Genomic DNA, 72,089 nt, shown 5'->3' on the forward strand with positions numbered 1-72,089 from the left:
TTATGGGCGACTTCGGACACAGATGTCGGACAAATGGTGATTCCTCCGGTCCACATTAGTGTCCAGGAGGGGGCGGTGCTACCACGCCTCCCACAGTATCGTATTTCCCAGGAGGGCGAGGAAGCTCTCATACAGATTGTGCAGGATTTGATCGCAGTAGGAGTAGTGGAAGAAGTTCCCTATAATATCTGTAACAGTCCGATTCTCCCTATTCTGAAAAAGGACACGGATGCAAAGGTCTATCGGTTCATAATTGATTTGAGGGAGGTAAACAAGATCGTGATACCTCAGTACCCGGTGGTTTCCGATATCACGACGTTGCTTACCTTGGTCCCGCCTACGGCGACCGTGTTCTCAGTGATTGATTTGAAAAATGCCTTCTTTTCTATTCCCATTCACCCTGATAGCCGATTCCTTTTTGGGTTCACACTCAACAATAGATCTTATCGTTTTTGTAGAATTCCCCAGGGCTACACAGAAAGCCCTAGTATCTATAGTCAGGCTTTGAAGCGACAGTTGGATTCCTTTGTTTTACTCGAGGGGGTCGCCCTCATTCAATATGTCGATGACATCTTGTTGGCGGCTGACACCCTGGAGTTGGGCGAGAAAAGCACGCTATCCCTACTTTCCTTTTTAGCCTCCCACAATCACAAGGTCTCTAGGAAGAAATTGCAATTCTGTAGACCAAAGGTGACTTATTTGGGTCACCTTTTGTCTAAGGAGGGGCGTGCACTCACACCAGATCGTATCCAAGTAATTTTGGACACACCGAGGCCATCCACGCAGAAGGATGTGCGTGCATTTTTGGGTCTTGTGTCTTTTTGTAGACAGTGGATATTGGGGTTTTCACACACGGCTAAGCCATTACTAGCCCTCTTGACAAAAGATACGCCCATCCCGATCCCCTGGTCAGATGAGTGTGACGCTGCTTTTCAGCAATTGAGACAGGCCCTTTGTTCAGCACCAGTGTTAGGGACCCCTGATTATGCAAAACCCTTTTCGTTGTATGTGCATGAGAAAGATGGATGTGCATTATCAGTTTTAGTACAGATGCATGGTGATAAGCAGCGCCCTTGTGCATACTTTTCGGCTGTACTTGATCCTGTCGCCCGAGCATTACCAGGGTGTTTTCGCTCGGTTGCGGCGACAGCTGTGTCAATACGGCAGAGTGAAGGAATTGTACTGTCCCATAAACTGTTGGTGTTAGTTCCCCATGCTGTTGATGCCCTGCTTAATCAAACAAAGACGCAGCATTTGACCAGTGCCCGTTTAACGGGATATGAGTTGACGCTTTTAGCTCCTCACATTACGTTAAAAAGGTGCGTGACATTAAATCCGGCCACATTGTTGCCATATCCCGAGACACAGCCGGAGGCACAGAAAGCGCATGATTGTATTCTTGTGACTGAGGAACAAACAAAGGGTCGTATTGATCTCCAGGATACGCCCTTTTCAGAGGTAGATGGAGAGTTGTGGGTAGATGGATCATGCCTGAAGCTACCAGATGGTACGACTTCAGCAGCATATGCAATTACCACGTTACAGACGATAGTGGAGACAGCACGCATACCACAGAAATCAGCCCAAGCAGCGGAACTGATAGCGTTAACACGAGCGTGTGAGCTTAGTACAGGATTGTGTGTGAATGTTTACACAGACAGCCGCTATGCCTTCGGAGTAGCGCATGATTTCGGCCTACTCTGGAAGGAGAGAGGGTTTCTAACGTCACATGGGGTGCAGATAATGCATGGGGAGTTAGTTCACAATCTTTTAACTGCATTGACATACCCAAAGAAAATTGCCATTGTTAAGTGTAGTGCCCATAGGAAAGTAGTTGATAAGGTTGGAGAAGGGAATGCGTTAGCGGATCGAGTAGCACGGGAGACTGCGATGCAGCCCGGTACTACTGCCATGTATGTAGTGAAGTCACAGGTGGAGAGATGGCATGATGCGAAGGAGGAAGTGCGAGAAATACAAAAGACCGCTTCTGACAAAGAGCGGGAACAATGGGCTAGCGAGGGAGAACTGGATGACGAGGGGTGCTGGAGAAATAAGCAGATGGATAGATGGAAATTACCCACGGCTTTTGTACAACCTATGGTCCAGATGGCACATGGGCTAGCACATGTTGGAGCTTCCGCAATTGTGAAATCGCTTACCCAAGTCTGGGAGCATCCAGAGATTGCTAGCACGGCAAAGAGGGTGGTGCAGACCTGTATGATCTGTCTGAAGTATAACCCAGGGAAAGGCACGCGAACTCCAGCAGGAGGATTTGCGACACCCACTGCACCCTTTGAGGTTCTGCAGATGGATTACATCCAGCTTGAGCGCTGTAACAATTTGAAGTATGTTCTAGTAGTGGTTTGCGCCTTTAGTAAATGGGTCGAGGCGTACCCTGCGAAAGACAATACTGCAATGACTACAGCGAAGCTATTGCTGAAAGAGTTTTTCCCCCGATACGGCGTCTGTAGACTTCTGTGGAGTGATAATGGCCCTCACTTTGTAGCAGATGTTATAAAGTATGTCTTGAAGGGCCTAGGCGTCACCCAGAAGTTCCACGCCGTGTTCCACCCTCAGTCTGCAGGACTAGTCGAGAAATATAATGGTACACAGAAGCTTAAGATCGCCAAAATTCAAGCTTCCACGTCTTTGACTTGGCCAGACGCTTTGCCACTGGCGTTATTGTCAATTAGGTCGGTGCCACACTCTCGAACCGGCCTTACACCCTATGAGATTGTATTTGGACGCCCAATGAATATTTGGGGTCCACCAAGACCTAAGGCTGTGTATGATGTACCTTGTGTGATGATGAGTGATTATCTGGCACAGTTAACGGATAACTTGGTTTCTATTCATCAACAGGTCCGAGAGGCGCTCCCTGATCGGTCTACCGGTGAAGGACATGGTCTCCGGCCTGGGGATCATGTCATGCTGAAGGTTTTCGACAGAACGAACAGTTTGGAGCCGAGATGGGTCGGACCTGAGCAAGTTCTTCTTGCAACGAGGACGGCTGTGCGAGTCTCGAACAGGAAGAATTGGATCCATTCCTTGCACTGTCGAAAGGTACCGCCCGGATTGGTGGAATCTGCCGTGCTGACCGATCAACGAGACATCCTAGCAGCAGAGACAGGCCGTGCTGCAGAGCCAAACGACACTGAGGAGCTCTTTTCGGACCACACGACTTCTGGAGGAAGGCGATATCATCTGCGACCAAGGAAGTGAGGTTTCCAGTACCGGGACATACTGTCAGAACGGCCCTTGGGTTAGTGAAACGGAGAGCCGATGAGGCAAGGGGGGGGGATCAGCCCTGCATTAGTGTAGTGACACCCGTCTTGGCCCGCTGGTGAAGAAATCAACCGCTGCCCAAGGGGAAGAGTTCTGACAGACCTTTTTAGTTTCAGGAAGATACCAGGGTATTGTTTCCTTTGACATGGAGAAGAAGAAAATTCTTTGTGCACTGGGGTTCATGCTAACAGTAGCTATCATTGGTATAACCACATGGTTTGTGGAGGAGGCAACTCCTGCCCGAGAGACACTTGTGTTGACGACTCCAGTGCCTGCGGAGCACTACTTTTACACATTGCCATACCAAGAGTTGAAGCATCGACAATCCTATTTGAATAACACTTTCATTCAGATGCTGCATCACACCCACGTTGCTACAAATGCTACGAACTGTTGGATATGTGGGATGATGCCAGCCCATCAGAAGAAAGGAGGTACGCCATTCATACCCCTTCCTTTCTCTCACAATGGCTCTTGTAGAGCATGGTACACTCTGTTGTTTGCCACTCGAAAACCGACAGTTGGACGATTGCTTTTCAGACTTAATAAAGAATGCCATCAGGACAAGAATGGGTATCCACAAGCGAATGGGACAATTTGGGAATGGGAAGAGTACCGACCGGACAATGAATCCATTCCCTATATCTTCACGAATACCAGAGACACTGTGGGGAAGGAAAAATTTGTAATCCAAGTGGCACAAGCCCAAGCGGACCTGTGCGTCCAGAGTGTGGGTTTTATCCCTGTTGGTGTCAGTGATTGTATAACCGTATTAAACATCGATGGGCTGAACAACAGCACCTTCCTAGCATCCCATAATACCTATTTTGTATGTGGAAATAAAGGTTATTACCGTTTGCCGGCTGGGTGGTCTGGGGTATGCTATGTATCATTCCTATTACCTCCTGTATTTCTAGCACCCGCGTTATATCATAAGGATTTGAAATTGCTGAATAATGTGACTGTAAATAGATATAAACGTACTCTATCTATTAATGAGGTGGATCAAGCTGATACCAGCTTGCAACAGTATATTGATTTCAATTTAGGACTGTTTTTCTTTGTTGGAGCCGCTCTGAATAGTAGGAAGATCCGAAGATTAACACGAGTGGTAGAAGCTGTGACTAATCAGACTGCTGCTGCTCTTGGGAACCTTACGGAAGAATTACAGATTACCAGAATTGTTGCATTGCAGAACCGTATGGTATTGGATGTAATGCTAGCAGATCGAGGAGGAGCCTGTAAAATTATTGGAAGTAGCTGCTGTGTGTTCATTCCTGATCATACGCCATCCGTTTATAACGCCATTAATAAGCTGCATAAAATAGCAGCTGAAATCCACACAGAAAACGGCACTTGGTCCTTTTCTGGATGGTTTTGGGCGTTGGTTACTGCCTGGGGATGGAAGGTCTTAACTGGTCTCTGCATTATTGTAGCAATTCTGTTCCTTCTCTGTATGTGTATTCAATGTGGACCATTGTGCTGTTCCGTATGCATTTCATTTTGCATTCCAGATAAGAAAGCTATTGCCGATGTTGCACGCCAGAAGGGTCTAGCTAAAGAGGTTAAAGGAATGATGATAATTGACATATACGATGATTATTCTTGGAAACCGGATGTCTTCAGTAAATGCTGAAAGGGTCGTCTGTTGTAAATTAAGGCAGAATGTGATTAAGCATTCACTGAAAACATTAGTGTTTCCCTTTTTTATCGTGTTTTCCTCCTTATGTTGGCCGAAGTCCGGACTCCATTTTGTATTGACATGCTGCCATGTGCTCACCACGAGGAGAGTCCGACCTCTGTGTTAGTTGCTCTTGTAATCTGCCTAGCAACAGTTATAAATAGCTCTCTTGTCCATCTGGCGCATGCCCAGACTTGACCACATCTGTTATAATTAGCTTTGCTTGACCATGTGTTTTCGCGGGCTCAAGGAGTGTGTTAGCTCCGCCCATGTATTGATTTGGTATCGAGAATGACCCTAAATGGTAATGTTCTTCGACTTCATGTGGTATCCACCCACTCATGAGCCCCTCTGTTGTGTATAAAAGGGGACAATGTACGCAAGTTCTGTGTGCTACTCCTTGCAATACTGAAGAGTGTTGTGTGGATTGTAGGACCACCCTTAAGGGTTAATAAACATTGTTTTTGTACTTTGCAGTTTCCGTGCCAACTTCCTTATAGATCTCGTTACAGAAGAGCGAACCCTTGTCTCTTGCAGGCCTAGCTGGGGCTTGTATTCATCAAGGGACTTGAGCTTTTTACTTTTGAATTCAAGTTCTTCTTTAGACTAATCAAACTACGAACTCACACTTTACTTTCAAAGCAGAACCATATGGCTAGCTAATTTTTCTAGTTGTCAGAAGATGGTGAGTATGATATGGTACATTTATGCAGAGTAAACATAACACTATCTGTCCCACATATATCTGCTTCACTTCATTCTTAAATAAAGTCATAAATTCCCCTCATTTATTTATATAAGTTTATGAAGGGGCTATGCAAATAACAATACAGGAAAAGAGAAAGCAGTGAAAATTATTTCTGTAACTGAACTGATACCTAGGCAGCTTAATCAGCCTACCGTTACAAGATTTTTATTAGCAACAAGTAAAATTCAAGTCAATAATCCATAAACATAATCCTTGGTTGCTTGAGCATGCGCAGTCACACTTGTGTAAATATCCCATTTCACATCATTTTAACTTTGGGCTTGGTTAATTTTATTTCCCCCTACCTTTGTGAATTTCTGAATTTCATCCATCGCATTCTGTATGCTAGTCCCTTCAGCTTTAAGATATAAGATTAAATAATCTGCATACAACTTGATAGTGGGCATACTTTCAATGGGGGGCATGATCAATAAATTATTATGAATTTTGACAGTGAGGGTTTCTATAAACAGAGAAAACAAAAGAGGGGACAAAGGACAGCCCTGATGCATGCCCTATTTAATAATCACCTTCCCAGCTTCTGCACCACTGATAACAATTTTAGCTTCAGCCTGACTAAATAATTATTTTAACATATGTACCAGCTGGATGGGAAAACCAAACGTATCCAAAATAGCAAATAAGGTGCACCAATCTACCAAATCAAAAGCCTTTTCAGCGTCCATCATCAAAATGGCAGCTTTAATTTTATTAGCCGAAAACTAATCGACTGCTTGCGTGAGAAAGTATGTATTGGTGGCCATTAGCCATCGTGGAAGGAAACCATTTTGATCAGTATGAACTACTTGTTGGGCACACGGAGCAATCCCTCCAGCCCAGATCTTCATAAACAGTTTGTAGTCTGCATTTAACAAACTAATCGGGTGGTAGGAATTTGCATCCTAAGGTTCTTTATTCTTTTTAAGGAAGACTACGAGTACTGACTCCTTGAAGCTATTAAGAATACCTGCCCCTCCTTTATTTGATTAAACAGTTTAGTTAAAAAAAGGAAGTAGTTCATCTTGAAATGTCTTATATACTTTGACCGGCATCCCATCCGACCCACGAGCCTTAGAGTAGGACATTCTTTTTAGTACTGCACAGACTTCTGACATTACTATTTTACTATTGAGTGTCTTGCTATGCTGCTGAGATATCTGCAGTAACTCCTGTAATTCCAGATAGGATCGCAGTTCTCAATCCTCTACTCCCAATGTATCTGCATAAATTTGTTTAAAATGAGAAAGGAACACCGCTGATATTGCCTGTTTATCTTCTTCTAACAACCCAGTAGAAGGATTTCTAACATGACTGATTGTTTGTGCTGCTTTCTTACTTTTCGTAGTCCAGGCCAGGAATCTGCAAATATGCTGGCTTTCCTCATAAATCCTTTGCTGATACGCCTTGCTTCCCATAATTTCCTCTAGGAGAAAGTAATCCTTCCACTGATCTTTAGCTTTTGAAGTCTCTTGCTGTAGTGCTTTAAGGGTATGTTTTGCTAGTGCTGTGGAATCTAAGTTTAGTCTAGCTTCCTCTACTGCAGACTGTAACTCTGAGATCTTTTTCTTACATTGCTTGTTTAACCTAAACTTATAGACTATCATCTGTCCTCTAAAGGTGGCCTTAAATGCCTCCCAAACCACAAAAATTGGGGCTGTATTTGCATTAAACTGGAAAAATCTCCTGATAAAAAATTTAGTTTCGATCACCCAAGTATTGTCTTCCAGTAGGGATTTATCAAACTGCAATCTTGCTCTCTCTTTCGGCTTGATCATCAACCTAAACATTAAAGAAACTATAGAGTGATCAGAAAAAAAATTGGCCAATATCTCTGATTTACCATTGGCTACCAGCTTATCCACAAGAAAAAAGTCCAAACGAGATTCTGTTATGTATCTTGAGGAGTAGCATGTAAATTGAGAGAAACCAGGGTATCCCTGGCTCCAGGGGTCCGTTAAGGCGAAGTCTGTTAACAAACTTTGTATTAGCTTTGCAGTTTTCAGTTTTAGGCTTTAGCTGATGTTTTGTTTTATTTGAGGTGTCTAATGTCAACTTCCGTATTTAATTAAAATTGCCCCCTAAAATCAATATACCTTCCGTATTTGCTACTAGTTGATACATTTCTCAAGTCCCACAGTATCATCGTCTATGGGACCATAGTAATTGACCAAATTTACCACTATCGCATCCAGTTTTACCTTCATCCATAGCCATCTACCTTTTCCGTCTTGCAGGACCTCCCCGACCTGTCAATCTAATATATTTGATAAGAGGATCCCCACCCCTCGCACCGCTAAGCTAGCAGATGAAAAATACACCAATGAATATTTTTTAGGTAGCACTATCTTTGGAGTTTCCGTCCTAAAATGGGTTTCTGGTAGAAATATGATTTCAGGAGAAAGGGATGCTAACCAGTTTAAGCAGAACTTTTACGCGGGTTCAGTAATCCATTAGCATTGCATGTAATCACTTTTATGTCTTGCAACCTTTAATCTATCCTAAATAGCCTATTGCAGCTTTGCCAAATCTAAAATTTCTCTCAGCAAACTTATCTTTCTTTAACCAACACCTCGCACCCCAACCACTCACTGCAAAATCTTACAAACTTGTACGTGTGACCAATATAACTCGGTTTTCCCCAGCTAATTGTTTTCATTACCTACCCTTTCCCAAACCCATACCCCCACCCCTCGCTTCCTACCCCTGGCAGATGGGGAAAAACCCACCATAACCCCTGCCTTCCCGCCCTGAAATTCCCTTAACCCAGGTGCCATGTTAGTGCACCCTAGTGTGACCTACTGCCCCTCCCAAACCTGTGAAAAAAAAAGAGAGAGAAAAGAGGAAAAGACAAAAAAAAATTCCAAGCAGTCATTTCCAGATAGTTCAAACATTTTGCTTTTCTGTAGTGATTTTCTGCAAAGGTTCCTGGGCTTCATCTAGATTTGCAAACATATGGAACGTCCCTTGAACCAGGACCCGCAGCTTTGATTGTTCAGCAATGGCCTCCTGTTCCCCCTGTGCCTTGAACAGATAGAGAAGCTTAATAAATTCTTTCCATCGCCGAGCCTCTGTTGCACTCATATCGGAGAAGATGTGGCAACTAGGTACTTCCCAGGTGGAGAATTCCTTCTTTTGAATTGCCCTGGTCAATATCTATTCCTTCACTTGGTAGTCCGCAAACTTGACTAAGATAGTTCTAGGCAGCTTAGAGTTCGGGAATGGCTGTGCTGCAACTCTATGTGCTCGTGTTATCGCAAGATCACCGGAAAATTCGGGCATCACATTTTCCTTGATAAAAGACTCAACCCACTGGAGCATTTTTGATCCCACACAGCCCTCTGGTACCCCAACTAGCTGCAAGTTTGATCATCGAGAATGGTTTTCCAGCTCTTCTAACTTTGTTTCCAGCAGATTTTTCTGTTTTGTCTCTAAAGAGGTCTGATGCTGCATTGAATTCATTTGATCTTCCAGGAGAGAAATCCTTGATTCGGCCTCTTGGAGTCTTGCTGAATAAGACCCGACTGCTTCTTCGATTTTTGATAAACGTGAATGTAGAGCTGCTATCTCATTTGCTTGCATTACTTTCATCTCCCTTATCTCTTCAAGAATCAAATTTAACATGGCTTTGGTATCCAATTGGAAGCTCGTCCCAGCCTCTGATAGCTGATATCCAAGCGTATCCTACAGCCCTACCCATGGTTGTTGTCCTGTTGTCACATTTCTTTCCACCACAGATGATAACTGTGGACTCCCCAGTGGACTATGGAGTGGAGGAGGATCTTAGATGGCTAAGGGAGGGCTTTGTTGGATGTGCTCACAGTGATCTTGTTCTGAGGTTAAGTTTGAAGAGAATGGTGGAGGCAGTTTGGATTTTTTTTAAATGGTTATTTCTTGACCTTACTTTGAGACATACAGGCGAGATTTTCCGGAGTGATCTCGTGGTTCACCATTACATCTTAACTCACCGCTAATGGGCTGACCACCGGGATCGCCACTACCAATACTGAGCCGGATGGTACACTGCCTCGTTCTTCAGACAATCGATTGGTAGTTGTTTCTCTCTGGCTGAGACGTACATCCCTCTCCTGATTGGGATCCGCCTGACTCCCTGCTCAATGTTCCAGGGCCTCATATTCAGAACTCGTAGGACTGGCAATTGGAACTGACCCACGACGAGGCTTCAGAAAACATTCAGCCCTAACATTTGTGGAAACGGTCTTCAGCTGAGCCATACGGGTTTTGGATTTAAGAGCCGCATTTGAGTGAACATGAGCCATTACATTGGCAATTTTTAAGTGCTTCCCCATCCTAGCAGTAGAGCCTTCAAACAGCTGCTTAAAAAACACACTTATGTAATGAAGGGAATGGGGGTGTGTGCTCCTCTGAGCCGTAACACTTCCGCACTTCTGCAGAGCAGAGCCCACTGCAATCTAGCACCTGGTCAAGTACCTGGTGCATAGCTTTTCAGCTTACTCTAAAGGGAGCTCCCTGGGGACCTTTTACCCAGCCAGCCCCAGGACAAATTCGACTAATACAGCAATAAGAGCAAGTTTTCTCTATTTAAAAAGAAAAATAAATGCTCTGTTCAGCTTACTTTTTGCTGAAGCTGCAGCTTACTTTTCCTCCTTTAGTCCTTCACTGTTTCTGTCCTCCTAATCCTCAGTTGCCACCTATCCTCTCAAACAGCCTTTCTTTACTACAAGGAAACAGCGTTTTCCACCGCCGATAAAATCAACTTCAGCTGTGGCACCCAGCAGCTACTCCGCTCCAGTCAACAGGGAGCTCAACAAACGCTGAACAAACACCGAAGGGGGAAGGAAATACCGAGCCTCCGCCACTGCGATCATCAACGTCCAGGCAGAGCCTCCCTCCAGAAGCGGTAACAGACAGGCATACACCGGAGCGCAGCATGTCCAGCAACAAGCAGAGAACCTCGCACAGTGCAGGTCAGCGATCAGCCATTACCGAGGGCGGGGCAGTGGTCACCTGGGACTACGTGTGGGTGGGATTCGCTATAGCCTCCATCCAAAACAGAAATCTTTTTATTTAATTTGGTTCTTTCTGATCTCCCAGCATCCTTACATCCTCGACTGCCACATCCAATCAGATACCTAGGCATTTATGTTACAAACAATTACGACCAATTTTTTTCTCTGAATTGCACTACTATGCTAGCGAAAGTGAACAAATTATTAGAAAAGTGGACTTTGCTTATTTTATCATTGATAGGTTTGGTGTTTATGATCAAAATGTCGGTGCTGCCATTGTTTCAGTTTCTTTTTAGTAATCTTCCTTTGAAAATCCCAAATGCCTATTTTAAGGAATTGGTTGAAATATTTTGGAAGTTTTGTGGAATAAAAAACACCCCAGGGTTTAGCTAGCCACACTTCAGTTGGATGTAGCATTGGGGTGGTTAGCGCTCCCACATTTTCCGACTTATTATCAGGCCTCTCTGTTCAATTTGCTATCGCAACTGGGAGAGGAAAATTCAGTTTTTTATATTTTTTTTTACACAAATGCTGAAGGAAAGCACCATAAGACTTCCCATCTTTTTGCGATCATCAAAACTCCCCCCAAAAAACAGATATAAGGTTATTTTGGCATTGGCAGCTAGGATTATGCTTTTTTGTAAATCACAAAATATTCCAGCATATCATGCTTATACCCCTATCCAAGATTGTGTAGTTGGAGGCTTAATGCTGCCTAGAGGGCTTTCCCGTGCATGGCAAGAATTAGGTTTTGGTCAGCTTGTGGATTTTTATAATCATCAAACGTTAATTACTTGGGAACTGATAAGGCTGCAATTCATCAATTTAAATACTGCTTTTTTTAGCTACCTTCAGCTCGTGAATTTTCTTAAGACTAACTAAACCATGCCGAGTGAGGCCACACATCAAATTACTAAGCAAATGTTGCATAAAATAGTGGGAGCGGGATTTTGGTATTGGCTGTTACTTCAGCAGGCGCATAGTGGAGAGATTATTGCGAAAGAGCTTCAGAAAATGGTTGTATGACATAATTTCGACAGACAGAAAATCGACCTACAAATATATCGCAACAAAAATATCGATGTCAAGAATATCGACATCCTATCTACAACATGGTAAGTACAAAAATATCGAAAATTAAATATCGATGTCAAAAATATCGTTATTAAAAATATCGTTTTTTTTTTACTTTAAAAATATATGTAAAATAAACCAAATTATACTTAGAAATTAAATAAACATAATTAAATATATTGTATAATATTTAAAATGTATAATTAATATATATAATTTAATAAAACTTTAATTAAACATATACATATAATATATATTATATATACTTACTTAATAATTAATTTTACTAATAATTTCTGTAACGTATAAATTATTAAATGTTTTTAAAAATTACCAATACATCTATACACATAAAAGAATAACATTAATAAATATTTAATATTTACATATAGCAAATAATAATCAATATTTTTAATGAGAATAATTTTTATTATTAATGATATATTACAATAGCAAAAATAATACAAAACATATGAAATATCAGACACAATAAAACTACTAGTCCAACTCCAACAAAAACAACATAAAGTAAAATGTTGGATACCGTAGGGGTAAAAATTACTATTCCAACTCCAAAGAGTGCAACAGTAGGGAAAGCGTTGGATAGCGTAGGGTTAAAATTACTATTCCAACTCCAGAGAGTGCAATAGTAGGAAAAGCGTTGGATAGCGTAAAGGTAAAAATTACTATTCCAACTCCAGAGAGTGCAACAGTAGGAAAAGCGCTGGATAGCGTAGGGGTAAAAATTACTATTCCAACTCCAAAGAGTGCAACAGTAGGAAAAGCGTTGGATAGCGTAGGGTTAAAATTACTATTCCACCTCCAGAGAGTGCAATAGTAGGGAAAGCGTTGGATAGCGTAAAGGTAAAAATTTCTATTCCAACTCCAGAGAGTGCAACAGTAGGAAAAGCGCTGGATAGCGTAGGGGTAAAAATTACTATTCCAACTCCAGAGAGTGCAACAGTAGGGAAAGCGTTGGATAGCGTAGGGGTACAAATTACTATTCCCACTCCAGTAAGTGAAACAGTAGGTAAAGCGCTGGATAGGGTAGGGGTAAAAATTACTATTCCCACTCCAGTAAGTGAAACAGTAGGGAAAGCGCTGGATAGCGTAGGGGTAAAAATTACTATTCCAACTCCAAAGAGTGCAACAGTAGGGAAAGCGTTGGATAGCGTAGGGGTAAAAATTACTATTCCAACTCCAGAGAGTGCAATAGTAGGGAAAGCGTTGGATAGCGTAGGGGTACAAATTACTATTCCCACTCCAGAGAGTGCAACAGTAGGGAAAGTGTTGGATAGCGTAGGGAAAATAATCACTATTCCAACTCCAGAGAGTGCAACAGTAGGAAAAGCGCTGGCTAGCGTAGGGGTAAAAATTACTATTCCAACTCCAGAGAGTGCAACAGTAGGGAAAGCGTTGGATAGCGTAGGGGTACAAATTACTATTCCCACTCCAGTAAGTGAAACAGTAGGTAAAGCGCTGGATAGCGTAGGGGTAAAAATTACTAGTCCAACTCCAAAGAGTGCAACAGTAGGGAAAGCGTTGGATAGCGTAGGGGTAAAAATTACTATTCCAACTCCAAAGAGTGCAACAGTAGGGAAAGCGTTGGATAGCGTAGGGGTAAAAATTACTATTCCAACTCCAGAGAGTGCAACAGTAGGGAAAGCGTTGGATAGCGTAGGGGTACAAATTACTATTCCCACTCCAGTAAGTGAAACAGTAGGGAAAGCGCTGGATAGCGTAGGGGTAAAAATTACTATTCCAACTCCAGAGAGTGCAATAGTAGGGAAAGCGTTGGATAGCATAAGGGTAAAAATTACTATTCCCACTCCAGAGAGTGCAACAGTAGGGAAAGTGTTGGATAGCGTAGGGAAAAGAATTACTATTCCAACTCCAGAGAGTGCAATAGTAGGGAAAACGTTGGATAGCGTAGGAGTAAAAATTACTATTCCCACTCCAGTGAGTCCAACAGTAGGGAAAGCGTTGGATAGCGTAGGGGTAAAAATTACTATTCCCACTCCAGAGAGTGCAACAGTAGTGAAAACGCTGGGTAGCGTAGGGGTACAAATTACTATATCCACTCCAGTAAGTGAAACAGTAGGAAAAGAGCTGGATAGCGTAGGGGTAAAAATTACTATTCCCACTCCAGTAAGTGAAACAGTAGGGAAAGCGCTGGATAGCGTAGGGGTAAAAATTACTATTCCAACTCCAGAGAGTGCAACAGTAGGAAAAGCGCTGGATAGCGTAGGGGTAAAAATTACTATTCCAACTCCAGAGAGTGCAACAGTAGGGAAAGCGTTGGATAGCGTAGGGGTACAAATTACTATTCCCACTCCAGTAAGTGAAACAGTAGGGAAAGCGCTGGATAGCGTAGGGGTAAAAATTACTATTCCAAATCCAAAGAGTGCAACAGTAGGGAAAGCGTTGGATAGCGTAGGGGTAAAAATTACTATTCCAACTCCAGAGAGTGCAATAGTAGGGAAAGCGTTGGATAGCGTAAGGGTAAAAATTACTATTCCCACTCCAGTGAGTCCAACAGAAGGGAAAGCGTTGGATAGCGTAGGAGTAAAAATTGCTATTCCCACTCCAGAGAGTGCAACAGTAGTGAAAACGCTGGATAGCGTAGGGGTACAAATTACTATTCCCATTCCAGTAAGTGAAACAGTAGGGAAAGCGCTGGATAGCGTAGGGTTAAAAATTACTATTCCAACTCCAGATAGTAAAACAGTTGGGAAAGCACTGGATAGCATAGGGATTCTATAAACATAATAACCAATTAAATAATTTGTTATAAAAAAATAGCATATTAATAATTAATTTACAAAATATGTATTATTAAATACCAATTATTTAAAATAAATATTTATATAAATAACTTTAAATTACATCCCACACTATTCCCCCTTTAACACACAACACACTACACATACAAAATACACAATACATTTAAATATCAGTTTATCTATTATTTACAAATCATAATACATTCTTCATAATTAATATACATATTATTTACAAATGTATTCATATTAACTACCAATTTACAATTATTCACAAATTAATTATTAATTACCAATACATTAATTAGCAATAACAACAAATAACATGGAATAATACATTATTTATATTTACTATATTTAACTTACTAATAACAATTAAATACCAATTAATAATTAATTAACAATTAATTATTATTAATTACAAATAAATAAAAATTATCAGTAATTATTTGAATGTAATTACATCCCACCCTATTCCCCTATAAACCCACAACCCACTACACATAAAAATTCACATAATTAATTTAATCATCAATTAATCACTTAATAAAATTAAATCACCAATTAATTAGTAATTAACAATTAATTAATTAACAATACCAATAAAAAAATATTAATATTAAACTAATTATAACTTATATAATTAACCAATTAATAAAATTAATTTACAATTAATAATTAATTAACAATTAATTAATCAATTAATATATTTAATTAACAATTAGTAATTAATTAACAATTAATTAATCATCAATACCAATTAAACAATACATATTAATTAATTAATTATATTTAAATTACTTCCCACCCTATTCCCCTATAAACCCACAACCCGCTCTGATACTAAAACGCTAAATTATATTTTACATAATTATTAATCTCTAAACATTTATTTTTAAAAGTATTAAAATACATTACAATAGTCTTTAACATACAAATAAAATACATATTAAAATACATTACACTAATAAAATATCGATATTCTTGATATCGAAATTTTTGATTACGATATTACTTACATCTATATTAATGACTTCGATATTATTAACTTCGATAATACTTACCTTGGGGTCGATATTCTGTCCATCGATATTCTTGACTTCGATATTCTTTACCTACGATATTTACAACTCGATATACTTGTAGTTCGATATTTAAAACTCGATATTTAGACTGCTCACCTCAGAAAATATACTCAGAGACAGGCTTCAAGTTCAATACCAAAGAATGGCAACAGTTCAGTGAATTTCCGAATAAAGCAATCTGAGGTGCTAATTTTAAAAGAATGAATTTTCTATCCAGATGGCTAGCATATTACACTCCTCTGAGATTGCACAAGATGTTTCCTAATAGTCTGAACCAATGTTTTAGAAGTAATAAACAGGATGAAGGAGGATGGGTACACACATTTTATGAATGTAGTTAATTGCAGAAATTTTGGAAGTGTTTTTTTATCATGATTTCTCAATTTCTGTCGTTAACTATTGACCCATCATCCAGGCTGGTATTATTTGATGCATCACCGGAGGTTCAATGTTTTACGAAATATCAACAGTATTTTGTAATAATTTCTATAGCGGTAGCTAGGTCCCTGTAAAACTGAAAAACTATTAAACAACCTAGGTTTAACCAATGGGTCAGTAAAATGCGCAGGACTTACAGATTCGAGGAGGCCTATGTAAAACATTTAGGTGCCACGTTATGATTTAGAGCTGTCTGGCAAAAAATCAGTATAGCTGAGTAAGAGTAGGTTTTAAGACTCTTCTGTAGTAGGGAATACATTTTTGCACTTTCTTTATTAAAATCAGACGCTGATAGCCGCACTTGCACTTTAAAGAGTTCTTTGATATTTGTATTGATGTTGCTACTGGTATGGTTTTAAGTGACTTTCTCCATTTTTGTTTTTTAAATATTCACTCCTAGTTGCACATGCGCTTTAAATTGTTGCTGATAGTGTTGTTCTAATTGTTAGATTGGAGTGGGCCAACTATGCAGTAACAGTTTATAAGCTACTGTATAATATATTTTTTATCCACCTTCCTATATTTCTTAAATACTCGATGCTAATTCAGAGTGCTTCTGTTTTCTATGCACTATTATGTAATGTATATTGTGTTTTTTCTGCTTCTATTCTTGCTCTAATAAAAAATATTTAAAATAAAAAAACTTAATAACTTTGGGCTAGATGTGCGAAAATAGGAATAGCTATTACCTAACTACCAGTTTTTATGAATCAGAATTAGGAAATCACTGTTCCTAATTTAGGAAACTGTTTGTGTTTCATTAGCAACTCTACTGGGTCGGAAATAGACCTACCACATGAATATTAATGAGGTAGGTCACAATTTGCGACCCACTACATTTCGCTGTCATCACAGGGATGGTGGCTTGCTATGGTCGGCAAACCACCAAGTCTGTGATTGCTTTCAAAGAAAAGAATGAAAACTGGCCACTACCTGCTCTTAAAAACTATTTTGACAACCATTCCCAAACGGCCAAGAGTCCCTTAGGTACTCCTTCACATTTGCGAATGTGTTACCACCAGTTTTCTAATGGCAGTAAATTGTGAAATGTTTGTGACCACAGAATGGTCGTAGAGCATACATGCATACCATTTCAATTCGGTAATAGGGAGGGATGCCCTCAACACGCCCCCTCCAAATACCGAATCGCAAAACCCAAATTGCAATTTGGTAACAAGGTACCAAACAGTACTTTGGGCTTTGTACATCTCAAAACTAATTTTAGCGGTCGCAATTGGCCCGATTCGTAGATCTAGCCCTTTGTTCCCCCCACATTTTAGTGGGAGGGAGGCGTATGGAATTTGTACCATACATGTGCCAAATTTTGTGTAGATTGTTCAGATGGTCCACAAGTTATAATATGGCGTTTTCCAGCTAACATTTGTAGTAATGTAAGCAAAATTCTTTAGGAATAAATACAAAACCGCAAATTAAAAGTACATCAAACTTCAGAGCATGCATGTTTCAAGAAATATAGGCCCTGATTACGAGCTGGGTAGTTAATTCCGACCCGTAAACCACTGTTTAACCAGTTAACAAGAACAAAATACTTCGTGATTAGAGCCTTTGGGTCGAAGCTTTCAAGCTAGCAGCTTGACCACAAGAGCATATAATTTTCTTGAGCACTGAGCCAGCACTAAATTGCAAATAATATTCAATTGAATGGTTTATAGAATGCCGCCTATTCTCCTTACATTAGGAATATGGGGGCATATTATCAAGAAACTGCGTTAAAATTATCGCCGCTTTAGCGGCAAAAGCGGCGATAATGGGCTTGATAATATGCCCTTGAGAATTCCCATAGAAGCCCATGTTCAGGTGTCAACATGGGCATCTATTGGAATTCTCTGCGGCATATTATTAAGCCCATGATCGCCGCTTTAGCGGCGGTTTTCTGCCGCTAAAGCAGCGATAATGTTAACGCCGTGCTTGATAATATGCCCCATAGGGACATATTATCAAGACAGGCGATACAATTAATGGGCTTGATAATATGCTCTATGGAATTACAATTGAAGTCCATGTTAGATGTGAATGACGTCTAACCTGAGCTTCAATTGGAATTCCATAGAGCATATTATCAAGCCCATTATCGCCGTTTTAGAGGCAGTTTTCTGCCGCTAAAGCGGCGATAATTTTTTCGCCTGTCTTGATAATATGCCCCATAGTTGCTTTCTAATATGGTGCGTTTTCAAGACTGCAGACAGCACTTACTCTCGTTCCAAGCTGCTTTCAAATTATTTTACTAAGCCTGAGAACTTCAGTGCAAATGCAGCATGTTTGGGTGCAACACCGTGTTAGTGGCCTAGTAAGGCTCACAGCTTCAGAATTATGGCCCGTCATTTAGATACACTAAGCTTATTCACTTCCCTCTTCACATTATGTTTTCATTCATTTCTTGGCTCTAAGGTTGTTAAATTCGCCGGCTTTACATAGAGGAGGATTTGTTTTACATTATGTACATTGAAACATTCCACTCTATGGTTCATAACATAACTTCTTACAAAGCAGTAGATGTATGCAGTTTAGATGGTGTGCCCGTTCACAACTTACGCTTTTATTTAGCAGGTGCATTTATAAAATGTTTTGGATAAATAGTTAACTGATGCAAGGAGAGGTGACAATTATCAAGGCACTCTATTCTTGTAATGATCGCACCTTTACTCTTTGTAATGGAGCTCTTCTGCATTATGTCACAGAGCAATAAATCAATTTTACTCCTACTTTGATTTATAAAATCGCCCTCCATTGAGAATATAAAATGAGGCTGTATCTTGTATCACAGTGGATTCAAAGGTCAAGCCCAATGACAAAGCTTGTCAAAATAAGCAATGTCCCAATTTCTTAAGCCTCAAGTACTTTCATATTTTCTGAGATGTGAGATGAAATATAAAATGATGCATGACATCTGTATTATTCCTAAATGATATGGTGTGTCTCTACTAGCTGCCAGGTTCGAATGTTTGTAGCAGGGTCTAAAATATCCTATATACTGCAACGTGTACAATCACTTGTGCGTCTGAGGTAGGGGCTGGAATTTACAACTAACAACATTTTGCTATTGCCTTTTGCTCTATTCCTCCAATCATTTTGGAATGAAATGAGCAGCAATCGGCGCCCAATCCCGTAATTAGAACCTCTCAATTGGAAGTTCCAGATTTATTTAATAATAAGAGGTCAACGATCCGATTATACTTTTTTCAGAGTATAGCAACACATTTTCACATTGTTTTCCCCAATTAAAATAACAAATAAAAGTAAATTAATAAAAACATGTTAAGATAACTTCAGTAAAGATATTAAGACAGACATTCACGTGGAGGAGATAGTATAAAGTGCAACATTCATTAGCATAACCACCTTCTAGGTTGGACAGATAAAAACCAAATGACACAAATCTTGTTTGCCTCCGTTATAAAGCTGGCACATATGTCATTTCCCTGATCAACCCCGTTTCCCTTATATGATTTAAGAGGAAGGATACCAAGTATTAACCTTCTTTCACGTGGGCCTAGAGACACCAACAAATAATCTTGGACCTCTCCACAAGATACACATTGGTACTGGCAGACCCCTGGAAGTCCCTAGTATATATTAAGGCAAAGGGGTTTAAAACCACGTATAAGGTAATATTATATATTAGGACAGGGAGGTTTAGAGGGCCAGTAGAGTAGGTAGGTACTGCTGAGTTGCCTGCTGTCATTTTAAAAGGAAGCCCTGCCTTGCAGGATGCTCTTAAATTGTAATTATGTGCAAATACGAATTTGGAATTATAGGTACTTCTAAAGGAGTAGTTTACCTTATTTTTAAATGAAAGTCACCACTAAGGTCTCCCTTATGTGCCTGAGGAGTACGGTGCCATGCGACTGTAAGCAGAGATATTATAAAAGGTGTTTTATAAACCCTGGTGACAGTAAAACGGGCAATTTCATTTTTCCCCAATATAAATAATGGGGTCCATATGCTAACATTTTAATATTTTATTTAAGTATAAATATTGACAGAAGTGAGATAAAATATAATTCATGGTATCACGATTTTAGTTACGATAAATCCACCAGCTTGTCACTGTTGGATTTATAATAACTATCACAGAAAATAAGTTATTAAACTTTTTATTTGTAAGGCAAAATCCAGCCTTCCAGGTGATTGGCTTGCCTGTGCCACCCTGAGCCAAGCTGTCTTAATGAGGTGTGAGTTGGTCTGCTCTGAGACAATGGGTTTCCTGTAGGTGGAGAACTGTAGTTGGAGAACCAGATGGCAGAATGAGGGGGGAGGTAGACAAACTGGACTTCAAAGGGAGACTGACACTTTAGGACGTATGTACGATGGAATCCTGCATGCGTTTAGCACACATGCCTTCCTCACACCGTCATTAGAACAAACATGTTGTTAGTACGCATTCGTTCAGCTTGCAATTCATAATAACTACATGCATTAGAGGAATGTTGGACTTTGGAATAGGATCATTTACTATTCCAACTCCAGTCTGCGCAATAGTAGGGAAGGTGTTGGACTTTAAATCCAACACCGTTTCACCAATGTGCCCCCTCTAAAGCAAGTCATTGTACCGACTTGCATGCTGAACGAATGTGTGCTAACAACACGTTTGTTCTATTGCTGGTGTTGTAAAAGCACAGCATGATCGCAGCTTCTTCCTAAAGGATGTTTCCCCTCTAGGGCAGCCCTGGCTCACCCCCACATCCTGCAACCCCAGACACACAGGAGCCTTTGTAATTAGATTAGTGAAGGGAGTGGAAGGGGAATGTTGGTGAATCTTAGCCACACCAGTGGGTTGGCTTAGCCTGATCTAACCTTCAAAGAGAAAACATTCTCCATTTTGGATTTTGGAAGAATGGTGCTTTCTGGGAAAAGAATATGCCACACTTTGGAGGAAGTGGTCATACACCAGGGTGGCACTCTGCATCCCACTGGTCAGGTTTTCCCCCTGCTCGACGCCCAGAACCTGTGAAAACATATGGAAGAGCTGCATTGCAACTCAGATGTGTTGCCTGAAACTACAAGGAGAAGATGGACTGCCCTGCTGGAATCTGGATCTGCACCCAAACGACTACACTCTGAAAGACTGCACCTGCTGCATAATCTGGTATTACAGCCCTAACGAATGCCTTGCTTCAAGAACAATTAAAGAGTGGACTCCCTGCAAGCTGCAGGTTAACGGAGACCACCAGCATCATATCCACCAAGTGTCCCTATCCCGGAATGTGCGTACAGTGGACCTTTAAGGATTTGGCCAGGTGCATTGTGGGAATTGTAGTCCATATGTCCCAGGGACCATCTAAGAGATTCCAGACCCTGGGATGTGTGTTTTTGGCACTTTGTACCCTCAAGAGGAACTTCAGGAAGAAGTTCAAGAAGTTTAGTGAAGCTTGGGAACATTTTCTCAAAAAGCTCCATAACCTACTCCATGCATCGGGCGGCCCCCGGACATCTGACGTCAAGGTGGGCTTGTGCGTCAGACGGCCGGGGGCTGTCCAATTTGTGCACACATTAATAAATGGCTCACACAGCAGGGATATGTGCACCGCATGGAAGCAGTTAAGGAGACCGACTTGATGTCAAGAGTTAAGCCCGCTACCTTCAACAGTGACCCAGCAAGACCTGTCTGGACCCAAAGGTTGGAGACCTTGTCAGAGAAAGGATAGTGGATAAGAAGGAGTTTGGACCATCCTGCAGAACACCTGTACCTGTCCTGGCGGTTCAAGGAACAAGAACAGTACTTTTTCCGCCTCTTGCCGGGTGAAAGAAAAAAGATTTGTCTCCAATAATCTGATCACACCACACTATGTGGCCAATTCTCAAAAGCAGGATGCGTGGAGTTCTGAATAGCTGCAGATCTCCTCTCGCTACTATATAGGAAGTTTAGATGGAAAGACTAATAACATTTCAAGACTCCTCTGTGCAAGATATCGGAGTAGACAATATCGAGTATGAATCACACCTGTTGAAACAGAACAACATCTAAATAAAACTGAAAAGCAAATTGCAACTCAGCCCAATAATGAACTTTACATCAATGAGCCTTCACAAGAAGCAACTGCTGAGCTCCCAAAGATATATCAAACTGCGTCTGGCTGTATCCAGGTGAACCTTATCAAACTCTACCCATTTCCAAGAAAGAAAGATTTCAACAATTCTATCTCTGGCTGAAAAAAACGTACTTGGTGTCCCCTTGGTTGCAACTTTGGCTTGCCTTAGGGATCCTGTTCCTATTAATTTGGATTGGTATAGTAACTGTCTTTTTCCTACCACTGAATGGACATTACCTCCTGCAATGCTCTGCAGTCCAACCTGAGAACTTCGTCCTGAAACCACATACGTCATCACACCATGAACAGAGAGACCTGTCCCTAGTGAACATTTTATCAGTTCCACCACTGGATGGTATAGTTTGGCATAGGGTTTCATGTAATGTATTTGGTCCTGTTGAACATTTCAATAAATTCCACACATGTTTAAAATTGTAACAAATGATTTCATTCCCCTGAGTGAACTCTCTGATGATTGGGCCATTGAGACTGTAAATACTATGCTCTCAGATTTAGAACAATCGGCTGCATTTTCTTACAGGGAATTGCACGAAGATACACCTGACTTCAACAGAGTGTATTGTTTTTAAAAAAAACTTTATTTACCATTTTAGTACGTTGTATCAGTACAAACATAAGTGCTCACTGTCATTGACATAATCATTGAACAATGAACAAGTGTTGACCATACAGAAGTCAATATATCAAGAAACAGGAGAGAAAGAAGGAACCAATTGAATTTTGAGAATACAGTCTCGGAGGCCCGCCCAACTCCCCAAAATGAAAACGTCAGCCTCCATCAGCCCAACATCTGGCCCTCCCACAAGAAAAAAAAAGCAGCTTCAAGCACAGACATGGAATCAAAAAACAACCTCTGCAACGTAGAGAGGAACATTAGTAAACGTGCAATTGTGATCAACAAACTGGTTACCCCACCCTAACCGCGACTATGCCTTGTTCTTGCTGAGAGCCAGTAACTCGGTGTTCAGACTCCACATAAGTCCTGAATGGCCCCCAAATATCTTTGGTATGGGAGGAGCGAGGCAGAGTACTGGAATAGACTTCACTGTTAGTGTTACAGAATGCTAGAATATTCAGCCAACTTTGTAATGTGGGAAATGTCTTGCGGCCCCAATGAATAGCGATTTCCCGCTTGGCCAGCAGCAAAGTAAGGGAAACAAATTTCCGAACTCCTTTGGGGAAGTTTACCACATAACCTAATAATGCCACTTCGGGTGTGGGGATGAGGGTCAGTTCAGTTATGTCTCCTAGTGTTTTGTGCACCGCCTCCCAATAAAACTGCAGTTTTGTATAAGTCCATGTGATATGGGCAAAATCATTGTGTGGAGCATCACACTTACGACAGTTATGAGGTCTGGACGGTTCAAACCTGTTAGATCTGGCGGGGGTGATGTACATTCTATGCAGGAATTTAAAATGGAGTAGCTTATGCCGGCTGTTTAAAGAGACTTATTTTGTTACTGCGTAACATTTGGTCCACTGGTCGTCTGAGATGGGGCGGCCTAAGTCGTCTTCCCAGTCTTTGCGAATCTTGTCGTCATTGACCGGTATAATGCCAGAACATGCCTTGTACAGCATAGATATGAGGTGTACCCCTTCCTTACTCTCAATGATCATGGTGAGTGGAACGAACAAGTCCGGCTCAATAGGAAAACCAGGCAAAGAGGCACGTAGAGCCGAACGTATACGTCCCAGAATGAAGTGATCCATGAAGGTGGCGTTGTGGAAGAGCTCTTCGTCCACCACAGAGAAAACATGCACTCCGGGGTACAAGTCTCCAGATTTAGTGATATTAAAGTTGGCCAAGCTGCTGCTCCAGTCTCTCACCTGTGATTTGCAGCCAGAGAGCATTGGGGTAGGTAAAGCTGATGAATATAGTGTAGATGTGTTGGTGAGCCACTTCAGTTTTTCCCAGGCACAACTGGTGGTAGAGACTGTCTGTATGTTGTTAGGGTCTCTGGGTACGCCCATGGGTAATACTGTAGATAACGTCTCAGGCAGAATGCAATCCACCTCAGGGCAGAGAAATGGGATCCAAGCGTCAGGGTGGAAACAGGCAAAGGCGTTGCTGCATTGGGCCACTAGGTAGTACAACTGTAGGTAAGGATTCCTTAACCCCACTTGGAAGGGTCAGTACTTGCCAACGCACGCGAGCCTGTTTGCCCACCCAGACCAATCTGATAAGATGAGAGCGTAATGTAAAAGAAAAACTGTTCAGGAGGGGAATGGGGATGTTCTTAAAAATATATAAAAATTTTGGAGAACAACCATCTTAATTACTGCAACCGCAGCCATCTCTCCACCTGAGCCTCAAGGGCACTGACCGCTTGACCATAATTGAGGTGGAGGATCTGGGATGTGTCCAGATGTATATGAATACCCAAATACTTAATGGAGCCAGTACACCATTCAAGGGGGAATTCACACTCCCACTGCATCATGATCGAGGTTAAGGGGAAGATAACTGACTTGCGCCAACTAATGCCCAGGCCAGAATGTAGTCCATATCTGATTATCTCCCAAATTAGTGGCTCCAAGTTGACATGAGGCTCCCTGACATAAAGAATAGTTTCATACACATTAAGCGAGACCAAGAGGGGACCAGTGTTGAATTGGAGGCCCCTCTGCAGGTGCTTCTCCTGGAAATGTCAGGTTAAGGGGTCCATAGCGAGAATAAATATTAAGAGTGACAGGGGACAGCCTTGTCGAGTGCCACGAGAGAGAGAGAAGGGCTGGGAAAGCGTACCGTTCAGGCGAAGTCTCGCTGTGGGGCAGCTGTACAATAATTCAGTGGTGGCAATAAATCCCTTAGGCATTCCCATGCGACGCATGACAGACACGAAAAAAGGCCACTATAGGGAATCAAACTCTTTTTCAGTGTCCAACAAGACTGCGGCAGCAGGGACCTCAGGGTTAATCCTGTGGAGAATCGAGAAGAGCGTCCTGAGATTCAATGAAGTAGATTGATGGGGAACAAAACCAGATTGAGCTGGGGAAATAATAAATTCCATCAGGAGAGAGAAGTGCATGGTGAGCACCTTGGCCAGAATTTTATAGGCTAAATTTAGTAGGGATAAAGGTCTGTATGATCCACATAATGTCGGGTCTTTGCCAAGTTTGGGAAGGAGTATAATGACAGCCTCACGAAGGGTGGGGGGTAAGAACTGCCTTTCGAGGGCCTCTGCATATACCTCAATCAGTTGAGGTACCAGTGGATCCTTAAGTGACTTATAAAAATCCCCTATAAAGCCATCCAGCCCAGGGGCAGAGGAGCTTCAAAGGGCCTTGATGGGACTAGTGACCTCCTCCTCTGAGATCGGCTCCACCAAGAATTCCAGTAGATTCTTCTCTAGATAGACCAAAGCAATCTCGGATAGGTATGATTCCTGTGCAGTGGGATCATGCCCTACTCTGCAAGTGCACAGAGAGGTGAAATAGTCAAGGAATTCGTTACAAATCTCTGAGGTGTCTGTGAGCGCATGGTCTGTGGTGGATCTCAAATCAGTGATATAGGCTTTGCTGTATGGGGGTCGAAGCATCTGGGCTAGCACCTAGCCTGGCCGCTCACCTTCGCCATAGCGACAAGCAATTTGATATTTACCTAAATAAAATATCTTGCGATCTGCGGACTCCCTATATTCAGTAAGGAGGGCGAGCCCGCATTTGACTGCCTCTGGATTTAAAGTATTCATTGTTGCGCTGTCAATTTCTGTCAGGTCGCGTTCTAAACGAGAGAGCGTCGTTCTTAGAGCTTTTAGTACCCCGGAATGTTTGGCGATGCAGACACGCCTACTGTATGCTTTAAAACCCTCCCAGAGGACTGCCCAAGTATCAACCGAGCCGGTATTGATGGTGAAGTATTCTTAAATGGCTTCACGTACCTCTGAGTAGCAGAGGTCATCGTTGAGGGCACGACTAGGAAAGCACCACTGTCATTCGTTCCCACTAGATCGGGAAACTCTAAGGACAAGGTTAACAGGGGAGTGGTCGGAATATGTTCTCGGGAGAGTTGTGATTGAGTGGTACCAGCTGGAGATGCCAGGGGAAACAAGCCAATAATCAATCCTACTCCAAGTGTCGTGTTGGCCAGCATAATGTGTGTATTCATTGGTGGAAGGGTTGCGCTTGCGCCATATGTCGAGGAGCGATGTTGTTCACAAAGATCTGGAAGAGCACAGCGTGCACGTGGTTTAGTGCCAGGAGATTTAGTTGTGCCATCCAAGGCGGGGTTAAGGAGCAAATTAAAATCCCCCCCACAAGCAATTGGACAGGATCTAACTTTATAAGTTGGGCATGCAGGGAATAAATGAATTCCCAGGAATCAGTGTTCGGGCATAAACACACACCAGAGCAGCGCTATGACCTATTAGTGACCCTGTAACAATGGTGTATCTACCCTTGTTTTCCCCAATGGTGGAGCGAAGACTAAAGGGTACCATTTTGTGAATGAGAATGGCAGTGCCTCTAGCATATTTTCTGAAATTGGAAAAATATTTGTGTGCGCCCCAGCTTGAACCAAAACGTGCGGAGTCAGATTTGGGCAAATGCGTTTCCTGCAAAAAAGCAATGTTGATGTTGTGATGTTTCAGATAGTGAACAACATGCCTTCTCTTACGATTGTCATTAAGACCCCTGACGTTCCAGGACAGTAAGGACAAGCCAGAGGGACCATCAACATTACCTAGCTGGGCCATCTAATGGTCTTGGCATATAGGACAAAAACAATCAATTGCTGATAGATGTTAAATCGGACAGTGAGCATAACAGTAAATAAACAAGAATGTTAGTACGATGAAAGTTGTCCCCCTCACCCCCGCCCATCCTCACCACAAATAAAGCGAGGCATAAACCACAACAGACAATGAAACATTATATACCTAGCAACTTTGAACTGGATATCAATGATAATTCTTTTTTACCACCCATTCTGCAAAAACAAGCATCTAAGTCAGCCCCCATACGATATTTGGGTATTTTCATCTCTAAATCAATAGATCAACTGTTTATACTGAATTATACTGCCATGCCGATAAAAATAAAAAACCTGCTGGATAAATGGTCAGTACTTCCTTTGACAGTGATAGGACGTGTGGCACAGATAAAAATGTCCATCCTCCCTCTTCTGGTGTTTCTCTTCAGTAACGTCCCTCTAAAAATTAATGCAAGCTATTTTAAAGAAATAGACTCTTTATTTAGGAACTTTATATGGGCTAAGAAGGCTCCTAGGGTGAAACTTGAAGTGTTGCAATTGGAGGTTGATAAAGGGGGGCTAGCACTTCCAAAAATCCGTACTTATTACGAGGCTGCGATCCTCGATATAGTAGCTCGTTTACTGGATCTTAATAACTTAGAAGATCATTTCTTTCTAAATCGGATGGTTCAGGAGGCAGGTGAACAACTTCCTACTTTCCTAAAAATTATTAAATTGCCAAAAAACACTAGATATAAGACACTACGTGATCTGTCATCTAGACTTCAATTGTTATTTAAACAGCATACTTTTCAAGGTTGGGTTTATTTAACGCTCCAGGAATGCAAGACCCTAGGTTTATTACTTCATCCCTCATGAATCTCGAAATGGAGGGAGATTGGTATTGAGGAACTGGGTCATTTCTATACGAATAATAAGGTAATCTCGTGGCAGGAGGTCCAAATCAAGCTTATAGATCAAACTATACCTAATTTCCTTGACTATTTGCAGGTCATCAATTTTCTGAAAAAGACCAATTTCCCCACCCCTTCTGCGACGATCAATTTGGCTTCCCTGCTCTACAAAACCAAAGTAACAGGCATAGGCAAATGGTACACTTTGCTCCGGAAGGATAGTGAGATCCCTATCCTACATATGTTTTTGGGGAAGGTTGAGCGGGAAACGGGGTGTGCATTGTCCGGTCAAGAATGGCAACTTCAAGCTCGGCTTGGCCATAAGGCTCTGAGAGCGGCTAATTTTAAACGGATGGCTTTTTTAAATAGATGGCTAGCATACTATACCCCCAAGACCCTGATTAAACGATATCCAGATGTGGAAAATAGATGCTTTCGTGGTCAGGCCGAGGAGGAAGGAAATTGGCTTCACATTTTTTACACCTGTCCTAATCTTAATGAATTCTGGGGAAATATCTTTACAGCTATAAGTCAGGCCCTCCAAAAGCCGGTAGATCCAGAAGTCGAAATTGCTTTATTCGGAATCTCCAGAGTTAAACCAGGATTGACCAAACATGAAGAAGTATATGTAATGATTTGTTCAGTGATGGCACGTTCCTTAATTCTTCAAAATTGGAGGTCGCTAGAGATCCCCTCTTTTATGAAATGGGTCAATAAAATGAAGGAGATTTGAGGAAGCGCATGCTATGAGGGTGGGAGCAACAAGTACATTTCTTAAGATCTGGCAGTTATTTGACAATGGTACTATGTACACTCTTTAAGTAGACTCCTTCCAGCATTCAATATTTTAAAACATTGCTTCACTGTAGTAAAAGAACTTCTATGTATAGGACTAGCATGAAAGAGGGTTTAAGGTTTTACGATAATGCAACTATGGATGTTATTTAGCACTGTGTATTGATTTAACAGGGAGTTTCTATTATGCAGCAAATATTGTTATAAAACTCATCTGTATTATATTGCGATATTTCTTGTAAGTATTATGTTTTATGGTCTCAGGTGGTAGATTATAATGATTATGATTGATTTGTATATGGAGAATTTTTTCCTGATTGTTTGTTACCATTCCTGTTCTGCTCAATAAAAAACAAAACAAAAAAAAACCAAAAAAACTTTGAACTGGAATGAGAAATCCCTGGAGCGGTATACCCGTGTCACTAGAAACAAACCCAAGGTGTACACCATGAGGGGTGGCAACGCCACGTCAGTCGACAAGCTATTTTAAATATTTCGTATTGATGAGTGATATTATCCCAATACAGCCATACTAACAAATGGAGAATGAACAGCCAGTTCCAGCACTTGAAAAAGTTCTATATTTGCGTTGGAGCCGATGCATGGAGGGAAATTCCTGGCAGTGACTGTCTGGTTGTTGTTTTGTTTGTATGTGTGGCAGAATTCCTGCACCTCGGATGGGGTAACGAAAATGCGGGCCTGGCCATTAACATCAACTCGCAATCTGGTAGTGTAATGCATGGCATACTTTAAACCCAAGTTCCTGACGTTGGCTTTGACCCCATTATACTTACGATGGGCCTCCTGTACCATGATGGTGAAGTCGGGGTAGAGAGCTAGTTTGGAGCCCTGCCATGTGGTATCTCCACGATCTCTGGTGAGGCGCAGTGCAGTGTCGCGGTCTCAAAAGTTCATAATGCGCGAGATGATGGGCCTTGGAGGGCAGCCTAGGTTAGGCCAGGGGCCCAGAGTGCGGTGAGCATGTTCCACCACAAAGCCAGGGGTAAAGGACTCCCTCCCAAACATATCGGTAAGCAAGGTCTCAACAAAGAGGTCAAGACGGCCTGTGGTTGTGGTCTCCGGCACCCCCAAGATGCGGATGTTATTTTGCCTGCTGCGTGCCTCAAGGTCCTCATTCTTAATCGCCACATCCTTGAGGATGCGGTCAACACGCTCCAGCCTTTTAAGATATTGTGCAGTGCCATCTTCAAGGTCAGATATGTGTGTCTCAGCCACATCCAAGCGTCTATCATGTACTTGGATTTTGGCCCCCAGACTGTCAAGTCGCTTGTCTAAGGTGTCGAATCTTCCATCCAGTGACCTAAAACCCGCTCTCATCTCCTGTAGTAGTGATAAGGATTGAGTGCTGGGGTCGTCATCGTGGTCCATGCCCTGGCCTCCCTCCGCCATGTCGGGACCTTCCTCTGGAACCTTCTCGACAAGCTTTTCAAAAGGAAGGGTCTTTTGCTTGGGGTCTGTGCGGCCCATGCCGCTATACAGAGACGAGAAAAGGGAGGCAGCAAGATGTTCACAGAGCAAATCGAAGATGGAAGACGAAAAGAGCTCCTTCAACTAGTGGGTGGAGTGGGGGGAATGGAGACAGGGTGCAGGGCACACCAAGAGCAGGTGAGGCACTACTCGGAGTAGCCTGATGAGAGAAGTGATGAGTGCCCAGGAAAGCGAGCACTCCAACGAGCACGCTGTACTGCAGAGAATCAGAAGCAGGTAATATATGGGGTTCAGTCAATTGCGTGCAGGCCGAGGCTTAGGGTTCAGATGTCCCCATTTGCTGCGAAGTGTTACGTTGTGGTGTCGCCAGTCTCAGGCCCTGTAATGCAGAGTGCAGTAAGAGCATTGGGCCTACTGGCCGCAGGTCGCATACTGAGCGGGCCAGAGCAATAGGGTGTCACGTGGGGGCAGCTGGGCACCGGGAGCAATGGATCTACCCCCACCCCCCCACAACCACATCAACAAGTGACCAAGTGGTCACATCCCAGGCTCAACTTCGGGCCCTGTCCCCGTGAGGCCTCAGGGAGAAATCAGGAACAGGTGGAGCAGCCCAGTTACAGGCAAATGTGGCTGCACCTCAGCTGAATCAGTGCATATGCAGAGGGGGAGCACAAAGAGGGCCCCTGGCCCCTGTGCACTCAATGCGGTAGTAGCTGTTTGCCCCAGTCGGTCACCAGTCCCTGTCCGTGTCAAACCTCCAGTTGAGCTGCATAGGAAAGAGACCTGGCAGCAGCCGACAATCACCACGCCCCTTGATCTTCCGAGAGGCGGGAAACCAGCTGCGGAGGCCCAAAGCTGCGATCAGGTGGGATCACTATGTGCACCACTCGCTTAGTGATCCAGCAATGTCGAGCTGGAGTCAGTTAATGCCGTATATTGAGGGGATATCGCTTTGAGCTGGAAATGGCTAGCGGAGCTTCAGTGCAGTGCGGCCATCTTGGTCGGCGGCTTGGCCACACCACTTAACAGATTGTTACCAGCACTATGGTCATCACTTTTTGCACAGAGCTTGTGTTCCATGCACTGTAAACACTTTCTATCAATGAGAACATTGCCCGACAGCACAGAAAGGTAGTTCTGCCACATTTGCACAGAAATGTGCATACTTTTCAGGGTTCAATCCATCAGATCCAATGTCATACTACTATAAGTAAGCACAGACTGATGCAACTGCACAGAAAATGATGCTGACAAAAACCAAGCTCATATATTCAGCACCTTTCATCTCCCAACTGTCTATACAAGGTTTCGGCTAGTGGAGGGACACAATAGATAGAAATTCCATCTGGGGAGCCAAAGATTGAACAGATGCTTTATTTAGAGCTTGCCTCATTCTGTTACAGATAATATTACTGAACAGAACAGTGCAACAAGCTACCTGCTACCGGTTTGCAAAAATTAAAGACCTGAAACACCACGTATCCCCTTACCAATACCTATTGAAGATTTATCGAATGACACACTGATTAGTGAGGAGGTACTGGGTACAATGATACAGAATGGTACATACAATTCTTCAGTTCCCAATTGGAAGGGATGGTTGGTTTGGCCTACTGACACAAATAGGCATCAGTCAACATTCAAGGGTAGCGCCTGAGGGTTTAGTATCCATAAGCCTGACCCACACTATGTACAGACAGACTACCCAGTAGCAACTTCTTATAGTGTTGGGAACTTGTGCCTAGATTGGCTAAAAACCTCAACACTACAACAGGTGAAACAACACTTTTCCCTTCTAGCTGACAACATGGATCATAGGAATTTCTTGTTAGGGGCCAAGAAACCGCATAAGAAACGCTTCTTGTATGCCATCTACAATGAACTATGGAAAGTCTCCCAACAGGATGCTGCTGAGAGATTACGTGAAAGAATATAGAATGTTATAACGCATGCGATTTTATCGCATGCCATTACACCGTGGTCGTTACAACAACTGCGTTGTTAGTACGCAATACCTTTTCATCGCAAGTCATTACAATGGCTTGCTTTAGGGGGCGCGCTGGACTTAGGAATAGTATTATTTACTATTCCTACTCCAGTTTGCGCAGCAGCAGGGAAGGTGTTAGATTTTGTATTCAATACCTTTGTGCCCCCTACAGCAAGTCATTGTAATGACTTGCGATGTGAGGTACTGCATACTAACAACGAGGTTGTTTTAACAACCATGTTGTAATAGCTTTGCATTGTGGAAACAGCGTTGTAAATGCTGTTTCACACGTGAAATTGATAGGATTAACCTAGAAAAGGCTGTGGCTGATGTAGACAATGGTATGACCACACTTTCTTCACGTATTTATTCACTGGGCAACATTGTGTCCTCAGCAATCAACATATTGGAACAAGATTTGTCTATTCTACAACATGGGCAATCTCAATTGCGCTCCATTATGCTTTTTAGCTGGATGCTGCAATCATTGCGTTCAGGCCTCATGCCATGGCAATACATTAACAGCACATATTTTTTCTCGGTTTGTAATCTGACCCACAGACAGTTGACTATGGCACATAGAGATGCAAAGTACACCATGCTGCTCATTGAAAAATTAGAGAAGTTACCTTTCACAGTAGCTGAGTCACTATCTACTGAATGGTTACTTCATGGCTATATCACACTGCCAATCATAACATTTCACTTACAATACTGCCTTAGATACATCCTAGTGGCAGTTATGAAGCATTAGGTGAAGGGTACATACAGTAAACCTGGGCGTTACCATATAGATATAGGTGTAGAAATAAGGACACTGAAGATTTTTTAAGTGGTACAGACTACGGGAAGGCTTTAAGTGGGTCTTTAGAGTGCAAAGAAGTGTTGCTTCATAGAAAGTGTAATGCATCAAAAGCAAACTTATCTTGGTACTTGAAGGGCTCCCCACCTGCCGTGATTCATCCGGCTTTTGAATTAGTTGTTGTGGGATTGTGCCAGGCATCCTATATCTAGTCACAGTAAACTACAGCCTTGTTTGCTGTAATCAAGTAGTGTTTCCTCCGGCTCGCACAGTTAGGGAGGCACCACTTGGCCTTCATTGAATGTTTCCAGTATACGGTTTGATTTGTTGAGCCCACTGAAAGCCATATTGTTTCAACAAAATGTGGCCTTAACTTCAGCCCAAGAGACTTTTGATCTCCAGGTTGCAAGGTCTTCAGCTGAGATACAGGCCCTGGTCCATACGACTTTCCCAACCCATTTTGCAGAAATCGTTCATTGTATCTTTAACATGTCTGATACAAGTGGGATTGTACACTTATTTAAGCGACTTGTATCAGGTCTCTTAACAGCCTCCCCACCTGCCGTGATTCATCCGGCTTTTGAATTAGTTGTTGTGGGATTGTGCCAGGCATCCTATATCTAGTCACAGTAAACTACAGCCTTGTTTGCTGTAATCAAGTAGTGTTTCCTCCGGCTCGCACAGTTAGGGAGGCACCACTTGGCCTTCATTGAATGTTTCCAGTATACGGTTTGATTTGTTGAGCCCACTGAAAGCCATATTGTTTCAACAAAATGTGGCCTTAACTTCAGCCCAAGAGACTTTTGATCTCCAGGTTGCAAGGTCTTCAGCTGAGATACAGGCCCTGGTCCATACGACTTTCCCAAACCATTTTGCAGAAATCGTTCATTGTATCTTTAACATGTCTGATACAAGTGGGATTGTACACTTATTTAAGCGACTTGTATCAGGTCTCTTAACAGCCTTTCAGACCATCTTCGGAGTAATTCCAACCTTCATGCACTCCGTACTTGGAAGCGTTTTTGGAGGGCTTCCTCTGTTCCTGCTTTTGGTAGTGGGCATCCTGATTTTAATACTCTTGCTTCGCAAGGGACGTTGAAATCTGTCATCCAAAATGCTGCAGCCCATCCAAAATGCCGCAGCCAGACTCGTCCTTGGGACACCGCGTCATGAGCACATGACCCAACACCTACGCGGCCACCACTGGCTCCCCGTCGAGAAGAGGGTCACCTTCAAACTCCTCACCCACGCCTACAAGTCCCTCAACAACATCGGACTCAAATACCTCAACGAGAGAGTATCCTTCCACGTACCCAAGAGGAACCTCCGTTCTGCTGACCTCGCCCTGGCAGAGATCCCACACATCCACAGAAGCAGAACCGGTGGGAGAGCTTTCTCCTACATCGCAGCCAAGACCTGGACAAGCTCCTTGTGAACATCAGACGCTCCTCGACCCCGCACACGTTCAGGAAAGACCTCAAGACCTGGCTCTTCGACTGATCCGGAGCTGCATTTTCCCCCTCCCCAAATGTCTTGAGACCCTCATGGGTGAGTAGCGCGCTATATAAACCCCCTGATTGATTGAAATGGAGAGAACACTTCTGGAATGGCGTTGTCGTGAGAGTATGGTGTTCTACCTGACTATGCCTCGGCTTCAAGATCTGAAGGAGCATTGGTTCCTGTCTTTCTGACCAGTCCGTCTAGACTGTGTCCTGCTTTTTGGACCTGTGTCTGACACTTCCATCAGTTGAGCCACCGGACATAGAAGTGCTACTGGCGCCTTTGCAGGCCCACACGTGCAGTTATCCTCAGCGTATTCCCATGTTGATGATGGCATTTCTAGAGCCTCCAAGGGATGCTTCCCCTCCTGTTGGAAGGGAAATCAGATGACATGATACTGGAAGTTCTGTAGGGACTGCCACCTGCGGATACGATGTTCAGTGATGTTGAGTCTTCAGGGCAGGATTATTAAAAAAATCTGGCCTCTCCTGTTCTGGGAACCATTTGGCAACTTTTTAAACATTTACCAAATTGAAGGTCGAGTGTGACTCTGTTTTATTTTTCTTCTCAGCTATGAGCTTCATGGCTTTCAAGGTATTCAGAGCAACAACACGTAGAAGTTTAGAGGACCTTTTTAAAGCTTTTTTAGGGAAAGATGAGTTTTCTTTTATGGACATTTTTCAGACTTTTATAAAGTGCTTTTAGTATGTTTTATTGTAAATGATGCTATGCCTTTTTTATTAGCATTAGCTTTATCATTACCTAGATGACCTTCTTGAACTTTTGATTTGGAGTGGGTGTGATGTCTTTTAGGATAGTCCGGTCATGGATACCCCATCTTTACATACATTGTCCCATCCACATGACAATAGCAGTTCTAAACATGTGACCTTTTACCTAGTAGTTTGCTCCTGTCTCTTCGACACCAGGCTCTTAGCCTTCTATCATAATCCATATACATAATGTACATAAACATGTCCCCAGGCACGGCAGAATTATTCTCTAAAAGGGTCACCACTTTTTTCATCCTTGGCCAACAGCCAGGTGTGCATGATCACCTTTGTTTAGAAATGCATTGTTGATTGTTTTTAAAACATTTATGATTGTTTTCAAAACATCCGTGGTTGTTTTAAAAACATATTGATTCTAGAAAAAACCCTGAAGTGACCACTTTAGTATAAAAGTCCCTCAATCCCCCCTACAAATTAGAGAATTCCTTTCAAGCTGACACGGGGTCCGGTATGCTGAATCTTTGAATTGCAGTGGTCCGACATTCCTTGCAGGCTGTCATCCTCGACATAGGACGGGGTATTTCATTCTAAACCATCAGGTGAGGGGGCTGGTTCTTCCCCAGGGGTTTCTTGGCTACAGATACACATAGCTATTCACATATACACCAACACATCCAGGCTAGGTGAGGTACATTTAGTCAAATTACTTAGGATGCGTATTTTAGAAATATGCAAGTGCTACTGCTTTTATCTGAACTGCTCATCTTATTAGCACTATAGTAGACATTTATCTAAGATTTACTATATTGGTACTAGCAATCTCTTTCGTATTCTTCTGTCTCCTGATTGTTGCAGCACATATGTTTTACACATGGCTGTCATTGGACCAATACATTCTTATTGAAATGTCCTAATCGCCATTCTGTGTATTTTCTGAGAGAAAGCAAGCATGAGTGTCTGAGCAAAATGTACTGTACTGTTTCCGTGAGGGAGCAGGCTTGTCATGTCAGTCGTTGCCAGAGACTACCTACACCACTGTAAGATACAGGGGGTGGTAATGGCACTGAAGAGCTAGCTGGTCTAATATTTGACATATCCTGCGGGGGTGTCCAGAAACGGTTGGGACACCAAGCCCTTAGCTTAGATAATCCAAAACATGCAGGTCCTCAGGGACTCCTAGGAACTACACGACAATACACCAATTATGCCATCATTTAATCGTCCATGCATCTCTCATGCACTAATTCTAACATTCATGCACCACTCATGCACTTATTCTAACATCCATTTGCAACTCAGGCACTCATGCAATTATCCATATGCACTCATACTAACATCCATGCACATGTCATGCACATATTCTAATATCAATTCATCGATATTGCACTCATTCTAAAATCCATGCAACACTCATTTGTTCATTCTAAAATCGATGCACCACTCATGTACTCATTCAAACATCTATTTACCACTCAAGCACTCATTCTAAGATCCATGCACCTCTCATGCACTCATTTAACATAAATGCACCATCAAGGCCCCACTTGTACACTCATGCAATCATCCATGCACCAGGCATACGGTCATTCAATCATGCAAACAATCATGCAGGCACCACGTATAAACTCTTTAAATCATCCATGCACCTCTCATGCATTCATCCTAATATCCATGCACCACTCATGCACTCATTGCAACATCTATAGACTATTTATGGACTCACTTAATCACTGGTACAACACTTATAAATCAATCCCGTATTCAAACATGCAATCATTCACTCATACAGCATATTTGATCTACTGTTTTATGTGTTTTTTTGTAATTTTCACACCTTTTTGGGGTATTTTTTTTACAGAACTGAAGTAGCAGCAAGGGGTGCAAAATCTGCAAAATGTAGGTTTTTTAAATATAGTGGCTTGCATAGTCACGCTTGGCTGCAATTTACTGCTCTCCACCACTTACTATTGCCCCATATCCCATACAGTACATTGCCATGTGAGGAAACTTCAAAGCAAGATCTCCAAAATTCCTCTGCACCTTAGAGGGATTTTCTCACCAGGTACAGATGCTGCTGGCAATAGTGTAGATGTTGCTGCAGCTTCACTTTCCTTCCTGGCTATCTTTAGGCGCCTTCATGATAAGTTTTCAAATGATATAACATGGAAGTTGTTCCACAAATGTACTTTTTATTTTACCCTCTAGAGAAGATTTTACTATAAAGAGAGCACTTGACTAGTTTGCAACAGTTTTGGACTCTCCGGACGGTATTGTGAAGAACTCCCATGCAATACTGGATATTTTTTAGCAGGTCCTTCATCTTCAGAATGTTCCTCTGCAATCTCCTGAATATCTTGGTCCACCTCCTGTAACACTTGGTATTCATCTGCTGGTGCTGTGGATATTTTCTAGTAGGAAAAATCTCAAAGTGTAAGGTGTGTAGGTATAAACCACAGCCACCTCCTCTGAATCTCACAAGAATGAAGGGAAATAGATATGGGTGGTGTCTTCCTTTTAGGATAATTGAAAAGTGTATTATCTAATCAAATCACTTTCTGTCCCGGTCACATGGCCTTCACGATGATCGAAGTCTTCGCAATTACCGGATATTCCAATAAAAGGTTCTTACTGCAATAACTTTAAAAATTTAGGTTTACGATACAGTTAAAAAACAGATGTTCTCGATCATATCAACTAATAATATGTATTGTACACTTTGGAAAAACCATGCAGTCTTCACGACAAGCGAAGTCATCACGACTTCCCTCGCCACTACTATAATGGCAAATGCATTTGAAAAGTGGTTTTCTGAAGAAATAAGTTCAAAAACTCAAGTTAAAAGATAATACTAGTAAAACCCTGTGCTCAAACATTCTCTACACTATATGTAAATAGTTGTTTAGGTTTTTAAACAACAAATCAGTCTTTGTGATAACCAACTTCTTCGGGATGCCGCCGCAAACAGAACAAATAGACATGAAAATGGTGTTCTTTATAAAGGAATTAACAGTGATTATTAACAGTGATTTTCAAACAAATATCAGTGAACTGTTTTTCCCAAATAATCTAAACACAATGTGTTTTACTCTTTATGAAGGAAAAATTACTTTCCTCATAACATTACTTCAGTATTTGCAACATCACAATGATGGCAAAATCTACTTTAAAAAGATGCAGTTCTGAAAATATTAACACAAATTAAAACCACCATCACACAAAGTATAAAAATAATTGGTTTGTCATACACCTCGAATGTATGATATGTAATGACACGATATATTTACAAAAATCTTACGAAAAATTGTAAAACAATTTAAGTATCTGGGACAATATAGTTAGGAAACACAATATACAGGTATTTTTAAAAAAAATCTGAAGAAAATTCCCAAATTATAGGGGTGTTATAGTTGGTAATCTGAATTTTAAATTAGTTTAGAAATTCATAGAAGCATAAAAAAAGTTATAGGGATCTTATACTAAAGAATTAGCATTACAAAACATCAGAAATTCGCTGATAAAAATAGAGATTATAGGGACATTATAGTTAGGAAAAGGATTTGAAAAACCTCTCAAATTCACTGGAAAAAAACCAAAGGCTACATGGATGTTATAGTTAGGAAAGGAAATTAAAAAAAAACACTTATAAATTCACTGAAAAAAGTAACAGAGACATTATAGCTAACTTACGTTTTGCTCATATAAAACCAGAGAAATTCAGCAGCTAACTATAACTCGCGCCCCTGCAATGCACTTCTTATGACCAAGCATATTACATCGCTCATGGCATGGTCAGTGACACCACTAATGACATCTCAAATAGCATCACTGATTACATCACTGATGAAATCATCCACAGAACTTTGATGCACTCACTCACACCCCAATATAACATTCCATACATCCACTTCAACTTCCACACTACCATTCTCAAAACCATTGACACATCCATACCAGTAGTTATACACCCATTCACTAATTCATAGGTCTACACACAAATCCACGCAGTCACCCATCCAGCCAGGCATACACCAACTCACTTACTAGTACAGCCACTGATATTTCTACTTATAAACCCATACAACCACACACACACTGTCAGTCAACCATAGAGCTGCTCACACACCTATTCACTCACCAATAGAGTCAAATCTACAGCCACTTACCTATACAATTCTATACACAACCACTGATATATTCATACAGATATTAACACAAATTCACTCTCTATACAGTCACTTGACACGAGCACACACTCACCCACACAGCAACTCTCACAATCACTCACTCACAAATGCAGGCACTCATGTACTACAAGACTCACCTATACTGCTGCTCACATATTTGGTTACTTACCCTTATATGACTGACATCCATTTACTCACCGAAACAGCCATAAACACACTGAGTCACACATACAGTCCCTCACAGATGCACTCACTAACCTATACAACCACTGACTCACTCATCTATGCAGGCAGTCACACACACCCTCATCCACCTATACATATATTCATACAGCAATACAGATACTCAGACAACCAATTTACCTTCCTTTCAACTACACAGGTAGCCAATTTCCAAGACATATAGCCACTTAGATACCAACTGACAGACTGATACATACATTCGCACAGCCTAGTCACTCACTCATACATTCACTGAGACACCTAATCACTCACTTATACAGTCATTCATGTGCACCCACTGAATCATCCATACAGGTGGTCAAACACCCTCTGATTCACCAATGCCCCTCGGTATATATATTTAACAGTCATAAAGGTTTTAGAACTCACCGTCACTAGATGATGTCATCAGTGATTTCATTTGAGATATCACCAGGGTGAACAACCTTTACAACGCAACTGTTACAACGCACTACACTTACAACGAAATTTTTACAACGCAACATCCACTACAACGCATTCCATTACATAGCAGGACACTACAACGCATGTTTAAAAACTACCTTTACAACTCATTCCATTACATCGCATATTACCTTTACAACGCATACCATTACAACGCAATCCAACACTTACCCTACTGTTGCACCCCCTGGAGTTAGAATAGTCATTTTTACCCCTATACTATGCGTTGTAATGGTATGCGTTGTAAAGGTAGTATGCGATGTAATGGAATGCGTTGTAAGGGTAGTTTTTAAACATGCGTTGTAGTGTCATGCTATGTAATTGAATGCGTTGTAGTGGATGTTGCGTTGTAAAAAATGCGTTGTAAGTGCATGCGTTGTAAAAGTGTGCGTTGTAACGACATACATCCTATCACCAGTGATGTCATCAATGATGTCACTGACCATATAATGAGTGATGTAATATGTGAGGTCATAAGCAATACATTGCAGAGAGTTAGAGTTAGCACAGCTAACTATAACTGCTGAAATTCTCTGGTTTTGTACGGGTGAAACCTGATCCTAACTGTAACATCCATGTAACCTGTGTTTTTTGTCAGTGAATTTCAAAGGTTTTAAAATGCTAATTCCTAACTATAATGTCCTTGTAACCTTTGTTTTTTCAGTGAATTTCCAAAAAAATGTAAACGCTAATTCCTAACTCTAACATCCCTGTAACCTTTGTTTTTTTCTGTCATTTCTATGGTTTTTTTTAGGTTTTTGACTGCACAGCACTTGTGCTGTGCTTGTGAAATCTATTTTTTTTAATATAAACTTAGAAGTGGCTTACATCCTGTTCACTCTCTTACCTGCCATTTCATTGGTCCCTGTGCTTTCCACTTACTTTTCTTCCATTTCAATTCGCTCTGCATGTATTCCTGCATTTACCAATGCTTGTTCCTCGTCTGCTTCTCCTGTCAGTTTCCCATTGCTGAAATACTGTTAACATCCGCTTTGGTGGAATGATTTTTGCCTAAAGTTCTGCCTCTTTCTGCTTTTTCATCTTGCAGCAGATTTATAGAGAGCCACTTATCACCGGGAGAGAATAAGAAATTTCCCCAGAATCACAGGATGTTGCACAGCCGAGGCTCACACTGTAATCTCCAGTTCTCGAGTTAGCAGCTCTGTTCACTGCGCCACTTCCTCTCCACTCTTATTATGCTTGTAAGGGAGCTGTTTCCTTCGTACCGGACGGTGATTGAGAAAAATGCTTATTATTTATTAAATAAGCAAAACCGATGCAGTACCAAAGTTGGTTTATATTGCGCTAAATACTGTTGTTCATGCTTCTTCTTAATCACTATATTTTCACTTGAAGGAACATAGTAGCATTACAATATCTTCACACAATCTCACACTTTTGATCAAATGGGGGGGCTACAATCGCATACCCAAGTACCTTATTTCCGAAGTCTTAAATTGAGCCACTTAACTGCTGCTCTTTCTATAGCATATCTACTTTGGAAACATGCTTACCATTTCAAATGTCAAAAAAGCACAGATTTAAGCAATCCTGTAGTAAGCTCTGTTTCTGCTTAAAATATGTATTGTGCATATTTTCACTGTATTTTGGATTCATATACAGTGGAGACCTAGCCACAAGAGGGCTACCTGTATATTATTTATTTTTTGAAGATCTATATAGCACTAACTTGGACTAAGGGCCCTTTACTTGCAAGCCTGGTCAAATTAATTTTTAAAGACACTGGGAGAATAATTGATTTGTCCAGGATCCCAAGATGCTTAGCAGAGGCTGGGACTTAAACCCTGTCCCCAGTTCCAAAGCCTGCAGCTCTGACTGTTAGGAGGCTTCTCCTTTCTCTATAAAGAGTATGCAACAGCGTTTAAATATCTCAGGATGTTGGATTAATTGGGCAAAGGAGTGGGACTAGGGAACGAGTGGATGTGTCACTATGTTTAAATCTCTGTAAGTGGATGGATGACTTGTGGTCACAGGAGTGGAGCTCGAGAGAACAAACTGAACCTCAAGCTTAAATCCAGATTCCTCTGCAAACATGCTTCCCACCAAAGATGACTGCATGGAGTGCATTCCAAATCAACATTTACTTTGCTGCCAGTTTGAGCAAGTGGTATGAAGTAAAGAATTTCAAATGTCATTCTGGCTGTGGGGCAAGGTCAGGGCAGTTCATCAAATGGGATTATTTTCCCTTTTCCGAATTGCATTGTGTAGCCATGGAACTGTCCTCTGTGGGGCCAGAGGCATTAGCTACCACCCTCTCCTTCTTGGTTGATTGCAGGTTAAGTGAACATTTTTCTCACAGGAAATTATACAATTGTTTTCTTAAACAGTTGATATGGGATACAAAAGTGTGAGCCACTGAGCACACAAACAATCAAGGGAAAACAGCGTTCTTCACTCTGCCAACCCCATTGCTCTAAAGCTGTTCTGTGGTTATAGACATTTTTGTATATTTAGACTTTCTGTTGGGTACCATGAACAATAGGTTATCACCAAAGAGAGTTTGAGAAAGGAGAGGTATTACATAGATATAAGCCATGAAATATCTTGTAAGCCACCATATATGGCTATCTATGCCTTGAATGTCTGCAGTAATGGAAAACCCCTAAGACGGGAATACAACATGCATGTATTCATGTTAGGCATCTCTGAGGAGTGATTTGTTTACATCATAAAAAAGTGTTTTGTTTTGCACTGTGTGCTAAGTATTGGGCTTCAAGCATGGAGAACAAGATCAGCACAACATAACGAACCTAGAACTTCCCAGGGAGTAATTGTGTGATTAGATGTATGCAAAAAGCAACAAGTTCAGATTTCACTTGTTACTAGTTCATGCTAAATTACACAGTGAAGTGTTTTACATCACACATGCCTTTTCTCCATTGGGGCAACTTGCCCCACTAGGGGGCATATGTATCAACATCACCATTTGCGATTCTCAAATAGCGATTTTTAAAGAATCGCTATTTGAGAATTGCAAAACGGGATGTATTTAAAAAATTGCAAACTTTTTGCGATTTCTTAAAATTCCTTAATTGCGATTAGCAAATTGCGAAATCGCAATTAAGGAATACCTGCCCATTCATTTCTATGGGCCAGGAGACCCATAGGAATGAATGGGAAGTAATTCTCAAATAGCGAATCGCAATTTGCTAATCGCAATTTGAGAATAATTTCAAAGGTTCCTTCGTCCCGCATGGTGACTGATAGAAACAGCTTACTATTCTTACACTTATGAAACCGAAGCATTACCAGTGCTTGTTTAGGAAGTACTTGCCCTATGTATTGGCTGTAGGTTGTTCAAGCTAAAACCTTTCAAAGGATTTTACCCATTGTGTTACCCTCTCTAAATTACATCATTTACAATGTCAGGACCAGAAAAAGAGACACTTACCATTGCTGAGATTTGCAGACAACATGTTTGCTACAACATGGTCCCAAATTTATGGGTGGAGGTATGACCCACCTGGTGGAGGCACATGAAGTATATAGGACAGAGGTATTTTATTCATGGGTTACAATCCCATTAGCAGACAGCATGACAAGGCTATTTCACAACTATGGAAAAGAGGAAGTTCCAAAGAGCTACACACAATATGTAGAAATAGGAATACCTTTAACATACAGAGAACACAGAAATGTTTTAATGTCTCCCTACTACACACATCAGAAAATGCTACACTGGGTCCCCTTTGCAATGAGGAAGCACCATGGCTAGTCTTAGACGGACACATACCACATCTTGATGTTGATAATTTATCAGCAGTACAATTACATAGACTATACGAACATTTAGTGAGAATATACAGATGTTTGACACAGTTCATTATGTGAACATTAAACCAAAATCCTGTGCGAACTGCTCAAGCTTCACAACCACAATTGGCTACACCGGGCATCAGCCCACAAACACTAAATGCAGTCATGCTTAAGGTTCACATCAGATGGGAGTAGATTCTATTCTGGTTGTGCAAAAAAAGTAAGCTTGAAGCGGTGTTTCCCCATATGGGACCCAAGGAAAAACACAGAATTGTAATAATTTGCTTGCCAATGAGGATGGCTCCGCCTGTGGAAGACTGCACCACTTGGGTACAGTTTTTGCTACAGTATATACCAGAACACATGGTACCCCTTCATAAGCTTTTTTTGCCAGAGGTGCTTAAACAGATCCAAAATGAGTATGGGCCAGCTCCTTGATTTGGATTTGGGGATGAAACCACCATTATATTAATATACTTAAGAGGGAAAGTAGCACGGTTGGCTATATACCAGCATCTAAGGGATATAGCTCTGGGGCAACAGGAACGTGATTACCTAAAATTATCGAGGAAACCTATGCAACACTAGGTATAGATAATTTGGGAGGCAAACCTGATAAACAACAATTGAAGAGTAATTCTGAAATCGAGAACTCTAAGTATGTACCTGAGTCTTCTACAAAGGAGAAGTGGGATAATAAGATAAACAAAGACAAAACTAAATCATGGAGTTGGTCTGCTCAACAGAACTCTAATGAGAAGTGCTAAAACCTGCGTAACCATGATAAAATTCGACCACCTGACAGGTATCAGGATACTGATACATATTAATCTTGTTCCTTTCGTGAGTCATCTCAAAAACGTTTGCAGAGAGGTGGACAATCAAAGCACATATAGGAGGAGTTTGAGAAACCAAAGAAGGACTCACAATGCTCATCTGACTAAATCATTAAACAGGAAGACAAACATAAATCATCAAAACCCTATTTAAAGAAGAAGAGGGCTGCTGGACTTAAGGTCAAGCTTGCTGCAGATATTGAGGACACTACTTCTGAGAGGCGAATGGGCAGTGACCACGCTAGACAGAGCGGCAGAGGTTACAATAGTTTGTTGGAACCTGATTGTTTGCTTGGTGGGTGTAGCTTTGAGTGAATATATCCTTGGCTCAGCATACATCCATGCGCTCTGCAGATGCTCCGCATAAAGAGAGTATGGACCCAGCCTGCATTTTCAAAAAACAGCAGACCGGAACCCATTCTTTCATACAGGAAATGACATACTGGAAGTTGCTGGCAGCCATTTTCTGTTCATTCTGAGTCATCCTCTGTCACAGATCTGATCCTCTGCCATCCTGATGCTCAGTACAACTAAAATACCTTCAACATGGCTGATAGATATGAGGAGAAAGCACCATCTTTCACTAAAAAGGAAATCGGATATCCTAGCCGAGAGGGTGCTAGAAAAATTCCATCAGCTGTACGGGGGGCCTGAGGGCCAGTTGAGCAATGCAGTATGCACCAGACTCTGGTCCACCATTGGGGAGCACTGCAGTGCAGTGGGTGCTTATATCCAGCAGGGCAGGGCATGCTGTAAGCGAAGGGAGGACCTAAAATACTGGGCCAGAACCAAGGCCCACAAAATCTTGGGCCAGTCCCCCCAGCACCTTGTGCACTGGTCTTGCATTTCACCACTGTACAGGAGGGTCCTGATGGCAGGTTGGCTGACCCTCCACGCTCAGCTGGAGGAGCATGAGCAGCAGAGAGCTGGTAAGAGCATTAACTGCAATATGTGTCTCAAAGTATGATGTTAGGGATGACAGAGCTGTACCATCATGTGTCCCATACCTCCATATACCTATTCTGTGCAAATGCAGCAGTCATTATAGGGCCAAAGGCTTGCTGTTGCACATGGAATGCACTGAGCAGAGTACATTCTGGGAGTGGTAGTTTTTGTATGCCACCAGGGGAATAGACCCACACATGTGCATTTGTACATAAAATTGCACTGCCAACACCATTACCATTGAACCAAAAGCATTATAACTGAAGTGTGCATTGGGTGAGGAACACTGCCCAGAGTGTGGATGAGGGGCCGATGGATGTTGGATGCTATGTCTTGCATTGCCTTTGATGAGATTGGGTTTTGATTAACACAGATCATCATGTGTCATGGAGTTAAGACAGACTTTGAGATCCTTGCCTCACTCTTAAGTGATACCAACTTCTCTAAGTGGGTCCACATACACACATCTTTCCAACAGTGGCTTGTATGTCATTTATCCAGTCAAAGTAGCTTTAACAACTAGGCACAACTGTTCACCGGGGTACAGCACTACCTGTGCAGTCTTTGATGGCAAAACGTGGCACTAGACCATCTGCTGTTGTGAGGAAATATCAAAATGTTTGACTACCTACTTAGCAAAGCTAATATCCCAGCCCCTATTTGGATATATACACACACATCTGCATTTGTGTTGTCTCATACAATGCTACACAACAAATGACACTTGTTAGAAAGTGCAAAAGTGCAGAGACTGCATTTCACAGGACAATAACAATACCATCTCCACTCCTTTTGTAGACTGGCATTGTGAAGATGCCTATGTAGCAATGAAAGGAAACACAGATTACAAGAATGCAGAAGGTGAGAGTTGGTCAGTACAGAAGTGTAAGCCACCAAATTTCAAGTAAGATGTCTATGTGAGAGTCAAAGCAGGAGATCACAGTGAACATACATGTACTTTAAGAACAAAGTCACTTATATTTGTATAGTTTGATCAGAGGAGATCAAAGTCTGCCCTTGCTTCATATAGATATGTCTGTCATTCCGACGTGTACAAGCACCACGTTATGATTTGTCTTCCATTTAAGTGGGCTCAGCTTGCCAAGAATACCAGGACCCAGGTTGGAGCAGGACATTGTTGGGCCACTAGGGGCCATGACCTCTCTCCACAACTGAAGAGGAAGAGGAGGGACCTTCTACATCAGAAGGCAGGGGAGTTCCACCTGCACAGACTGAGCAGGAACACACCTCAAGTGCTATGGACTTTGTAGATGCTGAGGACATTGTAGGGGCAGCCGTGGTCCATGCAGGTAACAGCGGTGTGGTGGTGGGGCCAGCTAAGGGGGATTTTGAGGAATGATGCAGAAGGAAAATTAAATAAATAATTACATTTCCCTCTGCATCGTCCATCAAAATCCCCCCTTAGTCCGTGTTACCTGCACGGACCACGGCTGTGTGGGGGGTGAAGAACTGGACACCGCTGGCCAGGGGGGAAGGGATCGACTCTCCCCCTGACTATTCACAACTTTATTTTGATGAGGTGTCCCTGGGGCAGCCACAACACAACCTGGGTCTGCCATCAGCCCCTCCCGAGTTTAGAGGCCCTCATTCCATCAGAGTCTCCAGCTGCATCCCCTGCCACTAGTCCCGCTCCAAGTGGCTGCCAGGAAGACCCTAACATAGGCTCTGACCCCGAGACACCACACTCCCATTTTCAACTCAAACCCCTCCCTGTATTGTAACTCCTGTGGCTGCACCCCAGGACGTGATGGGAGCATGTAGGGGTCAGCGAGACATGTCCTTTTTCATCATGCTGCAGATCAGCAATGAGGTGTGTATGATGCGAGAGGAACTTGCAAGATCTATGGCCACCATCACTGCCAGTGTCACTTCCTTGGGTGCAGCCAAGTTGTCTGTCCTAGTCCAACGTCCCACCCAAACCACCCTCAATGTTTCCCCCTGTAGTTTGTCCCACACTGTTTCCCCCATCCTCCTCATGTATTCCAACCCGTTTGGTGCCTGGTCCTGCTCCGAGCTGCCAGGAGCCTGCTACGGATTCAGAGGATGTGAACAGTGTGGAGATTGAGGATGACCAGAAGGCCAGTTGACTTGTTGGACTTTGGCTTTGTTTTGTACATGTATTTCCTTTGCCCCGTGTATAGAGACTGGTTCTCCTGACACTTACTGACGTGTTTTATTTATGTTGCCCTCCCAGCTCCAAGTCCGCTAGTCCTTTCTGTTTAAAGAACATTATCTGCTTTCCTTTCTCCCTTCCAAATGGACTGAATATCTTTTTTTTCTCAAAACCATTTAATTTACATGAACTTATTTTTTGGCTCAAACTTTCTCTATCTTGTTAACGTCATTCTAAATGTCATGTTCAAAGAATGTACATATACCTTGGGAATAGTTATTTGCTCTGCACATAATAGCTTGTTGCACTGATGGTGTTACACTTTTACATGTGTCACTCACACACATTAATCCTCACATCTCTAGGCCACCACAAGGGTAAACATGTGGACATCAGTATATAATACGCAACTTAGTCTTGACTTGTGAGGACATTCATCTTTTATTTTTACCTGGTCACAATGATATTTCTTCCTGTGATCAAGAGGGATACTGCTTGCGACTTTGCAAAGTTTGTGGTGAGGATCGCTGTGAATAAGTGCGTTTGTGTTGTGGCTGAAGGTTAGGTTGGTCTGGTGCATATGCCTGTACAGGGGGAAGTTTCTGGACAGGGGCTGATGGTGTCTGTAAAGTTGGTGAGAGTGCCTGGACACGGGGTGGTGGTGGATGTGCAGGTGGGGGAGTTCCTGGATAGGGGGTGGTGGTGGATGTGCAGGGGGAGGGAGTGCCTGGACAGGGGGTGGTGGTGGATGTGCAGGTAGGGGTTACACGGAGTGGAGTGGAAGCAGTAAATGTTACCCCTCATCAATCCAACAACACTTTCCCTACTGTTTCACGGACTGGAATGGGAATAATACATTTTAGCCCTATGCAATCCATCATTTTCCCTTCTATTTAATAGACTGGAGTGGGAATAATAGATTCACCCAATCGCAATCCAGCACTTTCCCTACTGTTTCACTTACTGGTGTGGGAATATTACATTTTACACCTCCGCAATCCAACACTTTCACTACTATTACACTGACTGGAGTGGGAATAGTAAATGTCAGCCCTCCGCAATCCAACACTTTCCCTACTGTTGCATAGACTGGAGTGGGAATGATACATTTTACCCCTTCGAAATCCAACACTTTCTCTTTTGTTGCACACACTGAAGAGGGAATGATGCATTTTACCCCTCCGCGATCCAACACTTTCACTATTTTTACACTGACTGGAATGGGAATAGTGAATTTTACGCCTATCCAAGCTGACACTTTCTCTACTGTTACACTGACTGGAGAGGGAATAGTACATTTTACTGCTCCACAATCCAACACTTTCACTACTATTGCAATCAATGGAGTTAGAATAGTACATTTAACCCCTGTGTAATGCAAAACTTTCACTACTGTTGCTCTGACTGGAGTGAGAATAGTAAATGTTATCCCTCCACAGTCCAACACTTTCCCTACTGTTTAACTGACTGGAGTGGGAATAGTAAATTTTAGCCCTCCACAATCCAACACTTTCACTACTCTTGCACTGGCTGGAGTGGAAGTAGTACATTTTACAATCCAACACTTTCTCTACTGTTGCAATCACTGGAAAGGGAATAGTAAATTGTACCCCTCTGTAATCCAACACTTTCACTACTGTTGTACTGACTGCAGTGGAAATAGTAAATTCTACACCTCCCCAAACCAACACTTTCCCTACTGTTGTATAGATTGGAGTGTGAATAATACATTTTACCCCTTCGCAATCTAACACTTTTCCAACTGTACTGTGTGCTGTGCAAATAGTTAAATGTATCCCTCATGAGTCTAACAATTTCCACGGGGTGTTGTATTAATATATTGACGGACAGCTGGGGACTGAGGCGGATGGGAGAAAAGCAGCTGTTGCCATGGGAAATTTACCTGCTCTATGGGGTCAGACTGGTTATGATAGTCAGGGGCCGGTAATGTTGTGCCGCCCAGCCTCCGGGATGTGGGCTGAATGGCTGTGTAAAGTGTTACAATGATGCGAGCCTTTGGGACATATTGTGGGCATGGGAAGCTATTATGGAGTTCTCATACTTAATTCTGCAATAAAAATACGTTTTCAAAAAAAAAAAATGAGTCTAACAATTTCCCTACCCTTGCACTGACTAGAGTGGGAATAGAAAATGTTACCCCCCTATTAAACATTTTCCATTCTGTTGCACTGCGTGGAGTGGGAGTAGTCCAACATTTTTCCTATTGTTGTATATATTGGAGTGGGAATAGTATGTGTATTATTCACAGAATGTAATAATTTACTATCCTTTTTGTTTAAAATAAAATTATGATGTTCTAGTGTATGTAGAAATGTAATACTTATTCCTAATTTAGTGCCCTGGTGCTCTATTTTTCTTTGATATCGATGTGAGAAAACGCGGCTTTCCCCATTCAACATCATCCCAGCAGAAATGCCTATTTGCCCTGTTTGTGTAAGTGCAATGTTTTCTTTGATATTGCATTTTATTTTCTTGTCAATTACATGTTTTATCCGGCAGTTTATCAAATAACACTAATCGTAAAATAGCATTGAAACAAAATACAGCAAAAAGATTACATCTCAAATCTACTACCTTATTCCAAATCTAAAAAGAGAACCCAGTTTCTTTTTTTAATTTTTTTAATGATCTTGAATGCAAAAACAGTGAAATAAGGTTGATCCTTGTTTGCCCTGATTCAGATTTTAGTTTAGTATGAATACTGTTTCTTCCAATCAGTCTGACTCAAGAAGCAAAACATATGCAAATGTATGTCTTTTTTTTCACGAGTGTGGCCTTTATGTGATATGGCCCATGGGGTAGTGTCATGTAATTTAAATAAAAACAATGCACACACTGCATACATTTAGCCTCGATGAGGTAAACGTGAATCGGATGAAAACGTGTTTTTGCTGCAAAATCCCAGTGCATGATTTGTTTTATCTTGTCAGGCAGCCCCCTTTTGGAAAGTTACCTTTCTTGCACGGGTATATTTCTCCACGAGGGACGAGCCGACCTCTCTAACAGACAGTGGAATATATGCTGCTGTTGTGTGTCTGTACACCTTTGAAATAAATAGAAGGACCAGGCCTTCTTGCATTTAGGGCATTCCCACTTTAGGAAAAATGCACATGCCTCTCTATTAAACATGATTAACACCAATCACCTATTCTAGCATTCTTCTAGATTCATATATTATGCTATACAGTGCAACTCATAATAACAAAGAAGAAAAGTAAAATCACACACCCAAGAAAAGAGATACTACACTGTGAAAAAGAAGACTATTAACCAATTGATCTTGATTAAATCGCACAGAATCATAGCTTGCTGCTTTATATCTCCAGCACACCCCAATGCTGCGCATATAAAGTAGGCTGAATCACACCATAAATGTTTAAAGGACAGGATTTATGAGCCTCTCATTTAAACTCTATTGTGAGATATGCAATATAAAGAATACATGGTTTCATTAATGTTTGCTGTGAGCCAATACATGCACCTTGTGCATGCCGTGACTGGTTTGATACATGCATCAAGCACTAGATTATATTTTATCCCAATACAATTCACACTATCAAAACAACTCATAATATTTTAACACCATATTATGTAGAAAGGACTTACCTCGGTAAACGCATAATGAAGGAGCCAGATGAGCCCCAATCACATTCTTTAAGTGTTTCCCCTCAATATCCAACATGGGGGCATATCAACAAGGGCTTTATCTCTGCTTTTTTGGCTTTAAAAGCCAAAAAAGGAGAGATAAAACTAGCGCCCTATCAACAACAGGGTGCTAACATGCAAATGTGCATGTTAGCACCCTTTTACTCTACGCTTCCCCTTGCATCTCTAATGAGATGCAAAGGGGGCATTCCAGAGTAAAATAATAGGAGAAATGTCGCTAAGCGACATTTCTCCTATTATCAAGAATGTCGCTAACCCTGTTAGAGATAAAAAAAGCAGCGCTAACCGCGGTTAACGCTGCTTTTTTACGTCTGGTACTTTTCACACTTAGCCATGATATCCTATGGAAGAAGGATATCATGGCTAAGTTTGCCTGACCCTATCAACAAGGTAACGTGAGATTATCGCTGGGTTTCCAGCGATAATCTCACGTTAGCCTGTTAGCGTGAGGATTTTTATCGCTATTAAGATAAGCGTTGCTAATAGCACGCTATCTCAGCGATAAAAATTCACGCTAGCCGGCGATAATTATCCTAGCGCTAAGTGCGCTTAGAGATAATTATCGCCGGTTGTTGTTGATATGCCCCTTAGTGACTTCTGTATTGAAGCAGGTTCACTCTACTCCATAGATGCTCTTCTACATTAATCAAACATTGCAGTTGTGCCTTCCCGTCCCTAAGTATTCATCACTGCTCTTTTATTTCCCAATGTGATCTTACTGCCATTTGAGTTGATGTTGAGGCAGCACAATGCATTGAGGAGCCCGTGTTTCCAATTCTTCTGGCAAGCTATAAAATGCGCCAGGAGTGGATGGTGACACAATGCTTGCAAACATTTGGGAGGGCGCTCTAAACACAATTCCAGACAAATCTGTGAGATCGAGGAGGCTATTCAAATGAGTGGAAGAGAAGCCAACTTCAAAATATCATTGGGGCATATTTACAAGCTGGAGATAAGAAATTATCGCCCCTTTTGCGGCCGTTTTCAGCCGAAAAGCGGCGATAATTTTATCGCCTAAGTAGCAAGGCCACCCTGATGCCTGAAACCTTGCTTTAGCGTCTGGATTCCTAACGCCCAGCTTTGCATCTCTAATGAGATGCAAAGTGGGTGTTCCTGACCTAACATGACAGAAATGTCACTAAGCGACATTTCTCCTATCGTCAAGCCCCACGCTATGAAGCATAGCGTCAGGAAAAGTAGCGATAACCCCTGTTATTGCGTGAGATTATCGCTGGGTTTCCAGCGATAATCTCATGTTAGGCAGTTAGCACTAGGGTTTTTATCGCTGAGGAGATAAGCGATGCTAATAGCACGCTATCTCAGCGATGAAAATCCACGTTACCCGGCAATAATTATCCTCACGCTAAGAGCGCTGAGCGATAATCATCGCCGGTTGTTGCTGATATGTGGAGTAAAACCTGTGCAAACGCATAACTGCAGTCGTCAAAGGTCGTGACATCTTTTAAAATAATTATTCGCAGCTCTATGGGTGCGGGGGCAGCTTCTTTACTGTGGAGCCCTGTTCCAAAGAACAGGTGATCCAGGACATGTTGACGCTGTTTCCATACCAGTACCTCTGGGTGGTACATGGGGGCAGATTTACAAGCCCCTTGCGCCACTTTGCATCACTTTTAGCATGGGAAAAGTGACGCACAAGTGGCGAATCTACCCCATGGTATTTACAAGCTGGCAGTGTCAACTGTGTAGTTATGGTTCAGCCACATTTCCGATTGAAAAGTCATTTTTAGTCTAAAATGTTAGATTTGCCTATAACTTTGGTCCCCATTGTTATTACCATCCAGCGTCCTGCAACATTTCACGCAGTTCTATGTTTGGGTAAAACATTAGGAAGGGCACAAAAACAGCGGCGAATTTTACCAGGGCCGACAGACAAAAACCACTTAACAAATTTGCACCAAACTTAGTAAGAAAGCAAAACTTTATTGAGAAAACGTGCTTTCGTTGGATTTAATGTAAATATGTTCAGTAATTGTTGATATATTAGAGTTTGTAAAGGTGTCAGCTTGAAAAAGTAAACACCTCTCCATAGCTTGTCAGTTGAAAAATCATTTGTTGCATGGTTAGATTAATATGCGGATATTTACGGCCTGACGTACAAAGCACTGATTTGTTATAACTGTAGCAATGTTTGACGAATATCTGGGCAATTTGGGCTTGATATACAAACCACTGGTCACAAGGTACTGGTCACAAATCGGAGTAGGTAACAATCTGACCTACCTAATAAATATTCACGGGGTAGAGCACACATTGTGATTTACTCTGATCGAATCCATGACCTCACACGTACGGTGGCCTGCTGGGGCCAGCAGACCGTCATTTCGGTAATCATATTTACATAGGGTAATCATTGTTTTAAATGAAGACCTTAAAGGAAATCTGATTACTATTTAAAAAAAAAAAGAAAAGTTGCATTGTTTTTAAGCTTTTGTTTGAGAGTTGGGGGTGGTCACCTCGACCACTGCCTACCCTCCAAACAAGTCTTTTTTTTATTCCTCAAGGGCCCTTTTCCATTTGCATGATCATTCCAGCACAGTAATCTGTACATGTTTGATGTTTGCTGACTTGATTATTGATTCACAGATTGGAAGTGGCACTTATAACACTCTCTTTCCAAATTGTGAATTGGTATCCATTTGCAATCCCATTTTTGGTGCTGGTAAAAGTTTACTGATGTGCAAAATGTAATTAGTAAATAGTAAAACGCATATTTTGCAACCACAAAGGCACATCATTTGCGAATCCCAATATTTGCAAGCTTCAGGCCTGTAGTATGTTGAGATTGCTGTTAGTTTTTTTCAAATTCAGGCAGATCCTTCAAGGGGAGGCCCTTTACAATAAAAGAAGGAGAAACAAGGGTTAATTTGCTAATATGTCTATATCATGCATCAACGCAACATTTTAAGGCAACTGAAACGATTCATTGTCTATTCGTATGTCAATAAAATGAGTCTGGCCATTGGCAAGTTGCACACAGTGCAATGATTTCCGTTTTTGTGACGGTCAGATGGAGAGAGGAAAGGTTAAAGAGGAGTCAAAAATATTTTTTACAATGGTTGCCAATCTAAAAACAAATTCTGTTTAATGCACTACCATTAATTCATGAAGAAATTGATGGGACTGGTCCTAGCTCTGTGATAGGCTGGTCTCCAATTATTCCTCCAGAGTATTACGGTCTGCTTATGCCTGCTTCCTAAAGATATCTTGGCTTAGGCCCACTAAAGGGGAAAGGGGTTCTTTGTTATATCTAGAGGCTAGGGTATGGAATAATATTTATCCTGCCCTACACAACACAGCATTTGAATCTCATTTCAGGAAGCAGTTGAATACTCGTTTTGTTTTTTTTAATTTGCCTTAGTCTGATGTTGGCTTCTGTACTCCGTGCCTTCCTTTCAGCACCAGGACACTCCTTGGGGCAGCTTTACAAATGATCTGAATGATTCATTCAAGTCAAGTCAAACCACTTTATTAGGCTAACCAAAGCCATAAAAGTACACCACAGTGAACAGTACATAGAGACATACATTGATTCATTCATAACATTGGCACTGTGTTACAAATCTGCATGACATTTGGCAGAAGCTTGGAAAGATTGGTTTTCTATTGGTTCTTGTGCGGATCCACTCAGTGTAGATTGACATTTTTTTTCGCTTGCTTCTTACTTTAGTGCTGCTTGATGAATCTGCATCACATGTAGCAGGCAGTTAGCAAGTTACAAACAGTGCAGGTGTATCAAGTTCTTTGCAGATCCAATTTATGAGTGTAAAGGAAGTTTAAATAAATGTTCATGTATTGATTGGTTTGGCACCATTTATTGGACTTGCACAAAAAGTTGCAGTGACTGGCATGATCAGCCTGCTCTTCATTTTCACACTTTCAGGTGGGTTCATCTAAGCATAGAGTAGATTACAAAGAATTTTTAGTTTGCTAATAAACTTTGCATAGTTTGATGAATCTCCAACAAAAGTTCCATTCAATGATAACAAAGGGCCTTATTACGATGGCAGTCGAGCGATCGTCCGACTGCCTTCGCCTCCGGCAGGTGTCCAACTGATTATATGTTGGTGGTGTCACCTGCCCAATTACAATGCGACCGCTGCACAGGTGGTAGGAAAACTTCTCTTTTCCGTTATGGCTTGTGCTGCAGCCCTAGAAAGGGGCCACAGCACAATCTGTATGGGAAAAGGGCAGTTCACAAGCATCAATGCACTGAGTGCCATGCACCATGTGGATGGATGTATGGATGGATGGGGCAGCACCAAATGTGCCCCCCTGGGCCCATAGCAGAGGCCCACAAGAGACAGGGGCTTGATAGGGGCCCCCAAAGTCCCATTTCATCTGCCTTCACATAGCGGTCAGACTGGCAAGTGAAGGTAGAGGGAAGAGGGACATCGCAATTCCTACGGCAGTGCCTCCGCAGGCACTGCCCCCATTGTAGGATTACGCTTGGACCAAAGACCTGATGGGCTCTTTCAGTCTCTCGAAGACGTGGGTCGGTCCCTCTGCCTGCTGAGCTCTGGCCAACCGCATCATTATGCAGCGGTCAGACCACAGCCTGCGATGTCAGATGGACTGCCACCGACAGCATGTTAGTGGCGATCCGCCCAACATCATAATCGGGCTCTTTGACTTTATTTGAAATATTTGCATGGCATTTAGCAGCTAGCAAATTAAGCCCCAACCAAGACCAGACACACAGTTGAATATCATCTGCACACATTTGAAGCAGGCTTGATACAGTAAGTGGCTGTAACTATGCACAGCACAGATTTGGCACATGACCAACAAATGTGTACATCTTAAAACCTATAAAATTCACTGAAGAAACCCTCAAGGTAAAGATAAGTGCTGCATTAATGAACACAAAACCAAAAAACCCTGAAATTCGTTAGCTATGGTGTGCAAGGAAAATAAATTAAAGGGTGTGTTGGTTGTATGAATTTTCCTATTTTACTCGCGCTTATAGCCCAGACGTGGCATGAAAGCAGATCTCTACTCAGAAAGTGCACTTTTGTTGGTTTGGTGTCAATGCATTCGGTACTTTTGAGTTATGTGTGAAAAGTTTCAGAGTGGCCTTTGAATACCTCACACTTTTGGATATCTGAATTGTTTAAAATCATCAATCAGCATTCATGAGTCTTGCCAAACATATTTTTAAATGATTGACACGTGATTGGCTAGAGAAGAGCTGTGAAAATGGTATAGCCCATCCTGAAAACTCACAAACCCATCCTGCTTCACAATTTTTGTGCTTTGGTAAAAACCTTTCACGTCCATGGTGTGCAATCCCTGGTGCGTTCACGGTACCAGGAAGCATTGAAAACTTGAGACCCGGAACAGGAAAAATTAAAAAACTGGAAATCTGTGAAAAAATAAATAAATTGTGATCTTGTATGCACCAAGTTAGTTGACATATTTGACTGCCATTTTGTGAAGGATGTGGGTGGAAAATATCCACAAGTAAGGGGAGATAAATTGGCAAGGGCCTGACCCCAGGGCACAGGTAAGAGGGACCTAGAGGCATGAAAAACACATGGCTGATGAAAGCGGTTGGGTTTAGGGACTCCCTTTAATCCAGGCCCTGCATCCAACCTCTGTCACACAAGGTCAAATGCTGTGCTGCCTGGTTATAGGAGCTAGGGACATAGCCTAGCCATAGGGAAGGCCCTGAGCACAGGTTTTCCAATGTGCATGACCAAAGACCACATGTAGTCGGCCTAGGCTGATGGGAGGTGGTGCAGTCAGTCCTTGCACCTCACCCTCAATTGGCATGGCCTTCAGCAGTGCTCTGTGGGTGTTGGCCATCATTAGGGGATTAGGCAAAGGGTCTGGCCAAAGATAATTTTCGGCAGGGGTGTCTAACAACATGGGGTTGGCGGTGGGGCCAGACCCCATGTCACTTCTTGAGACCAGCCAACACTGAATATGACCAAAGGCCTTGTGTGGCAGACATTGGCTGCCCCAATGAATTTGTGCACAAGGCCATAATGAAGGTTAGGCCTTGCTGCCAACAACTTCTGCTCACGGCTGATAGTCAGGTGCAGCAGGGATTGGCTGACAATGTTGGATTAGGCATAGGGCACAGCCACAGACTAGACTCTGTGGCCAACCAAAGTAAGTGAATATCAAAAAACTCAATTGACAAAAATAATTGAAGTCTTGTAAAGTGTTACTACTCACCTGAAAGGGTCTCAAGGAGCGAGAGGTAGCTGCTGGTCCAACATGGCGCTGTGGTTCAGTCAAAGAGCTAAGTCTTTAGGTCATTTCTGAAGTGAGGCAGTGACTGTGATTGCCTGAGGTTGAGAGGTAGTGAGTTCCAGGTTTATGCTACAAGGTCAGAGAAGGATCTTAATCTGGCTGTGGTCTTGCAGATACATGGGATGGTAATGTGTTCTTGTGGATACATGAGATGGTAGCCAAGGCCAGTTGGATTGAGCAGAGGTATATGAAGGGTGCATGGAATATGAGACGGTGGTTGAGTTGCACAGGTCCTCTGTAGGTATGTGTGAGGAGCTTGAAGGTGATTCTTTTTCTTTGACTGGGAATCAGTGGAGGTATCTCAGATGGCTGGTGACATGGCTATGGTGGGACATGTTGAGGATTAGTCTGGCAGAGGCATTCTAAAGGTTCTGCATTTTCTTGACAAGTTTCTGTGTGATGTGGGCATAGAGTGCATAGCCATAGTCAATTCTGCTACTGATGAGTGCGTGGCTGACCGTCTTTCTAGACTCTTTTGGGATCCACTTGAAAATCTTTCAAGGCAAGGACAATGTGTAAAAGTAGGATGATGAGGCAGCGTTGAACTGGCGTCTCATGGTGAGCGAGGAGTCCAAGATGATGCTAAGGTTCCATGCGTCGTCCATGATGAGGAGTTCAGTCTTCTCTGATACATATATATTATCTACTGGCGGTCGCCAGTAGATAGTTATAGTTAGGACCTATTATCCATATGAAATCCGCAACATTCTATTCCCAATAAGTCTGGCGCCGGTTGACGAATCCTCTCGAAATTTTACAAACCTTTGGCCAGCTCCGCTCCTACCCTGAAAGTTTTGTGGTGATTCGTCAAGCTGGGGCCGAGAAAAAAGGGGGTTCCCAAAACGCGTTTTCCCCATGCAATTTCCCATAGGATCTGTTGTCGCAGCTACAGCCCGAACCGCTGAACGGAATGACACCAAATTTAGCAAAGAGGTAGTCCTCAGTTCAGACTCGTGCCTTTTGCATAAATGGTGTGAATCCGTTCAGTAGTTCCTGAGAAAATTAGAGTTAAAAGTACATAAATATCTATGGCCGGGGAGGATCCGCGGACCCTACCCGCATGGTAAGCGCACCCTCCCTGAACCGAGCGCGCACCCTCCCGATCGCGTGCTGAATGCTAATTGGCTGTCGAGTGTCTGTCTACATTCGAAACCAGGAACTGTTGACGGCCATTTTCTGCCTCGGTAGAAGCGAGGCTGAAGAAGCAAGGGAAAAAAGTGTGTAAAACATATAAAGGGGGCAGGGTGGAAATACTCTGACCCTCTAGAGGTGCTTAGGGGGTCCAAATAGGACCCCCTGGGGCCCCCTTTTTAAAAAAAAAAAATGGCGAAATGCACTCACGGTGCGCGCATCCTACCACGTTGGGTGCTCGTAACCACAGAATTTTTTTTCTAAAAAAGACAAGAAATCATTGGTTGTAGTACTACTTTGTACACTGAAAGGTTGGGTGTATATTTCTGTTTTTTAAAGGTATGATTATTATTGGTTAACAGAAACAGATTGTAAGGAACATTATATATGATAAGCTGATATGTTGATAAGTGAAGCACACTTCCTCTCTTGTTTAGCAACATTGTGTGCTGAACTTCTGACCTGTGTGCTCAGTGCAGTGTTCCATGACCTGTTTCTATGGTAACAGGCAGAAGGTAGATTGGGGGAAGGGTTGAAATGTATTTCAGTTGGAAAGGGTTGAAATGTTTAACCAATAGAAATGTGTGTTTGCTTTTGAGTTTATGTGTGAAGGATTGTGATTTGATGTTTACATGTATATGTGTGGAAAATGAAAGGGAAACTTTTCCATTCTTTGTTTTTGCTGAGAGGTGCACAGTGCATAGAGTCTGTAAAAAAAAATATGGCGAGTGACTGATATACTTCTTAATCTACAAAACAACTTGAAAGATGAGTTATTTAATTGTGAGGGGATGTATGTAGACTATTTTGATTTTAATCAGACTAATGTTTTTCTCCTGCTAAAGTGTAGGGAGTACTTTGTTTTTGCTACAATCTTATTGACAGTGTGTGTGCATGTAGAAACCATTCTGTGATAAATATTTGTGTTTTTCATGTGTTTGCAGACAGATAACTGTGCAGTTTTTATATTTTGGCAGAATTAGAAACCAGTCATTGTTTATGAATTTGTGAAATGAGTTATGTTATATTTCTATACTAAAATGTAGTAATTCTTCTAGATGAAGAAATGTGTTTTGGTATAGTGCAAGGGATAGTGTTGTTTGTCTAGAATCACACTGTGAGTATGTGTGCATTTGGGATCCACTGTGAGAGAAGCATTTGGTAACATTGTGTATTTGCTGACAGATAAATGTTTTAAAATCTTTCTTGTTGTCAAGTTTTAGTAGCCTCAGAAGGCAGTTTTAGCTTATGCTTTGATTAAATGAGTCAGGCTTTGACACAAAAGTGCAGTCCTGAAATATGTAGATTGTGTGCAGTTCCCTTATCAGTTCCACAGTAGTGAATGATTTTTGGTAAAGTCCTAGGTATAGTGGTTGTTGTCTATAATCACACTGTGAGTCTGTGTGCATTCGGGAACCACTGTGAGTGAAGCATTTGGTAATATTGTGTATTTTTTAGCAGATAACTCTTTGAAAACCTATAATGTTGTCAAGTTTTAGTAGCATAAGAATCCAGTCTTTGGTTATGCATTGATAAAATGATTCTTGCATTGACACTAAAGTGCAGTACTGAAATATGTAGATTGTGTGCAGTTCCCTTACCACTTGCACTGTAGTGAATGAGTTTTGGTAAACTCCTAGGGATAGTGGTGCTTGTCTAGAATCACACTGTGAGTCTGTGTGTATTTGGGAACTACTGTGAGAGAAGCATTTGGTAACATTGTGTATTTGCTGACAGATAACTGTTTTAACCTGTCATGTTGTGAAGTTTCAGTAGCATTAGAAGCCAGTTATGGCTTATGCTTTGATTAAATGAGTCAGGCTTTGACAGAAAAGTGCAGTCCTGAAATATGTAAATTGTATGCAGTTCCCTTACCACTTCCATAGTAGTGAATATGTTTTGGTAAACTCCTAGGGATAGTGGTTGTTGTCTAGAATCACACTGTGAGTCTGTGTGCATTTGGGAACCACTGTGAGAGAAGCATTTGGTAACATTGTGTATTTGCTAACAGATAACTGTTTTAACCTGTCATGTTGTGAAGTTTTAGTAGCATTAGAAGACAGTTATGGCTTATGCTTTAATTAAATGAGTCAGGCTTTGACAGAAAAGTGCAGTCCTGAAATATGTAGATTGTGTGCAGTTCCCTTACCACTTGCACTGTAGTGAATGAGTTTTGGTAAACTGGTAGGGATAGTGGTGCTTGTCTAGAATCACACTGTGAGTTAGTGTGTATTTGGGATCACTGTGAGAGAAGCATTTGGTAACAACATCATGTATTTGCTGACAGATAACTGTTTTAAAACCTGTCATGTTGTCAAGTTTTAGTAGGATTAGAAGCCAGTCTTTGCTTATGCGTTGATTAAATGAGTTAGGCTTTGACACAAAAGTGCTGTCCTGAAATATGTAGATTGTGTGCAGTACCATTAATTCTTCTAGACTAGTGAATGAGTTTTGGTAAACTGCTAGGGATAGTGTTGCTTGTCTAAAATCACACTGTAAGTCTGTGTACATTTGGGTAAGGATTGTGAGAGAAGCATTTGGTAACATAGCGTATTTGATGACAGATAACTGTTTTAAAATCGGTCATGATGTCAAGTTTTAGTAGCTTTAGAAGCTATTCTTTGCTTATGCATTGATAAAATGAGTCAGGGTTTGACACTAGAGCGCAGTACCATGTACTATTCTATTCACTGTGCCAGAACTGAAAATGTAAAAGTTTTACGCAGGCACTAACCTAGTAGTAGTCTGATGATTTAGTCAGTTTACAAGTCCTCATGTTGTGAACCATACATTATCACATACATTGTTTCAAATGTCTATGCAGTATGCATGCAGTCTTCTAACATACTATACACTTGTCGTTCACATTTTCAATTCGCTAGTCAGTATCCATACACTTCCAGGAAACACCTTGAAACTCCCTTTGCAGTCCTCTAGTCATGCACTAATCCATTCACTGTGCGAAAACTCAAACACTTATAAATTCACCAAGACACTATCTTTGCAGTACTCTAATCATTCAGTCAGTGCCTAAGTATTCATGCACTGAGCCAGGTGTTAGCACATGGACTGCTTCAAACCCCTATCCACTATGTATGCAGTCTTCTAACCACCTAGACACTTGTCTTTCACACTTTCAATTCCCTACTCAGTATCCGTACAGTCCAGCAAACATCCTGTCACTGCCTTTGCACTCCTCTAGTGACCCATTCAGTACCAAGTACTAATCCATTCCCTGTGCGAAAAGCCTACCACTTATACATTCACCTAGGCACTCTCCTTGCTGTACTCTAATCATTCAGTCAGTACCCAAGTAGTCATGCAGTGAGCCAGGCCTTACCACATGGACTGCTTTAAATGCCTATTCACTATGCATTCAGGCCTCTAATCACCTACACAGTTGTGTTTCACACCTTCAATTCCCTAGTTAGTATTCATATACTTCTAGCAAACACCCTGTCACTCACCCAGTGTGTCTCTTTATAGTACTGTAATCATTTAGTCAATTAGCATGTAGTGTTATAGTGAGGTAGGCTTTAGGGCATGAACTACTTCAAAGTAGTATGCACTATGCATGTAGTGTTTTAACCATCGTCACACTTGTGGTTCAGGACTATAGTTTCTTAGTCAGTATTTATATAAAATGTGTTTGTACAGTAATGGAATAGTATAAATTTGAAAGTTATTAATGTACATTTATTTGTGATTCTTTTTTACAGGTACAGAACAGGAGTGTTTCTCATCTGTTTGCACTCTTCTCATGCAAGATTGTTTGGATGAAGGGTCCTTCGGTGTTTCATCATACTTGCTGTGCCGCTCGAGTCTTTTTTGTTAGGATCCCCACGTAACATAACTCTTTTGAAAATATTGCGCGTGACAAAGGTGGCATGGGTCTTTGTTTGCCCCACGAGAAAAGTAGAAAATTTCCACATCACTGAAGGAAAACGTTGTGGGCGTGGTGCGTCCTCCAAAAATTCATCCTTAGATTCAGTGTATATTTTAAAGCGACAACATTTACAGTTTTTGTAAGTTAAACTTATAAAATGTTGTTAGCTGTAAGCATTTTATATATCTGTGATTTGTATCTCGTTCTTTGTGATTGTTTTTTTTTTTGCCCGCTGTTAAGTGATGAGTACGATTGAAATCACTATTTTTAGTGAAATATAATATATTCTGAAAACAGCAAAAAAGGCAAAAAAATTTGTGGAAATTATGCTGTGTTGTAAAAAATGTATTATTACATGTTATATTTTTTTTTCCTTTTCTTTCACAGATCCAAATTTTAAAATAAGCAATTTTTAAGAATTTAGATTGGAATGAAAATGTGAAAAAATGTGTACCATTTTTTATTCCTATTACTGTGAAGGTAAGTTTAACTAAGTCTCAATATGCAGAATGAGGAGGTCTGCAAGAAGCTACAAAGTGGAAACATGTTTCTAAAAACACTCTGTTTATACCTATGTCGTTTTGAAATCTGACCATAATCAGATATCATGTGACCTGCAAAAAAAGAGATTTGAGGGGTTCATAATATTTCCTACTTTAGCTATTGTAGGACCGCAATTATTTCAATCATTCTTCTTTGAACATCTTTGCAGACAAAACTCTGTGCTTACCTTTTATCATTCGCAAGGAATTTTAAAAACGGAAATATGTCACTTTTTGTAACATAGTTATTGTGTAAGATACTCTTTCATATTTACAAAGAGAGGAAAAGGCACTTTTTATACTCTATGTAAATACAACATCATCATGCAGACCACTTTGTTTTGAAAGGGTGTTCTATAAGTGTTGTTGTACATGATTGCACTGAATACTCATAGAACAAGACACATGTCTAGATTTATCATAAATCATAAATCTCGATATGTGGGTGAATGGTGCACCATTCTAAAATTGGTGTAGGAAAGCACAACAAGGAGAATTGTTTTCATTTCTCCATATTTTTATATCTTCAATGCATGCTGAAATGTTCAGCATACATTGAAGGAGAAACATGCATTTTCTCATTGTTTTTGTGCAGGAAGGTGTGTTTTCCTACAGAAAAAGAAACAGCACATGACACAGATATCCTTGCACTATGGTGCAAGGGTGCCTGTGTCACCACATGGCTGCAGTTTAAGCAGCCGTGCAGACAGAAGTATAGATTTGCAACATATTTATGTACATATGTTGCATCCCTGTGCTTCGGAAGTACTACAGCACATTGCAGTTAAAGAGGTTACTGTGTGATGCTGCAGCACTTCCTCATACTTCTGCACTTATACATTCACCATACGCTACTAATGCATTCATTCAGTCAATTACGTACTACACATACATTCATCTAAACTAACAAAGAAATTTAGCTCTTTTTTTAAACCAGGAAAGTTAGTTCTTACAAGAACTTTTTTTTTTTCTTCTTTTTTCTTTTATAATTGTTTTTGGGTTTTATGAACAATTTTTTAATTTTTTTGTTTTTTCTGCAAAAACCCCCTCAAAAAACAAAACAGGAGAGACCAAACAATGAACTTCAGGGAACAATAAAAGAAAAAAAAAAACTAGCAAATGTGACTTTCTTGGCGGCGGCAGATCAGATCGATCGACTGCTCACCATAGCACAAAGTCGCATTGCACTTAGTGCAGAGCCCTTTTAAAAATTGAAATTGAGGACAGATGTCCAAGGTTTGGGCTGATGGATGCACTCTTGATGTGCTCGGCTGCGATGAGGTGGATGGAGCAGGAGTGTTTCTCATCCGTCGGCACTCTTCTCATGCAAGATTGTTCGGATGAAGGGTCCTCATGTGCTTCATCATCCGTGCCGTGCCGCAAGAGTATTTCTTGTTAGGATCCCCTGGCGACAGGACTCTTTTGCAAATCATGCACGTGACCAAGGTGGCATTGGTCTTATTCTGCCCCTCGGGAAAAGTAAAAAATATCCACACCACTGAAGAAAAACGTTTTTTTGGTGGTGCCTCCGCCAAAAAATCATCAGCAGAAGTATGAGGTGATGCAGGTGATGCCTGCTGCCCTGAAGCCATTTTTGGTTGAAAAAAGTTAGAGCTAAGTGTAAACTTAGTCTAAAAAATCTACTTCTCTCCAAAGATATATTGCTCTAAAGAAGGTCAAAGAAGAATGATTGAAATGGGTGGGGTCTTTCAATAGTTAGGGTGTGAGAAGATGCACTAATTTATCACATGGATGACATCATCAGTGATGTCATCAGTGATGTCATTTGAGATGTCATCATTGATGTCATCAGTGATGTTGCTGACCATGTCATGAGTGATGTAATATGTGACGTCATCAGCAGTGCATTGTTGGGGCGCGAGTTATAGTTAGCTGAACTAACTATAACGGGGGAATTTCTAGGGTTTTGTACGAGGGAAATGTCCAGCTAACTATAACACCCCTGAAACCTATGTTTTTTTCAGTGAATATATATATACATACTAGGACTGGGCGAAAATTTCGTTCCGTTCGCGGAAATTGCGATAATTTGACATTTTTGCGTTCCGCGGAGAGCGCGAAAATGTCCAAATTTCCGCATTCTGCAGCTTGGCGATAATTTGTTTCTTGCTCGCGTTGTAAATTAATACATTCTCGCGCGCGCGCGATCGCCTTACCTGAATCCCTGCGTTCGCCGACAAGTTTTCTTGATCCGGTCGCGTTCTCCATGAGATGTTGTATTGTTTTTAGCCATTTGCGCTGTCTCCCGACAGTTCGTGCCCGCAGTGACGCCATGCGTCGCACGATCACGTCTTTCTTTTCGCGATCATGCACCGCGAGACAACTCAAAACAAGATGGCCGCGCCCGCAAGCAACCACATGGGTAAGTTGACGACCCGCAACCATGCAGAAAATCTTGCGAACATGCCGGAAAAAAACTTCCGCATCTTCGCGATATTTCCGCTTGTTTGCGATAATTTTAAACATTTTCGCGATAATTTGCGAAAGTTAATTTCGCAAATTATGCCCACCCCTAATACATACATACATACCTATGTACATATATATATATATATTCAATGAAAAAACCATAGGTTTCAGGGACGTTATAGTTACGAATTAGCATTTAAAAAACCTTTGAAATTCACTGAAAATACCAGTTAGTTGCACATTTCCCTCGTACAAAACCATAGAAATGTGGCAGTTATAGTTAGTAGAGCTAACTATAACTCGCGCCTCCACAATGTACTGCTGATGACGTCACATATTACATCACTCATGACAAGGTCAGTGACATCACTGATGACATCACTGATGACATCTCAAATTACATCACCAGAAGGTAATATATATATATAAAGATATATATATATATATTTATATATATATATATATATATATATATATATATATATATATATATATATATATATTCACTTAAAAAACCATAGGTTTCACACACGTTATAGTTAGCAATTAGCATTTAAAAAACCTTGCAGATTCACTGAAAAAAACATAGGTTTCACACATGTTACAGTTAGCTGGACATTTCACTCGTAAAAAACCAACGAAATTCCCCCGTTATAGTTAGTTCAGCTAACTATAACTCGCGCGCCCGCAATCCGCTGCTGATGATGTCACATATTACATCACTCATGACTTGGTCAGTGACATCACTCATGACATCACTGATGACATCTCAAATGACATCACTGATGACATCACTGATGACATCATCCATTCAGTATGTGTTTCTTAACAATGTTAATATGTTTAATATATATAGGGAAAGGCTGTTGAAGAATGAGTGGGTGTACAAGTGTGTAAATGGATGATTTTCTGTGGTACGTAACTAACTCTATAAGTGAGTCATTAAATGTATCTTACTGCAGACTAGTGACTAAACTTTGTAAATGTCTGTATGTTTCTGTATGTTGGTGTATAAGTGGCTGCATGGTTTTGTGAATACCTATATGAGTGTCTATATGAGTTATTGATTGCTTGTCTGAGTATCTGTATGGGTTCCTGAGTGTTTGTGTGGGTAGGGTGTGTGTGACTCTATGCATAGATGTGTGAGTGGGTGATTCTATGGGTGCATGGTTTTAAGAGTGCATCTGTAATGGACTGTATGGTTGAGTGAGTGTATGTATGGGTGTGTTAGGGATTGAATGTATATCTCAGTGGTACATTTGTGACTAACTACATATGTGAAAGGCAGTAGATGTGCGTGTAAGAGTATATAAGTGGGTAGATGTGAGAGTGTGTGATTGTGAGAGTGACTGTATGGATGAGTGTGTGCTTGCATCAATGATTCTATAAGAGCGTAAGAATGTGATACTATTTTTATGAGTAAGTGAAGTTGAGTGTGTATAACCACATAGGTGAGTAAATGGGAGTGTGATTATTTGCATGACTAAGTAGGTGTGAGAGTACCTCTATGGATGATTGGTAGTGTGTGAGTGTCTATATAGGTGTATAAATGCATATGATAGTTTTGTATGTTGTGACTGTAAGTATGAGTGACTGTACAGGTGAGTGAGTGGAGGTGTATGTAGACCTAAGAGTTAATAAGTGGCTATGTAGTTATTGGTATTGCAGTATGTATGGTTTTGAGAATGGAACACTTAAATTTTGAGTCGGTGTATCAAAGGTTATATTAGGGTGTGAGAAGATGTGGTAATTTATCACATGGATGACGTCATCAGTGACGTCATCAGTGATGTCATTTGAGATGTCATCAGTGATGTCATGAGTGATGTCACTGACCATGTCATGAGTGATGTAATATGTGACGTCATCAGCAGTGGATTGCGGGCGCGCGAGTTATAGTTAGCTGAACTAACTATAACGGGGGAATTTCATTGGTTTTTTACAAGTGAAATGTCCAGCTAACTATAACATGTGTGAAACCTATGTTTTTTTTCAGTGAATTTGCAAGGTTTTTTAAATGCTAATTCCTAACTATAACGTGTGTTAATCCTATGGTTTTTTAAGTGAATTTCCAAGATTTTTTAAATGCTAATTTATGAATGTATTTTTATATTTTTTAAATATTTATTTTACAACAAGCTACCTATATATATAGTTATAGATTAACTTTATCCTGTAATATGGAATGGCTAATTTTTTTAATTTTTTTTTATTTGGATAGAGTTGAACAGCATAGTTAATATCTTCTATAAACTTATAAACACTTTAAATTATAATTTTTTTTTTTAAGGGTTTTTGACCGTGTGCGCACGGTGCGTGCATGGTGCTCGCATGCATACGTACTCCGTGTGCGCATGCGTACATGCTCCACATGCGCATGCGTGCGCCGTGCGTGCTCCGTACGCACGTGTTCCGTACGCGCATGCGCGCGTGCTCCGTGCGCGTACGCGCATGCGCGCGTGCTCCGTACGTGCATGCGTGCGTGCTCCGTGCGCACACGGTGCGCGCACGGCAAGTCATGTGATTTAGAAACAACACTTTTCATTGGTTTATAGTAGTTTCAGTTCCAGAAACTTCCAACAACACACCCACTCCCCTCATTATTACTTCTGATTCCCTGGGAGAAGGAGCTGAGCAGCTTTTCCAGTTCTCCAGTACTTGAGAATGGCAGAGCAGCAGTCAACTTCTGGGAGTGAGCAGGAGACCCTTGTGAGACAGAGACAGAGGAAACAGAAAGACTCTTTTATATGGCAATTTTTTACATTTCCACAGGGGCAGAAGAAGGTGAATGCTCCAAAAGTCAGCGGCACTCCTTGTGATCGTGCCTTATCAAGAGGAGATCCTAAAAAGAAATACTCTTTTAGTATCTTCACTATGATCAGGCACGTTAGAGATGTACATCCTGTGGCTTATGCTCGAGCTGCTAGAGAAAAACCTCCAGCAGCTCAGCCGAGCACATCCGCAGCAGCTCAACCGAGCACATCATCGGCAGCTCAGCCGAGCACTTCATTTGCGGCGGCAGCTTCACCTGGTTCGGTTCCTCTGGATATACACCCTCTGTTTAAGAGGGTGCATATACGGCGCAATGCATGCAATGCTCTTCTCTCCTATGCAGACACCAGCATTCCGCTAATAGAGAGCAAGATACAGCAGCACACGTGCGGCACCCTGTAATTTTTGCCATGTTTTTTTTTTCCTCTGTCCCTCAATTAACACAACGGCTCTTTTTAGAGCCACTTAACATCTAAACACTTAAATTTGATTTTTAATTTGATTTTTTTTAAGATTCCGCCGTGCGCGCACCGTGCGCGCACCCTACGATTTGTTTTAAAAAAAATAAAATGTTTTTTTCACCTTTTCATTGTCCTTCAGGGACCCCCTGACAAAAGCTAGGGGGTCAGGAACTCTGTACCTTGCCCCCTTTTCACGGTCTCCACCTTTCTTTTTCACTCTCACACACAAAATGGCGGTCGAAACTTCCTGATTTCGACCAATTCGAATGTTGACTGACATGAATCCACCAATCAGAATTACGCTCGTGCGCGGCACCCCGCGCGTACCGTGCGCGCACCGTGCTCGCACGGTGCGCAGCTATAGATATTTATGTGCTTTTAACTGCAATTTTCTCAGGAACTACTGAACAGATTGACACCATATATTCAAAAGGCACATGCCTGACCTGAGGACTACCTCTTTGCCAAATTTCAAGTAATTCTGTTCAGCCGTTCGGGCTGTACCTTCGACTAAAGGTCCTATGGTAAAATGCATGGGGAAAGCGCGTTTTGGGACCCCCCTTTTTTCTCAGCCCCTGCATGACGAATCACTCCGAGACTTTCAGGGTAGGAGCTGAGCGGAGCGCCCCATTAGTTTTGAAAATTTCACGAGGATTCGTCAACCGGCGCCAAAGTTATTCAAAATAGAATTTTCAGATTTCCCATGGAAACACGGTCCTAACTATAACTATCTACTGGCGACCGCCAGTAGATAATATATATATATATGTCCAACATAAAAATCTCTCTTTCCGGACTTCTGCAGACCCATGGAGAGTGGCGTGCAATCCAGCGAAGCAAACTGGCTGTAGAAATCCTACTTGAAAAGGCAATATTATGCGCGCTCTCAGGAAACGTAAGACTCTGTACTCGTAGGTGTTCACCTCCGTTTATTCACAACACGTTTCACTTCCGAAGAAGCTTGATCACGTGACAACCAATGTGGGAAACATATGAAGGCAAATTGTCATGAACATAGATATGGGACTTGCACACATTAGTAGGTAGACGTATTATAATGATGCATATCGCAAAAAAGAATATCTTAAACATGGGCAACACGATATATGAATACAGGTTAACACTCAAGAAATACAAAATGCTGTAGAGAATGTATTGCAGAGAGCAGTGTTGTAACAAAGTTGCTAATAAAATAAAATATTGAACATGTTGTTACTGCGGTCTGCCAGAGTAAAATAAAGCTTATATAATAGCAACAGTCTAAATCCTTATTGGAACGGAATGTAAGAGAAGAAATGAGTCTGCCGAGGTGCGCGCTAAGAACAGCTGCTGTGAGCGCAAGCTAATGCTGTCAAGTGCATGTGTTTCAATAAAGTTGTACAGCGCCAGCTGTTGCCTAGGAAACAGAACAAGAGCCATGGTTCTGCTACGGCGTGAAAGTTGATGATCATTGCCCTGTGTGTGACTGCTGGTTAAAGTCGCACTGGCTGAAGCATTGAGTAAATGTACATACATCCTGTCTATATGCAAATGTCAATGCATGCAGGAAAGATGTAGACAATTTCTACGGGCTGAATCATTTGGCTATGATTAAATGCCATAGTGACAAAATAAGGCATGAAATAGTGCGCAGGGAGTAGAATAGAAAGTCTCAAAGAGAGTGAAATATACACAGCTCATAATAAATGCCATAGTGGCAGAGGACCAAGGCTGTTGTGGGGAGTCAAAAATCAATCTATTGTTCGTAAAGCAATAGAACACACATCAATCAATCAATCAATCAATCAGTAAATTTGTAAAGCGCGCTACTTACCTGTGAGGGTTTCAAAGCGCTGGGGGGGGTGCTGTTGCTACTGGTCGAAAAGCCAGGTCTTGAATTGTCTCCTGAAGGTCAGCAGGTCTTCGGTTTGTCGTAAGTAGAGGGGAAGGGTGTTCCAGGTCTTGGCGGCGCGTGGGAGAAGGATTTGCCTCCGGAAGTGGTTCTACAGATGCGCGTGACCGTGACCAGAGAGTGGTCAGCGGTGCGGAGTGTCCTGTTTGATACGTAGAAGGAGAGTCGGCTGTTGAGGTAGGCTGGGCCGGTTTTGTGGAGTGCCTTGTGTGCATGGATCAGGAACTTGAAGGAGATCCTCTGTCAACGGGGAGCCAGTGCAGGTTCCTCAGGTGGGGGTGATGTGGTCGCGGCACGGGGCATAGAGGATCAGACATGCAGAGGCGTTCTGTATTCTTTGTAGTCTGTTAAGGAGCTTGGACGAGGCTCCGGCATAGAGGGTTTTTCTGTTCTTGAGTCTGCTGCTGACTAGGGCCTGGGTGACTGTTTTCCTCGTGTTTGTCGTGATCCATCTGTAGATCCTGCGGAGCTTGCGGAGGGTTTTGAAGCAGGTGGAGGAGACTGAGCTGACTTGTTTGGTCATGGTAAGTTTCGAGTCGAGGATGACTCCCAGGTTGCATGCGTGGTCGGTAGGTGCCGGGGGGATCCACAGTGATGCGGGCCACCAGGAGTCGTGACATGCTGAAGGGTTGGACCCGAGGATGAGGATCTCCGTCTTGTCTGAGTTCAGCTTAAGTCGGCTTTCCTTCATCCAGTCGGCGACGGCCTTCATTCCCTGGTGGAGGTTGGATTTGGCGGTGAGAGGGTTCTTGGTGAGGGAGAGGATCAGCTGCATGTCATCGGCGTAGGAGATTATGTTGAGGTCGTGCTGTTGGGCGGTGCGTGCTAGTGGTGCCACATCAGCTTCAAAGTATGTGGTAAAATAAGCATAGTATAGTCCATGATGCAAATGCAACAAAATACCACTAGTACAAAAGCCGGATATAAAGTATATCACTGGCAAGTGCCTAAAAATTGTCCAGCTAATTGTAAAGTCCAAATATCAAAATCATGACTGAGATGCACAAAACACGTTACCAACATGAAGTGATGTGACGATGTGCTCTTGTAACCATTAGGAAGAAAAAGGGTAGGTGGTCCGTGCTGGTGAATACTGGTGAGATGGCCCCTTCCTTTCCACCTGTGAGACAAGAAAAAGAGAGATAGTAATTAAAAACAGGATCCTCTGACCCTGTCACAGTTTACATATACCTATAAAATGAGATGGGTTCAAAATTAAGCTCTTGGTGAATGAGTAATAAGTCACAAAATTGGAAGAAGAAAGAAAAGAATAAAAGGCCGACGTAGATGAGAGAGATCAAAAAACAAAGAAGAGAATTGTTAAACATACAATGTTGTCATGAAGAGGCAATCAAGTAGGAGGATGAATGCATCCAACAGAGTTACTCTTTAAGGTGTACGGATAGTTCTTCTTCTTGATTAAGACCTC

Source organism: Triturus cristatus, chromosome 11, assembly GCF_964204655.1.
Source record: "Triturus cristatus chromosome 11, aTriCri1.1, whole genome shotgun sequence".
Taxonomy (NCBI): Eukaryota; Metazoa; Chordata; class Amphibia; order Caudata; family Salamandridae; genus Triturus; species Triturus cristatus.